The following is a 53,041-nucleotide window of genomic DNA, read 5'->3' as shown; positions in this document are numbered from 1 at the left end:
GAGAGGTGACACTGCTGGGAATGCTGGGAAATGCTCCAGTAACAGCACTGGAGGGGTCTGGGTGATGACGGTGTCATTGTGTTGTCAGGTTCCTATAAGGTGTCAGGATGTCACTGTCTATTTCTCCATGGAGGAGTGGGAGTATATAGAAGGACACAAGGATCTGTACAAGGAGGCCATGATGGAGGAGCACCAGCCACTTATATCACAAGGTAAGAGCCGTCATGTGCAGTGTATACACGTGTGTGCAGTGACATGTAATGGAGGAGCACCAGCCTCTTATATCACAGGGTAAGACCCGTCATGTGCAGTGTATACACGTGTGTGCAGTGACATGTAATGGAGGAGCACCAGCCTCTTATATCACAAGGTAAGAGCCGTCATGTGCAGTGTATACACGCGTGTGCAGTGACATGTAATGGAGGAGCACCAGCCTCTTATATCACAGGGTAAGACCCGTCATGTGCAGTGTATACACGTGTGTGCAGTGACATGTAATGGAGGAGCACCAGCCTCTTATATCACAAGGTAAGAGCCGTCATGTGCAGTGTGTACACGTGTGTGCAGTGACATGTAATGGAGGAGCACCAAAGGTTAGACTCTTTACACACAACGTTAAGTCCCTGAATTTTCCTTGTAAGTCAGACATATTGATGGGCTTCCATTCACCTGAAGGATCTCCGGTGGCTTCCTGCTAAAGTAATTCCACCCCAGGAGCTGTTGGGGGATGTCTCGGTGCAGATGCCCCTTTTTGATGCAGTAGATGATTGTTGAGCTCTTCATCTCTTCCCATTAACCCAGTTCCTACGGAAGATGATAGGAGGATCTGTCGTCTGTCTCTCCTTTTCCATCATTGTCGGCAGTAATGTTGTCAGCAGTTTGTTCTTCAGTAGCTCTTCTGTGAGATCAGACCAGATAGTCTTCTCCTCCGTGCACTAGTCATTAGTGAGCCTTGTACTTTGATGTGGATTCTATCTTATTGAAATTTACCTCAAAAGCAGAGGTGTCCTCTGGTGCTGTAGAAGGCTCATAAAAGGATTCACTCCCCCCAGCCATATATATCTGTATGCTCATTCTTAAAATGTACTATTGTGGAAAAGGAGCCATCGGCCCACTGCCCGACATTTGCTCTCATAGACCAGAGGATACTTTGGGCCTGTGGCCTGCTAGGTGCTGAGACCTCGGCACAGGTGGTGAGAGACAGAATATTGTTATTTCCCCCCGATATATAAACCTAGAAGTGAAGGAGCTGAGAGAAGTGTCTGATCTATAGACAGATCTACAGGAGGCCATGTATTCAGTCACTGTGTGCTTGTGTCTCCACAGATGGATCCAGGAGGAGAAATCCACCAGAGAGATGTCCCCGTCCTCTGTATTCCCAGGACTGTCCAGAGGAGAAGGTCCCAGAGAATCCTCAGGTAGATGGAGCTGAGTCCTATACACATCTATATAGGGGGGTCCTGCAGTCATAGAAGGGTCATAGATTGTGGGGGTCTCTCATGTGGATCTGTTAATTTCCCACCTGTCTGCTGTATTGTACTGAATTGTTACAGATGACAAATCAGGGGGAAGATCTGACTGATATTAAAGTGGAGGATGAAGAAGAGAGGATGATGGGCGATCCCCCGTGTAGGAGTGAGGAGGAGGACATTCCAGGAGATGTCACCACAGGTATGGAATCATGAATGGAGAAAGTGACTTCAGATTCTGCCCTTGGTGCCTTCTGGGCAGGAGGAGAATCTGATCACCGGCTGCTGCGCTGCTCTTTGATTTGAGATGTCCCTATCACATCATGTAGTGTTCCCCTTATCCAGCTGACAGTTATCACCGGGGATAATGCAGGCACAGCTTTTGTGTCTGTGATATCATGAGTTATATGTACCTCATGCAGGAATTACATGGCGCCAGTGACCTTCGTGTACTGTCATTGTGCATTGAGGCTTTGCAAAGATGTATGGATTTTTATTTTTTTTTTCATAATGGTAAAATGGTTTTGCAGTGTCAGATATCAGCAGCAGAGGAGGAGGTACATTAAAAAGAGCTTGTCAGGTAATCCATAGGTGGGCATTATAGTATGTATTTTACTAGTAAAACCACAATGTCCATAAGGTCTAAGAGATTGATTTAATAGTGAATGCAGTTTGTGATCAGGAATGTCGTGATAGATCCTGTTACGTCAACTTATTGTATTAGTGTGATGCCCACTTGGCATAGAAATGTCAAATATGTTGTCAAAAGACAGGCTTGTTGGGTTTTTTAACGATTTTTAGCTAGATTTGGGTAATAAAATTAGATGTAGACCAGAATCCTGAACTTTGTGTTATATAAAACTTTAAATGGCTGGAATCACACATTCAGTTTTGGTGCTGATTTTTGAACCAAAGCCAGAAGTGTCTTGAAAATACATGACTTACTATATATCTCTAGTTCCTGCTGGATACACTTCCAGCCTAATAGGAAATCTATAAATTTGTCTACTCTAGATTATTAAAAACACCACAAATGTAATTTTTTATTTTAGCAGTAGAAGATGAAGATATGCAGCGCTCTTCAGGAGAAAATATTAATGTACATCCAGGACTTCACAGTACAGATCTGTCATATAATCTTCCTAATCATGAGGAACCTTCTCTTGACCAGAAAGAGGGTGAAATGTTTGACTGTGGTAAAGAGTTCACAAAAAGATCAAGTCTGTCTACATATAGAAGAATTTGCACCGGGGAGAAGCCATACTCCTGTTCAGAATGTGGAGAGTGCTTTACAGATAAAAAACATCTTGTTAGACATGAGAGAAATCACACAGGAGAGAAGCCATATTCATGTTCAGAATGTGGGAAATGTTTTAAAGATAAATCAAGTCTTGTTAGACATAAGATAAATCACACAGGAGAGAAACCATATTCATGTTCACAATGTGGGAAATCTTTTACACAAAAATCACATCTTGTTAGGCATGAGAGAAATCACACAGGAGAGAAGCCGTTTTCGTGTTCAGAATGTGGGAAATGTTTTACACAAAAAACTAATCTTGTTACACATCAGAGATTTCACACAGGAAATAAGCCATATTCATGTCCAGAATGTGGGAAATGTTTTGCACAAAAATCAGATATTGTTAGGCATGAGAAAAGTCACACAGGAGAGAAGCCATATTTGTGTTCAGAATGTGGGAAATGTTTTACACGGAAATCAGAACTTGTTACACATCACAGATTTCACACAGGAGAGAAGCCATATTCATGTTCAGAATGTGGGAAATGTTTTGCATATACATCAGGTCTTCTTACACATAAAAGAATTCACACAGGAGAGAAGCCATATTCATGTTCAGAATGTGGGAAATGTTTTACACAAAAAACTGATCTTGTTAAGCATGAGAGAAGTCACACAGGAGAGAAGCCTTATTCATGTTCAGAATGTGGGAAATGTTTTGCACAAAAAACAGTTCTTGTTACACATCAGAGAAGTCACGCAGGAACAAATTTCTGAAATCAGCCGATTCCATTTGGGTACAAATAAATTCAAACCAAAGTGACAGTGCTCAGATTGCCCTAATAAATTGTGAATTACATTCTGAAGTCTTGTAGGGCTTTAACGTCAAGGCAGCATTGGCAATCTTAAAGTGGCAGTGAAATATATAGATATGGATAAACAGATGGTGGCCGGTGGTAATAAGCAAACTGTTTGACAACACATTGCACTTTTGGCTTTGTTATGCTTTTTAAAATATAAAAAATCATCCAAAACATCTCTCTAATGGGGTGGATGTCTGGCAGTGTTTACACTCAGGGTGGTGTCAGAAGCAATGGCTTGTTCTGAACAAGAATGCTCACTTTTTGGGGAGCAGCAGCAGTATTGTACTGAACCTGACGGACAAGGCAGGAGATGTGCATCTGTGTGGGGGTAGTAGAAATGGGAGCAGTACAATATTATCCTGACAAAGTAGGAGATCCGCAGCTGTGCAGGGAGTAGTAGTAATAGCAGCAGGTGTAGTAGTAGTTTCAGTGGCAGATGTACAGTATAAAACATGACACACAAGGCAGGAGATTTGCGGCTATGTAGGAGTAGCAGTAGTGGCAATGGTGGCAGTAGTAACTGCAGCAGTACAGTATGAAATCTGACAAACAAGGAGGCAGAAGATTTGCGCCTGCGTAGGGGTAGCAGTAGTGGCATTGGTGGCAGTAGTAAGCGCAGCAGTACAGTATGAAATCAGACAGACAGGGCAGGAGATTTGCGGTTGTGTTGGTTTAGCAGTTGGTGGCAGTAGAAGCTGCAGCAGTACGGTATTCCTGCGGCTCGTCCACTCTGTCTACTCAGAAGGCCATGAGGTCGGGGTATGTGCTGAGGAAAGGGCACAGCACAGGTACAACTAAACCTGGTTGTTCAGTTGGTGTCTATCAGTTTGCTGATTTGCATCTGGTCGGTGCACTGGTTGAATAATCTTCCATCATGTTCAGCAATCTGTTTTGGCTGCTGCTGCTGGATCTGGGCATGGCTGTACACATATCTGTCCCTGTGGTCTGTCGCAGTGTTTGTCCCCAACTATATTCACACTGGCTGCGGTGAGCAGTGGCAGTGCTTCTCTCCCCTATGTCTCCAGTGGCTGATTAGTTAGCGAGTGCATCGGGGAGATACATGAGCCGGCTTCCATCTTCTGTCTGCAGTGTACTAAACACTGAATTCGGGTTTTTATTAGCAGTCTGCAGTTTTCAAACCAGTATCTGGATCTGGATGTAATAAAAAATTAGTATAGCCCATAACTTCCATTCAATTTCATGGACATTCCAGAAACAGTAGGGCAGGAACTTTGGCAGTTTTTTTTAAACCAGACCAGATCTTGCAGCTTGGATCTTTGATATAGTGGCCAATAGGACAAGATCAGCCCCCCCCCCCCTTCCATTCTAAAGATAGGTGCAGATCCCAGAGGTGGACCCCACATTTCAGTTATGTCTGAAATCATAATAAAAGAACTCTGCTGTTTTCATTGTATTGCACATAATGTTATGTAGCATCGCCCTGAAGTGTCCTTCATGAATGTTTAACAATAAAGAGTTTCATTTATGAAATAACTTTTGTTTCTTTCTGTGGTTCCAAGAATGTCCTCTCTAGACCCAAGAATTTCACCAGTTGCACTTTTAGTTTTGGGCTACGGGGATCTTCTCAGGAATAACCAGGATGTCATTGCAGAACAATGCTATTTTCAATTCACTAGACTGTATTTTAAAGGGGTTTCTCATCTTTAAACTTTTTAATAGACCCCTTCAGAGCTGCCAGACCCACAGTAGGGTTCATATTTACCTTGTCCGTGTCACTGCATCCTGGTTCCATTGCTAACTCTGCAGGTCCTAGGTCTCTGAGAATCATCATCCTTTTGAGGGAAAGGTGGGAGGGGCACATGACCACTGCAGCCAAATCGCTGCCTGTAGTAGTGATGTCACCCACTCATTATGTCCCTGAGTCACGTGCCACACAGGTGACATTTTACCACTATGGCCAGTGATTGGCTGCAGTGGTTACATGTCCCCTCAACCCTTCCTCAACAGGATGTTAATTCCCAGGCACTGGAGGCATTCTATACTCCAGTCTTATATGAACTATGGAATATCTTCTAGAGGTCTGTGTGCCCCCAAAAATCCAATACTACACCAGCTAAGGGCTATGGAGGGCATGCCCCTTTTGTTAAGCCCCACCTGCTTTTTATAAAAGGGTTGACAGTGTTAGAAACCCACAGAAAGTCACAAATGTTGCATAAAATGATGCCTACACAAAAATTGCAACTTCTGTACAAACAGGCTTTAAAAAAGTTATTTTACAATTTATATCTAATACTGTCTCTTGAAGGAGGTTTCCTGGGATTTGCTTATTGAGGAGCTTAGGATAAGTCAACAGTATCAAATGGGCAGCGGTCTGGCACTCCTGCTGATCAGCTGTTTTCAGAAGTTCCAGCGCTGGAAACAGGCACTCCTAATTCACAGCTGTTTACCATGTAGTGGCCAGGCCTGGCTTACTTGCTCCTCCTCCTCTCCCCCCAGGCACCATCCTCCTCTGACTCCTCTTGCTGACTTGTCTCAGATGGAGTAGCCCCCCCTGGGAATTCATTCAGCATTGCGACTCCCTCATCTTCCTGCTCCTCGACAGCTTGATCAATGACACAACGCAATGCAAGCTCCAGAAAGAAGGCATAAGGTACGATGTCACTGATAGCTCCCTGGCTGCGACTGACCAGTTTGGTGATCTCATCAAACGCCCGCAGAAGTCTGCATGCGTCGTGCATGAGCAGCCACTGTCGAGGTGAAAAAAAAAAGAAGCTTCCCAGAACCTGTCCTGCCGCAGAGTTCGTACAGGTAGTTGTCACAAATCAGACGACTGACGGGCAAGTGGTGTCGCTGCTGAACATCAGCTAGACGAGCCATGGCCGTGTAAGATCTTCTAAAATGGCCAGAGATTTTCCTGGTCTGCCGCAAGACATCCTGGACCCCGGAGTATTTGGCAACGAATCGCTGCACTACTTAGTTCAGGATATGTGCCATGCACATGTGTCATTTTGCGCGCTCAGCAGATTGGCACCGTGGTCGCACACCACTTTACCAACTGTCAAATTGAGTGAGGTTAACCACTGATCGGCCTGTGACTGCAGAGCTGAAAGGAGTGCAGGACCGATGTGGCTCTTGGCTTCCAGGCACAACAGCCACAGCACAGCATGGCAACACCTCACCTGGCACGTCGAATAGGTTTTGGGGGGCACAGCAGAAGAGACGGTAGAAGTGGAAAAGGAGGAGTCGGACGAGGGGGAGACAGAGGATGGAGTAGGAGAAGAAGAGGCAGCCTGCATGATATCTGTGGCGGTAACGCCAAATCCACACGGGTGCCACAGGTTACATGCTTGACGGCAGTCAGAAGTTTCTCCCAGTGGGCAGTAAAAGTTATGTACCTTCCCTGCCCGCGTTTGCTAGACCACGTGTCTGTGGTCAGATGTGTGTAAGCACCGACACAGTGTGCCAGAGATATATTAACTTGCCGCTGAACGTGGCCATATAGTTCAGGGATGCCCTTCTGGGAGAAATATTTCCTTCCGGGGACCTTCCATTGCGGTGTGCCAATGGCCACTGAGTCCACCAATTTATATGGCAGCAGTTGGCAGGCTAGCAGTTCCGACAAGCCAGTCGTCAGCCGTTGGGCAAGAGGATTATCCAGCGTCATCATTTTTTTACACTCGAACATTTAGGCCACGGAAGCCTGCCTTGTGCCAGATGAACGGGACGACGGCACAGTGGAAGGTGGAGGACAAATGTGAGGAGAGAGGAGGCAGGATATGGAGCATTAGGAGTGTGGCTTTGTGGATTCCAATGGCGTTGCTCCCACTGGGCTTGATGATGGGAGGCCAGGTGCCTTCTTAAGGCGGTCGTCCCTAGGTGAGTGTTGGGCTTACAGCGACTTATGCGTTGATGGCACAGGCTGCAGATGGCAACACTATTATCAGCAACTGACACGTTAAAAAAAAGCCCACACTGCTGAGCCATGTGCCGGCATCCTGGGAGCGCAAGATGTGATCGTGCATGGTGGATGTCTCGTCCCAGATACATTTGCAGTCTGCTTTTTGCCTCCTGTGCACTGCGAGTTCTGCCTGCTTCTCCTCACAATCTGCTGCTCTGTCTCTCCTTCTGAACTTTCCTCCTCTTCCTCTCTTGTGGGCACCCACGTGATGTCTATCGACACGTTATCATCGTCACCTTCACCAACACTGACATTAAAGATCTCGGAGTAGGTAGCAACAGCTGGGACCACTTTCCTTGGGCTGATCTGGGTACTGTTGTCAGACCGCTGGGTGGCGGCCGCTGCTACCTCCTCTTCCTCATCCGATGCCAAGAATGGCTGCGCATCGGTAAGGTCTGAGAATTGATGGGAAAATAATTCCTCGGACTCGAGTGAAGGGGCTATGGTGGTGGTGGTGTCTTTGGGGGTGCACACAGCAGAGGGTGGGTAGGGTGCAGATACAGAGGATGAGGAGGGTGCATAAGCGGAAGATCTGAGTGAGCCACTCAACCAACTCTGGTGCATCCATTGACCTAATCGTACGCACCTTCTCCAACTCCCCACTTAGGCTCCGGCCTGGTGCACCTGCCCGACCCTGTGACAAAGTCCCTATAGAAAAGCAGTATTTGTGGAAGCAGTTATATAGAACCCCTTAATCAGTTTTTTGGGGGGGCAACTGGTATATCACACCAGTTGCAATTAGTTGTTCCAATAGCGTTTGTCCCTCTGTATAGCTGCAAATGCACCATATAGAAATTATATTCTAGGTATATCGCACCCCTGCCTTTATCAGATTTTTTTGGGGGACACTAGTATGGTATATCACACCAGTTGCAAGTTGTTCCAATAGCGTTTGTCCCTCTGTATAGCTGCAGTATCGCAGCAGAACTGCACACAATTACTGCACAATACAAATGCACTATAATATACTCTCTATGTTAGAAAGTATATTATAAGTATATCACACCCCTCAGTATGTCACACCTATCGATAGCACACCTGTATCAGTCCTTAAAAGGACTTTTGTGGCCCTATTAGCTAGCGTTTGGTGTCTCTATACTCTCTAACAGTCTGTCCCTGCTCCACACGGCAACCTCTCTCTACACTGGCAAAAAACGTAATGTAAAATGGCGGCCAGATTGGGTTTATTTATATGGTAGGTGGTATTTCCATGTGCTGAAATGTCTCAATTGGCTGTCCTGTCCCACCTGATGGATGTGTCATGGGTCAAAGTTCTGCACAATGCAAAGAATATGGCACCGGCAGACATCGCCATATGTTCGCCTGTTCGGTGAACAGCGAACGAGCAAAGTTTGCCGTGAAATGACTGCCGGGCGATTCGGAAGGCCATCTCTACTGGAGTGTCCTCTACTTATTGAGGTAAGGCAGTTGATCTCAGTGCATTTATCAATATTCTGCTGGTGTTTGTGACAGTAATTTCACTTCCATTTCGCTGTTCTGATGTATTTCACCCAGCAAATAGCCTCTGGCCAGACTTTCACTGATGTGGAAACCTCAAGAAGATGCAGTGACCCAAAACCTCTTGCTTCAGCCGATCCAGATACTACTTGTTGTCAAAGCGGTAGGTTTGAAAGCCTCACGGTCCCCCAACCTGCCCGTGGTTCCTTAATCCCCAGGCAGGAGAAAAAGGTCTGAGCACCCAGATGCCAGGTTAGTCTACTCTTTAAAACTGCTTTTACTTTGAACAACCCTGGATGGCTCAGACAGTAGAGCATCTGAGACGTGTTTCTATTTGCACAAATAATTAAAGAATTAACTCGATCTCAGCAGTGCCTCCAGTTATGTCGGGGATTAACTCCAAAAAAGTGGCTGTCGCCAGCCAAAATGTGCACCGCACGGCCACAAATTCATAAACCCCTATAAATGCACAACGCGCCAGCGCTAATGTTTATGCAAATTACTTTATTGAACATTTATGCAAAAAATACAATACAAAATTTATTAAAACCCAGGAGGGAAATACAGACAAGTGTGGATGAAAAGATTCCCCCTAAGGCCGGTATATGTAACAGTGCATAATAGTTGCCACTGCTCATGTGTTAAATCGGGAGCCCCAACGGCATGCTGCAACCAAAAAAGATCACATCAAAAAATGATGACAATGAATATATCCAAAGTTATGTCAGCAAACATAACACTGTATCAAGGAAACTCCAAGTTGGGTCACCTCAGTAGAAACGGAATCACGTCCCAGGTGGAAAGTGCCAATCTGGGAGACTTAGGAGATCCTGGAGCATGAATGTTATGCAGCACAGTTGGGGCACCGACGGTCACAAAAGCAGCATTAAAAGCATATACCATACATAAAAATGCAACAACCAACCTGGCCCAGGGGGAACAACCCGACGACCGTTTCGCTCTCTGGCTTTTTCACAGGGCACTTATATCAAAGAAAGGATCAAAGGGAAAAAAATTATCCTTGAGACTTTTGATCCAAGGGGGACATATAAACCCCTTAAAAAAAAATTTGATTGAAAACCTAATTATTTTGTGCAATTAGTAAAAATACGGTACCAGCGTCTATGAAAAATATAAATGACTTATTATACAGTAATTTATATACAATGTAGTGTAGTACCCAAATTGCTGACACACCACAAATTTACCAACGCTCTCTAGTAAACCAATGCTAAATATGCCAATTCTGCTTAAATATGAAAGCTATATATCAACTGATTATATACAGACATTCAATAAATAAAATGACGGATATGAACCCTTGCTCTGCCAAACTATGAACAAATCTCGGGGTGTTTGGTAGTATTGCATTAAACTGTCATGCACTAGGGAGAGGTGAAGAGTAGTGCACCCACTAGCTGCCTTCCACGCCTCTGTCCCTACCTTCTTAAACTATCCGTCCTAGGCGACGGGGCGTAACTGGGCAATGGTCCCTAACCTCTATAAGTGCAGAAAGGCAGAGCAGACAGAGACAAAATATAGACAGGCAGAGGCAGTAGGAGGGAACCCCGCAGATGGATCCGAAGTCACGTAAAGTGTCAGAAGCAATACTGAAATGCCAGAGATCAACACTAACGTAGATGAACAGGGGTAGCAATGACAGTTAACAAAAACACCTAGGGTCAAAACAGGATGTCACTTCAGTACACAAGGAATATCAAGGACAGGTCAGAGTACAAGCCAAGGGTCAAACCTGGAGGTTACGTCAGTACACAAGGGCAGGCGAAGTTGGGTTAGGAACAAAAGTCAAGAGTCAAAATCCAGAGTAGCAGAAGTACTGAGTAGTAGCAATAGGCACAGGACCAAAATCGCAGGCAACCTGTGGCCAGCAGGATGCCTCTATAAATAGTGAAAGGCTAAGGTCATGTGACGTGGCCAGCGTCACATGACCCGCTCAGACACAGAAGCCGAGCACTGAATGGTCAAGCATTCTGTCTGCCCATTAGTCTCGGGATGAAAGGCCGACGAAAAGATCAATGAAATTTCATTAGGCTTGCCAGAATATGGAAACAAATTGGACACCACTGTCAGAGACAATATTCTCAGGAATTCCATGATACCGAACAATGTGATCGATAAACAAGGAAGCCAAAGTCTTGGCACTAGGGAGTTTACTTAGAGGAACAAAATGTACCATATTTCTGAATCTGTCTACCACTACCCATATTGCCGACTTTCCTTCGGAGGGCGGAAAGTCAGTGATAAAATCCATAGAGATGTGTGACCAATGTCTACTCGGAATAGGTAGTGGTAGCAACTCACCCGCAGGATGGGTTCTAGGAGTTTTGGACCTTGCACATATCTCGCAGGCAGACACATACGAACTGATGTCCCTAAATAATGTAGGCCACCAGAAGGTTCTAGATACCAATTCCTTAGTAGCTTCAACACCAGGATGACCACAGAGCACAGAATCATGGCACTCACCCAGAAGTCGGAGACGGAAATGGCCAGGAACAAATAACTTATCTGCGGGTGTTCGTGCAGGAGCGAGATTTTGTACAGATTTGATCTCCGAAGAGAGGTCAGCAGACACCGATGCTATGATGATGTTAGCCGGATAGATGGGTTCAGGAGGCATGTCAGGAGGTTGGAAGGCACGAAAACTTCGAGATAAGGCATCAGACTTAACATTCTTACTTCATGGTCTGAAAGTGATAGAGAAGTTATACCTAGTAAAACCAAAGCCCACCTGGCTTGTCTAGGATTGAGACGTTTAGCGGACTCAAGGAACAATAGATTTTTATGATCAGTGAGAACCGTGACACAGTGTTTGGCCCCCTCCAAAAAGTGTCTCCACTCCTCAAATGCCCACTTAATGGCAAGTAATTCACGATTCCCAATGTCATAATTCCTCTCCAAAGAAGAAAATTTACAGGGAAAAAAAGCACAGGGTCTTAGATTGGTGAGCTTAGGCGATCCCTGAGAAAGAACCGCCCCCACTCCATCCTCAGAAGCATCAACTTCAACCACAAAATGTCTCTTCTGATCCGGCTGAATCAAGATTGGGGCGGTCTTGGAAGCACTTCTTAAAGGGACACTGACAGGGCCAATAAGCATATTGAGGTATATATATGGCAGTACAGGTCTTATAATGGGTATTACAATCATATAAGTATCCCCCCTGTCCACATTATACATACGGTAAACTTAAGTTTTATAACCTGCTCCAACGGTCTTCAATCTGCCCAAGGGGCGGCGTTTCACCTCTCTTGCGCCCAGCCAGCCTCCCCCAACTGCCGCTTTGAAGCGCCGCCCAGCTCATGAATATTCAGTTTGCTGGGCGGCTTCTGCGGTCCCCGCTCTGAAGCGCTGCGCTGAACAGTGCCCTGCGCATGCGCCGGATCTTGTGAAGTCGGGGACAGTAAGCGCCGCCCAGCAAAGTGAATATTGATGAGCTGTGCGGCGCTTACTGTACCGGACTTCACAAGATCCGGCGCATGCGCCGGGCACTGTTAAGCGCAGCGCTTCAGAGCGGGGACCGCAGAAGCCGCCCAGCAAACTGAATATTCATGAGCTGGGCGGCGCTTCAAATCGGCAGTTGGGGGAGGCTGGCTGGGCGCAAGAGAGGTGAAACGCCGCCCCTTGGGCAGATTGAAGACCGTTGGAGCAGGTTATAAAACTTAAGTTTACCGTATGTATAATGTGGACAGGGGGGATACTTATATGATTGTAATACCCATTATAAGACCTGTACTGCCATATATATACCTCAATATGCTTATTGGCCCTGTCAGTGTCCCTTTAAGGGTTTCAAAGGCTTCGATGGCCTCATTCGGCGAATTAACAAGATCTGCCCCCTTCTTGGTTAGGTCGGTTAGCGGCTTGGCAATAACAGCATTTTTTAAAATTAATTTTCTATAATAGTTAGAGAACCCGAAAAAACGCTGTAATGCCTTTAGGGAAGATGGTCTCACCCACTCCAGTATAGCCCGCACCTTCCCTGGATCTATCTTAAATGAGTGAGGGGTAAGAACATAACCCAGATACAATATCTCTTGAACCCCAAACACACATTTTTCTAACTTGGCGGATAGCTCATTTTCTCTGAGAACTTCGAGCACAAGTTTAAGATGTGACATATGGGAATCCCAATCCGCAGAGAAAATAAGGATGTCATCCAGATAAATAATCATAAACCTGTCGATAAGTTCCCTGAAGATGTCAAACTACTGGGGCATTACTGAGTCAGAATGGCCTTATTAGGTACTCAAAATGTCCCTCCGGAGTATTGAAGGCAGTTTTACACTCGTCTCCCTCCTTGATACGAATTAGGTTATATGCCCCTCTTAAATCAAGTATAGAAAACCACGATGCTCCCAGAACCTGATTGAACAAGTCAGGAATCAAAGGGAGGGGATATTGATTTTTATCTGTGATCTTGTTCAATTGTCTGTAATCAATACAGGTTATGAGACCACCTTTCTTCTTATTAACAAAAAAGAAACCAGCCCCCATAGGAGAAGTAGATGGCTTGATATGCCCCTTACTTAGGCTCTCTTTAATATAATCTTTCATGGCACCACGTTCTGGCCCAGACAAGTTAAAAATATGACCCTTGGGGAACCTGGATCCCGTCACCAACTCAATAGCACAATCATAAGACCTATGGGGTGGAAGTTCCTCGACCTCGAAGGTAGAAAAAACATTGCGGAAGTCTTCAATATATGGAGGAATGGCCATAGGGCTAGAAGCAATGTCCACAACCACTATGGATAAACAAGAGGAACAGTTAGGACCCCACCTTTCTAATCCCCCCATAGCCCAGTTGATGGTCGGGTTGTGAACTTGGAGCCACGGCATTCCTAAGACCACTTCAACGGGCAAGTTCTCCAGAATGAATAGGGAGCATTTCTCAGTATGACAGACTCGCACGGACAAGGTTATCTCTGGGGTGCAATATCTGACCGCCCCCGCAAAGGAGTAGAGTCAATGGCTACAAGACTTATAGGAGTGGACAAGGTTAACACCGGTATTCCCACTTGAAGGGCGAACCCTAGATCTAGAAAGCTAGCGACAGAACTGGAATCAATAAAAGCATTACCTGAACCCTTATTAGGCCCAAAAACAACAGTAATGGGATCCAGCAGTTTTTTTCTTACCATAACAGGAAGTACCTTGCCTTTGGATCCCTCAGGGATAGATGAGCTTTCGGAGGGAGGGATCTTAGGACATTGACGGACCCAATGATCAGTGCGACCACAGTAGAAACGGGTACCTTGTTGTCGCCGTTGTTCCCTTCTGGTCATACCTAATTCCATAGGTTCTTCGGTCGGTGCTTCCACCCTGAGTCCCACTGGAATGGATTCAGGGTTAGGGACAGTCTGTGAAAGAAATAAATGTTCCCGCTGTCTCTCCCTAACACGTCTGTCCAATCTAATAGCCAGGGTCATAGTGTCCTCTATGGACTCGGGACAGGGATAACACACCAGCATATCCTTAAGTTTCTCATAGCGTCCGGACCTGAACTGGCTTTTAAGCTCCGGTTCATTCCAGCCAGAAGGAACGCACTATTTACGAAACTGAGTGCAGTAATACTCTACCGGCCGATCACCCTGGACTAGGGCCTTAAGCTGGGACTCAGCTACGGATGCTCTGTCAGGTTCATCATAAAGGACCCCCAGGGCCTGAAAAAATGCAACATCCAACCTAAGACACAGTCGGGAGGCAAAGAAAATGCCCACTCTTGAGGATCCCCTTGTAAGAGGGAAATAACAATTCCCACCCTTTTCTGATCGGACCCAGACGATATGGGCCGCAGGCGGAAGTATAATTTATAACCCTCCTTGAAGGTAATAAAAACCTTGCGGTCCCCAGAAATCTATCAGGCAGTTTGACATGGGGTTCTGCCTGAAGTACAGGTAGATCAGAAGTAGGGAGAGATTGAGCGGATTCTTGGAGTTGTAATCTCTACCTCAAATCCTGCACAATCTGCGCCAGGTTCTGGACCTGGTCAGTAAGTCTCTGACGTCACTGCGCTCATGTGATGAGCGCAGTGACATCAAAGGTCCTATTCCTCAAAGAAGAAGACAGAAGAGAAGCCGGGCTGCACGAACAAGTGGCTTAAGGTGAGTTAAATTTTTTTAGAATTTTTTCCTCCCTCCAGCCCTATTGTACTATGCATTCTGTATTAAGAATGTTATTATTTTCCCTTATAACCATGTTATAAGGGAAAATAATTAGAGATGTCCCGAACTATTCGCCGGCGAACATAGCTTGTTCGCGTTCGCCGCGGCGGGCGAACATATGCGGTGTTCGGTCCGCCCCCTATTCATCATCATTGAACAAACTTTGACCCTGTACCTCACAGTCAGCAGACACATTCCAGCCAATCAGCAGCAGACCCTCCCTCCCAGACCCTCCCACCTCCTGGACAGCATCCATTTTAGATGCATTCGGAAGCTGCATTCTTAGTGAGAGGAGGGACAGTGCAGCTGCTGCTGATTTAATAGGGAAATCGATAGCTAGGCTAGTGTATTCAGTGTCCACTCCAGTCCTGAAAGACTCATCTGATCTCTGCTGTTAGGACAGCACCCCAAAAAGCCCTTTTTAGGGCTAGAACATCAGTCTGCTTTTTTTTTCTTCTTCAAATTGCAGTTGCCTGCCTTCCTGCGTGTGTAAATAACATAACAAAAACAAAGACAGGTGCACTATGCGGTCTTACTAACCCTCGTACTGGTGTAAAATTGAGAATTAGCCAACATATTCTGCTTGGAGGACATGTCTGAGCGCACATGTGGTGCACATGTGAGGCCCGGGCTATATCATCCAGTCTTGGGTGGGGCTCAGAGCTCTCTGCCTCTTCCCATTGTATGCATGGTCACATGCTGGAGGTTACTGGGAGATTGCTTTGAGTCGGACCTTGCGCACCTGTAATTCGCCCACTGGCTCCTGGTATCGCCCATATGGCCCAGGTAGGTTTAGCGTTAGGTTCCCGAGCTACTTGAGAAACCTTGGCACGGTGCTCGGGCTCAGACATGTCCTCTAAACAGGATATGTTGGCTAATTATCAATTTTACACCAGTACGAGGGTTAGTAAGACCGCATAGTGCACCTGTCTTTGTTTTTGTTATGTTATTTTAACTGCTTATCACATTCACACAATTGCTATCCTGTGTAGGATGTCCACTGTGGTACTTGTGGTCCGCTGCAGGCATCCTCCATTGTGTGCATTTTTGCTGGGGATTGCCATTAGCAACGGGCCACAAGTGCGGGATCTGCCCCCCCAGTTTAGATGCACCACTGCATATGAGGTTGAGCACTTCCTGCTTTTTAACCTCTTAAGGACACATGACGTACCGATACGTCATGATCTCCTGGTACTTAAGGACACATGACGTACCGGTACGTCATGTGTTGTTCCGATCACTGCTGCCCGGACCGCTGTATGGAAAAGGTTAACAGCACAGGGAGCTCCCTCCCTCTCCGAATAGGGGGCTGCTGTGCCTTTGCAGCCCCCCGATGGAGAGGGACAGAGCCCCCAGACATCCCCGTCCTTACCCTTCCCCGTCTGCGAAGTTGTGGCAGACGGGGAAGGTTCCCATGGCAACAGGATGCCTTCTCAGGCATCCTGCTGTCCATGGTGTTGAACAGATCTGTGCTGAACCAAGTGGGTCTGGGTAAAAAAAAAGTAAAAAAAAAAAAAAAAGTAAAAATCCCAAAACACATTTATCACTGATTAAAAATGAAAAAAATAAAATTCCCTAAAACATGTTTGGTATCGCCGCGTCCGTAACGACCTGATCTATAAAACGGTCATGTTACTTTACCCGAACGGTGAACGTCATAAAAATAGAAAATAAAAAACTATGATGAAACTGAAATTTTGCCCACCCAAGATAATCGCCCAAAAACTGAAAAACTATTGCTCTTAGACTATGGAAACATTAATTAACATCAATTTTTTTTTGGTTTCAAAAATGAAATCATTGTGCAAAACTTACATAAATAAAAAAAAGTATACATATTAGGGATCGTCACGTCCGTATCGACTGGCTCTATAAAAATATCACATGACCTAACCCCTCAGGTGACCACCGTAAAAAAATAAAAATAAAAACTGTGTAAAAAAAGCAATTTTTTGTCATCTTACGTCACAAAAAGTGTAATAGCAAGCGATCAAAAAGTCATATGCACCCCAAAATAGTGCCAATTAAATTGTCATCTCATCCTGCAATAAATTAGACCATACTTAAGATAATCGCCCAAAAACTGAAAAAACTATGGCTCTTAGACTATGGAGACACAAAAACTTTTTTTTGTTTTAAAAATGAAATCATTGTGTAAAACTTACATAAATAATTTTTTTTATACATATTAAGTATCGCCGCGTCCGTGACAACCTGCTCTGTAAAATTACCACATGATCTAACCTGTCAGATGAATGTTGTAAATAACAAAAAAAAATGTGCCAAAAAGCTATTTCTTGTTACCTTGCCGCACAAAAAGTGTAATATAGAGCAACCAAAAATCATATGTACCCTAAACTAGTACCAACAAAACTGCCACCCTATCCCGTAGTTTCTAAAATGGGGTCACTTTTTTGGAGTTTCTACTCTAGGGGTGCATCAGGGGGGCTTCAAATGGGACAAAACCATATGGCATTCCTTTCCTTCTGCGCCCTGTCGTGTGCCCGTACAGCAGTTTACGACCACATATGAGGTGTTTCTGTAAACTACATAATTAGGGCCAGAAATACTGAGTTTTATTTGGCTGTTAACCCTTGCTTTGTAACTGGAAAAAAAAATATTAAAATGGAAAATCTGCCAAAAAAGTGAAATTTGGAAATTGTATCTCTATTTTTCATTAAATCTTGTGCAACACCTAAAGGGTTAACAAAGTTTGTAAAATCAGTTTTGAATACCTTGAGGGGTGTAGTTTCTTAGATGGGGTCACTTTTATGGAGTTTCTACTCTAGGGGTGCATCAGGGGGCTTTAAATGGGACATGGTGTAAATAAACCAGTCCAGCAAAATCTGCCTTCCAAAAACAAAACGGCGCACCTTTCACTCTACGCCCCGCTGTGTGGCCGTACAGTAGTTTACGGCCACATATGGGGTGTTTCTGTATCTTTATTGCCCTGACTCTGCTGTTTACAGTCTTGTTTTTCTGTTAACCCTTGCTTTGTTAGTGGAAAAAATGGGTTAAAATGGAAAATTAGGCAAAAAAATTTAATTCTCAAATTTCATTACCATTTGCCAATAACCTAAAGGGTTAACAAAGTTTGTAAAATCCGTTTTTAATACCTTGAGGGGTGTAGTTTATAGAATGGGGTCATTTTTGGGCGGTTTCTATTATGTAAGCCTTGCAAAGTGACTTCAGACCTGTAGTCGTCCCTAAAAATTGGATTTCTGAAAAATTTCAAGATTTGCTTCTAAACTTCTAAGCCTTGTAACATCCCTAAAAAATATCATTCACAAAATAATTCAAACATGAAGTAGACATATGGGGAATGTAAAGTCATCACAATTTTTGGGGGTATTACTATGTATTACAGAAGTAGTGAAGTAGTGAAACTGAAACTTTGAAATTTGCAAATTTTTCCAAATTTTTGGTAAATTAGGTATTATTTTGTGCAAGAATTTTTTATTTTTTTTACTTCATTTTGCCAGTGTCATGAAGTACAATATGTGAAGAAAAAACTGTCTCAGAACGGGCTGGATAAGTCAAAGCGTTTTAAAGTTATCACCACTTAAAGTGACAGTGGTCAGATTTGCAAAAAATGGCCTGGTCCTTAAGGTGAAATAAGGCTGTGACCCTAAGGGGTTAATACCACGCTAATTTGTACTTCCACTGTAAAACTACTGAGGAAGGGGTAAACGTTGGACCCCAAAACGCGTCTGGTGCTACACCCCCCATCTTTGTACCGAAAGACCCAGTACCAATAATCGACCATTAAACAGACCAGAGGTGGACCCTTTATCGACGAAAGTCTCTGATACAGCACCACTGCGGAATTTTCACCAAAAGGCCGGGATCCATTGGCCCAAGCTGTGACGCCAAATTGATGTACAGAGCCGTCTTCAATCTCCCGATTAAACAAGTGCTGTACTAATAGAGGCATATTCAGGGAGTGAGAATACCTTAAGGTCGATTATAAGGTAAAGAATTTTACTTGCAAGTAATTCCGTAGCGGGACGCCGCTACCCACTCTGTTCCGGCGGGACGCCGCTGTAACCAGGTGTGGGACATTCGGTCTTGGTCTCGAATATAATTTATAGATACTCAGGTATATTTTCAGGGCTGCACATAACCATTGGACCGATTATTTCACTGGTTGTGATATTGAAGAATATCGAACACTTTGCTTCCTATGGCATCGAATATCTAGTCGACTATTTGTGCCGAACATCCAAATAGCTAGACTACTGCTACCACTATTATATGAAATATTGATATCGATTGTTTATTGCTAAATATTGTTAACCGTTTGGTTGTTATGACTATTTTTTATTTCCCATTTATCTATTTTAACATTAAATAAAAGCTCATATTTGTTCGAACCACATGGTCACGGTTTCTTTTTGAGTGCCCTTTTCATAATTTTAAATTTGTACTTCCTGCGTGTGTGTCAGGCCAACAGCCCTGCAAATGCATAGTGTCACCAGCGCAACTCATATCTGGTGTCACATTCGATTACATTTAAAGAAAAACAACAATTTGGACTGAATAACTAGCAGTCAGTTACATACGTGTTTGTGTGTCTAAGGCCCAGTGCCAGTGCATAGTGTCACTTCAGCGCCATTCATATCTAGTGTCACAGTAGCTTGCACGCAACTTAACTAGTCTAAAAAAAAATGACAGGCAGAGGCAGGCCACCCCGCAGGGGCAGTCGTGGTGCTGTGATTCCCTTTGGCCCTAGAATAATGCCCAGTGTTCAGAGGCCACATACCCTGAACTCGAAAAGTTCTGAGGACATAGTTGACTGGCTAACACAGGACACCAAATCTTCCTCCAGGTCAGCTTCGGGCACCTCTCAAGTTACCACTCGCAGGCCTGCCGCCACCACCAACACTAGCACCACAGCTGCTTCACTTGATCTGTCAGAGAAGTTATTTACACATCAGTTGGAAGACATGAGTGATGCGCAACCATTATTGCCAGAGGATGTAGATAACAGGGATATGTCTCAGTCAGGCAGCATTACACAGATGGACGAACGGTGTGATGATGATGTTGTACCCGCTGCGGCTTCCTTTGCTGAGTTGTCAGACACAAGTGAAGCAGTTGATGATGATGATGTGTCCGTGGATGTCACGTGGGTGCCCGCTCGAAGAGAAGAAGAACAGGGGTAAAGTTCAGATGGGAAGACAGAGAGGAGGAGGAGACGAGTTGGAAGCAGGGGGGAGGTCGTTGCAAGGAGCTAGTGGCACAGTCAGACAGCATGTATCGGCACCCGGGGTCAGCCAGACAGCACGCCAATCAACGCATGCTGTTGCCACCACCAGAATGCCGTCATTGCAAAGCTCAGCAGTGTGGCATTTTTTTTGTGTGTCTGCCTCTGATAACAGCGATGCCATTTGCAACCTGTGCCAAAAGAAACTGAGTCGTGGGAAGTCCAACACCCACCTAGGTACAACTGCTTTGCGAAGGCACATGATCTCACATCACAAACGCCTATGGGATCAACACATGAGTAAAAGCAGCACACAAACTCAAAGCCACCATCCTCCTCCTGGTCCGGCATCTTCAGCCACGTCAACCACTGCTGTCCTCCTTGCCCCCTCTCAACCACCTGCCACTCCGCCTCTCGCCTTGAGCAGTTCCTGCTCATCTGCCCACAGTCAGGTGTCTGTCAAGGACATGTTTGAGCGTAAGAAGCCAAAGTCACAAAGTCACCCCCTTGCCCAGCGTCTGACAGCTGGCTTGTCTGAACTCTTAGCCCGCCAGCTTTTACCATATAAGCTGGTGGAGTCTGAGACCTTCAAAAAATTTGTAGCTATTGGGACACCGCAGTGGAAGGTACCCAGCCAAAATTTCTTTGCACAAAAGGCAATCCCCAACCTGTACTCGATTGTGCAAAAGGAAGTCATGGCATGTCTGGCACACAGTGTTGGGGCAAGGGTCCATCTGACCACTGATACCTGGTCTGCAAAGCACGTTCAGGGCAGGTATATCACCTACACTGCGCATTGGGTAAACCTGCTCACGGCTGCCAAGCATGGAATGAGTGGCTCTGCAGAGGAGTTGGTGACACCACCACGACTTGCAGGCAGGCCTGCTGCCACCTCCTCTACTCCTCCTACTCTATCCTCTTCCATAACCTCCTCGGCTGAGTCCTCTTCTGCTGCTGCGTCTTGCTCCACATCAACGGCACCCCCCCAGCTCCCCAGGGGCTATTCCACATCCCGTATACGAAAGTGTCACACCGTCTTGGGGTTGACTTGCCTGAAAGCAGAGAGTTACACCGGACCAGCACTCCTCTCCGCCCTGAACGCACAGGTGGATCAGTGGCTGACTCCGCACCAACTGGAGATCTGCAAAGTGGTGTGGGACAACGGAAGCAATTTGTTGGCGGCATTGAATTTGAGCAGGTTGACACATGTGCCGTGCATGGCACATTTGCGTAATCTGATCATACAATGCTTTGTGCATAAGTACCCAGGCTTACAAGATGTCCTCAAGCAGGCCAGGAAGGTGTGTGGCCATTTCAGGCGTTCCTACACGGCCATGGCGCACTGTTCAGACATTCAGCGCTGAAACAACATGCCAGTGAGGGCGCTTGATTTGCGACAGCCCGACATGTTGGAATTCAACACTCCTAATGTTCGACCGCCTGCTACAACAAGAAAAAGCTGTCAACGAGTATTTGTATGACCGGGGTGCTAGGACAGCCTCTGCGGAGCTGGACGCTCATGCGCAATGCCTGTAGGCTCATGCGTCCTTTTGAGGAGGTGCAAACCTAGTCAGTCGCACCGAAGGCACCATCAGCGACATCATTCCATTTGTTTTCTTCCTGGAGCGTGCCCTGCGAAGAGTGCTGGATCAGGCCGTAGATGAGCGTGAAGAGGAAGAGTTGTGGTCGCCATCATCACCACCAGAAACAGCCTTATCAGCATCGCTTGCTGGACCTGTGGCAACGCTGGAAGAGGAGTGTGAGGAAGAGGAGTCAGAGGAGGAATGTGGCTTTGAGGAGGAGGAGGAAGACCAACCACAACAGGCATCACAGGGTGCTTGTTGTCACCTATCTGGTACCCGTGGTGTTGTATGTGGCTGGGGGGAAGAACAGACCTTCAGTGAGATCACTGAGGACGAGGAACGAGACATGAGTAGCTCGGCATCCAACCTTGTGCAAATGGGGTCTTTCATGCTGTCGTGCCTGTTGAGGGACCCTTGTATAAAAAGGCTGAAGGAGAATGACCTGTACTGGGTGGCCACGCTACTAGACCCCCGATATAAGCAGAAAGTGCCTGAAGTGTTACCGAATTACCGGAAGTCGGAAAGGATGCAGCAGTTCCAAAATAAATTAAAAAGAATGCTTTACACAGCGTATAAGGGTGATGTCACAGCACAACGGGAATCTAACAGGGGAAGAGGGGAAAGTAATCCTCCTCCTACCACGACCACGCCGGCAAGGACAGGACGCTTTACAGACGTGTTGTTGATGGAGGACATGCAGAGCTTTTTAAGTCCTACGCATTTCCACAGTCCTTCGGGGTCCACCCTCAGAGAACGACTCGACCGACAGGTAGCAGACTACCTCGGCTTAACTGCAGATATCGACACTCTGAGGAGCGATGAACCCCTTGACTACTGGGTGTGCAGGCTGGACCTGTGGCCTGAGCTATCCCAATTTGCGATAGAACTTCTGGCCTGCCCCGCTTCAAGTGTCCTGTCAGAAAGGACCTTCAGTGCAGCAGGAGGCATTTTCACTGAGAAGAGAAGTTGCCTAGGTCAAAAAAGTCTAGATTACCTAACCTTTATTAAGATGAATGAGGCATGGATCCCGAAGGGACTGACAGTGGGCGATACATTTGACTAATAAAGGCCTGATGAGATGAGCTGCCTTGGGCTAAAAATGGTCCACACGCTGCTGTATTTTATCTCTGCATGCCGGATGACTTGCGTGACTTATCCGCCACCAACTAGGGTTCTAGTGCACTTTCTGCAGCGGCTGCAACAATACCTAATTTTTCAGTCATATGTGTACATGCCTAATTTTTCTGGCCTCTGGTGCTGCACTGTGGCTGCAAAAACAAAATATAAAAATAGGCACATACATGTGTCAATTCCCCTTCGTGATAGTTACCTTGTTGTGGTGAAGGGGGTTGTGTATCACACTGAAGCGATCACCTCTATGAGTGTGTTGGCACACCCCAGATGATAAGGTCGCTGCTTCATTGTGAACAGACCAAAAGCGATCGGCTGGATAATTTTGCATAGAAAAAAACATTAATTTTCTTGGTGATCATTAAAGCCTACTAGGTCAACAATGGTCCCACACTACAGAATCATTGTTTTCTGGGTCACTTAACTGTCACTAAACTACCTCAGCATGACCATAGGCTTTGAAAAACCGCCATCGCCTGCAATCTGCCATAAAATTTATGTCATGAGTATGTTAACTATTTACAACTCTTTGCGGTTGTCTAAAATCTATTCCATAGACAGGCCCCAGGGGACGTAACAGGGATTAAACTGATAGGAATAGTACTACTTAACATACCACTCATATCTGGCTGCACAGTACATTGCACGGCGCACGCGCCGTGCCCCAAATTGGAAGTAGGAGGACCGACCAAGCATCTTTTTCCATCTCCCGGTTCCTAAAATCTATTACATACACCGGTCCCAACAAAACAGAGATTAAACTGTTAAGAACAGATTTTTTTAATAAAAAAAAAAAAGAGGACAGCCTTTTTGGCCGCGTTACTGAATGCTCATGCACAATGGCTGTAGGCTCATGCGTCCTTTTGCGGAGGTGACAAACCTGGTCAGTCAAACTCAAGGCAACATCATTGACCTCATCCCATATGCGTTTTTTCTGGAGCGTGCCCTGTGAAGAGTGCTGGATCAGGCCGTAGATGAGCATGAAGAGGAAGAGTTGTGGTCACCATCACCACCAGAAGCAGCCTTGTCGTCGTCGATTGCTGGACTTGCGGCAACGCAGAGAGAGGAGTCTGAAGAAGAGGAGTCAGAGGAGGAAGGTGGCTTTGAGGAGGTGGAAGACCAACCAGAGCAGGCGTCCCAGGGGGCTTGTCACCTTTCGGGGACCCTTGATGTTGTACGTGGCTGGGTGGAGGAAGAGACCTTCAATGACGTCAGTGAGGACAGGGAACGGGACATGGCTAGCTTGGTATCCAACCTTGTGCAAATGGAGAGTTTGCGATTGTGCAAATGAACTATTTGCGGTTGTTTGCAGTGAGTTGAACAGGGAGTTTGGTCTGTCAGTTTGGTCTGTCACTGTGAAGCGGACGTAACCCTTACACTACCTGATCGATACAACATCATACCTGATGTTTTAAAGCACGTTATTCCAAACAATTTAGGAATGTTAGGTGATTTATGCCCTTTATGGATTAAAACCCGACTCTGCGTCAACTACGTAATTTTCCATAGGAGTTTTGCCATGGATCCCCCTCCGGCATGCCACAGTACAGGTGTTAGTCCCCTTGATGGCAGTTCGCCCGATTCGCCCGTTCGTGAACATTTGCGGAAATTCGCGTTTGCAGTTCGCAAACGGAAAATTTTATGTTCGCGACATCTCTAGTAGGGATATGTATCTTGTGTAGTTTGGGTATAAGGGAGAGTAAGGGGTATATATCTAGTGCTGATACACGGATAGGTGAAGAGCGGCTCTGACATAATTCGTCTCTTTTATATTATAAGCTCCCCTTTATATAATTTACTTACAGTTCTGAAGACTCAGGGGTGCTGGCAGGCTTGGCCTCAGGGGTGCTGGCAGGCATGGCTTTAGGGGTGCTGGCAGGCTTGGCCTCAGGGGTGCTGACAGGTTTGGCCGGGCAGAAGGGTGTGGGAGACTGTGAGGCCTTTTTTCTCCAAGCTGCTCCGGAAAAAAAAAATATCATTACACCTCAGGTCAAACCACCAATCAGACCCCCAATGTTAATCAGACCTCAGCTAACAGCCGCAATAAGATCCCCAATGTTAATCAGACCTCAGCTAACAGCCGCAATAAGATCCCCAATGTTAATAAGACCCCAATAAGACCTCAGATCACACCTCAGCTCAGACCCCAATATCAATGACCCCCAATAAGACCTCAGATTAGTGCCTCCCGATCAGCCCCCAGTGCCTCTTGATAAGCCCCCAGTGCCTCTCCATCAGCCCCCAGTACCATCTTCATCAGCCCCCAGTGCCTCTCACCAGCCCCCAGTACCATCTCCATCAGCCCCCAGTGCCTCTCCCTCAGCCCCCAGTGACTCTCACCAGCCCCCAGTGCCTCTCACCAGCCCCCAGTACCATCTCCATTAGCCCCCAGTGCGCCCTCCCCGGTATTAAAATCATTGGTGGGCAGTGCACCCTCCCCCCCCCCCGGTATCAAAATCATTGGTGGGCAGTGCACCCTCCCCCCGTATTAAAATCATTGGTGGGCAGTGCACCCTCCCCCCCGTATTAAAATCATTGGTGGGCAGTGCACCCTCCCCCCCGTATTAAAATCATTGGTGGGCAGTGCACCCTCTTCCCCGTATTAAAATCATTGGTGGGCAGTGCAGACTCCATCAGCCCCCATTCACATCTCCATCAGCCCCCAGTGCCTCTCCATCAGCCCCCAGTACCATCTCCATCAGTGCCTCAGCTAGAATGGAGGTGTTAGAAGGAGGTCCTCCTCCTGGAGTCAGTAATATAAGCTGTAGAGGTGTTAGAAGGAGGTCCTTCTCTACTATCAGTAATATAAGCTGTAGAGGTGTTAGAACAGGCATCCCCCAACTGCAGCCCTCCAGCTGTTGTAAAACTATATCTCCCATAATGCCCTGCTGTAGGCTGATACCTGTAGGCTGTTCGGGGATGTTGGGAGTTGTATTTTTCCAGCAGTTGGAGGATGGCTGTGTTAGGAGGTCCTCCTCTATTATCAGTAATATAAGGTCAGAAGCCAGTAGTATAAGTTGGAGAGTTTTTAGAAGGAGTTCCTCCTCGTGGAATCATTGTTCTAAAAAAAGTTTCCTTGAGAATGTAAAGAAGAACCCCCCCCCAAGGTCATAAATCTAGCCTGCTCAATAACTATAAAGCAGGCTAGAAAGGAGGAGTCGTTAGGAAGAGGTTCTCCTGTTCTTGATGTTATTAAATACCTTACATTCTCAATTAAGTAAATAGTGGCATCAGGTTGCATAGAAAAAATATACAAGAAAATAATAAAGGTAAATTCTTAATAGTAAAACTGAGTGTTTGATATCCGAAGCTTGTCTTCATGCTGCAGATATCAAAAACTGATTAAAAACCTTTCCATAGAAAAGAGCCTCACCCCCCACCATTTTCTTTGATTTCACATAAAATGTAATACAAATGTAGTGTGAGGCGGGTGTGCAGTTGGCCTCCTCTACCACCTCACCCTCCATTCCTGCCAATTTCAGTTTCAATGGGTGAGGTAGCTGAAATGCAGAAAAGTACTGCATCAGTAAGGCATAGCTTGCTGGAGATTGGTTAAAGTTGTATGGACTGGATTTCTTTGGACTGGGAGTCAGGTTGGTAGCGGGAGACTCTCAGTCCACACCCCTAATCCATTACAGGTTTCCTCACCCAGGTGAGGCCTGGGGGTTTTGGGGGGGAGGTGTCATGGGGAACGCCATAACACCTGCAGTGGAAGGGTCCCTAGGTCAGAGTTGGGAGGACTACTACCACAACCCCCCCTTCCCAAAGGTACTGAACAGGTACCTGGCCTGTAGTTTACAGGACTGTGAGGCTGAGAGCCATATGTGTTCACACACTGTAAGGTAGGGGCATATGTTGTATAGGTAGTGCCTGGACGGGCAGGAGTTTATTTTGTACCGCTATGATCACATTGATATGCCGCAATAAAGCACAGTGTTTGGACCTTAAACGTGGTGTCTGGCAGAGATATGTGAGAATGACCCCCAAAGTCAAGCTATCCCTTAATGTAAAATAAAATTAATATATATATATATATATATATACACACACACACACACACAAAAATTTAAGTCACATACTTGATTTATTAAATATATGCTTTATTTAAAAACGTTTCAATAAATACCATTTGTCCTGTGTGTGCACAGATATAACTGCAGGGTGTCTGTATGTCTGAGAACACTGCACCTTAATGTGAATTGTTGACGTTCTGAGAGACCAATAATAAAATTTGGTTGTCTATTTTCAGCCCCCCAACACCAAAGAGAAAAAAAGTGGGATAATATCTCCGTCTAGTGTGTTCTGGAACCTCAACATTCAGAAATAAATCTTTTTTAACAAAGTGTTCCACCAATCTTTTCAGCTCACTTTTTTTCCGGATACCAGTGCGGTAAAATTCTAGAATTTTATTTCGAACTCTAGGATCAATTTTCTCATGCAAATTTGCTACCTAAAAAATTAAAAGACAAAATATATCAATACACATACACACAATTGGTCGTCATTGATCAGCAAAATTTTTTATTGTAAATCTACCAATAAGCTATAGGGAATGATAACTATAATATTATTCTTAAGCTACCCATTTTGGAGCCTATTCCATACAACTAACCGGCATGACTGATCAATTTTGCAGATGTTTTTAGTTCACGCAATGACTACAATGGGGAAATAATCATGGACAGTGATTAGTAGATTTTTTGAACAGGGAGCTATAGTCTTAATTTACATCAAAATTACTTTACAACATAGAAAAATGTACACTCTTGTAGCGGCATTACAACCCTCACACTACCAGGCAGCACAATTGCATGTTGTGTTGAAAATGTATATAAATACATAGAAGAGTGAGCGGGGCAGCACTACGCCATGCGCACTAACAAGCTTCAGTCCCTTGCCACCACTGGTAACCATGCAGTACGGTGGTGCTCAGCCAAATGAAGAACCAGTTATAATGTATTCGAATGAAGAAAAAGATGAAAGCGGCACTCACCACTGCTGTATTTCTTCGATTTATTGGATCACAAAATCGAAACATGTGAGATAGAGCATTGTTTCCCAACCAGTGTGCCTCCAGCTGTTGCAAAACTACAACACCCAGCATGCCTGCACTGCCAAAGGCTGTCTGGGCATGCTGGGAGTTGTAGTTTTGCAACAGCTGGAGGCATGCTGGTTGGGAAACACTGAGATAGAGGACATCGGGCAGACACCTTCAGCATGAGGCACGCTGAGTAGCTACTCGGCGTGCCTCATGCTGAAGGCGTCCGCCCGATGTCCTCTATTTTACATGTTTTCGATTTTGTGATCAAATAAATCGAAGAAATACAGCAGTGGTGAGTGCCGCTTTCATCTTTTTCTTTATTCAAATATGTTGAAAATTCATATACTTAACCACCGAAAAATAAAAAGAATTTAAATCGACCTCTCCAGAAGTGAGGCGATTGGTGTGGTCAGACAACTTTGGGAATAAAACAACGTAGATATTAATTCCTTTGGCGTCCTCCTTCAGAATATAATTTTTAAGTTTCGTTGATGCACTTCTCTTTAGCCACTTCTCTGTTTTATTTATCTATAATGTTATATATCATATGTTATTTCATTGACATCCATTCTGTGTAGCCAGGGTACATATTGTATCTCATGATCTTGGCGTCATGCCCTGCTCTGACTATGTGCGGAGGTCGGCCAGAATAGCAGCACTGTGTTTAGTGTTGTGTTTTGGAATCGTGCTGGATCCGCCTCCCATCAGGTGCACTGGGTGGGGTCATTAGTTTAAATGGCTCTCAATTCCAGTGCTCTGGGTGGGTTAGAGAAATCAGTATGGCCTTGGAAGGAAGGTAGGTTGGTTGGTTGGTTGTCTGTTCCAGCTCAGAAAAGATAAGTGTGGTTTCAGTTTTTGTTGTTTGCTGTCTAGGTTGTGTTTGTGTCATCTCTCCCATCCAGGTTCTGTGCGAGCAGGCTGCTCCTATTTCCCCTTCTCACCATCTCAGGGAATCTAGGGTGTTTTAGCCCAGGCACGGGGACACATCATTCCTACCACCAAGGTCTGAATGTGGGCTGAGCAGTGCAGGGAGAGAAGTCAGGGATTAGCTAGGAGGTGACCCTTCCCCTGCTTCTCGTCTAGAGCTTGGTTGTCGGTTTATCTGTGTGTCTGAGTGCTCGTCCGCCGTGACATTATAATCCGCCAAACTTTGACTGTCATTGCTCAGCGGTTTTTGTGATGGCGTCTATTGATGCGTTGACCGCATGCAGGGGCTATCCCTAGAGGTTGCGGAGCTACGTGGTTCAGTCACTCGGTGTCAGAATGCTCTGGCATCAGGTGCAGGTCAAATTTGTGTGGAGCCTATAGTGGCTCTTCCTGCTCGATTTGCAGGGGGTACGGATGACTCTCCGTTTTAGAGAGTCTTGCAAATTGTATTTTCGGCTGCGTCCATCGTCGTCAGGTGACGAGAGTCAGAGGATAGGTATAATCATTTCTCTGCTTAAAGGGGACGCGCAATCCTGGGCCTTTCTCTGTCGCCCGGTTCTTTTTTTAAGGCTCTGGGATTAATCTACAATGACCCAGATCGGGTCTCGATGGCGGAGCTGAGATTACGTAATTTATTTCAGGGTGAACATACCGCAGAGGCTTACTGTGTTGAGTTTAGGAGATGGGCTACTGAATCAGAGTGGAATTATCCCGCGTTACGTAGTCAGTTTTGTCAGGGGTTATCTGAGAGATTGAAGGATGCCCTCGCTTTTCATGAATGCCCAGACTCTTTGGAGAATGCCATGTCTTTAGCAGTACGGTTAGATAGACGTATCAGAGAAAGGTGTAGGGCTCCCTCCGTGCAAGGGATCCCTTCTGTGAGTGGTTTCGTCTCTACTGCCTCCCCGGATGATGTTACAGGTAACTCTGGGGTAGCGGAGGAACTCATCAGCTGGGTCAGGTTTCTTGCCATTCTGATAGTAGAAACTTTAGGAAATTGCACAAACTGTGTTACTACTGTGGAAAGAGTGGTCATTTTATTTTTGCTTGTCCTTTTGTTAAGCCGCAGGTGGAAGAGAAAATGAAAAAAATAAAAATAAAAATCCCCTGACACTTGGTAGCGTGAATGGTGTGGTGGAGCAGGCAGGTATGCAAGCTCCCTCTATTTCCTGTTTTCTCCTCCTAGCTATGGTGGCGCTAGAGTCAAGGAAAATGTTGGTTGAAGTATTCCTTGATTGTGGTGCTGGGGTAAACCTAATTGACTTTCTTTTTCTTCAAGGTCTTGGACTAAGTACTTGCGCTTTGGAGAATGAGATTCGAGTTTTTGCAATTGATTCTTCCCCTCTTTCTCAAAGGAGTCTTACTCACATTGTTCATGGTATTCACTTAGGGGTGTGTGATTCACATGTTGAGATTATTTCTTGTTTTGTCATGAAGGATTTGCCAGCTCCTATAGTTTTGGGGTTGCCATGGTTGACTAAACATAACCCAATTATAGATTGGCAAGTGAGACAAAATGGTTGGAGTGAGTTTTGTTCGGATAATTGTCTTGGCACATCTATCTCTGGTGTGTCCACTATGGCTTTACCTCAGTATCTCTCAGATTTTCGCGGATGTCTTTTCGGAGGGTGGAGCTCAGGAATTGCCCCCTCATCGAGACTGATTGTCCAGATAATCTCATCCCAGGGGCTAAATTGCCAAAATCTCGGCTTTACAACCTTTCTTAACCTGAAAGAGAGGTCATGTGAAAGTATATCACTGAGAGTTTAGCAAAAGGTCATATTAGGCCATCTAAGTCTCCGGTGGCTGTAGGCTTGTTCTTTGTAAAAAAAAAAAAAAAAAAAAAAAAAAAAAAGGATGGATCGCTGAGATCGTGTTTGGATTTCCGGGAATTGAACCGTATTACGGTCCTGGGATCCATATCCCCTGCCTTTGAGCCTTTGATTTCTGACCTTTTTGAACAGATTGTTGGAGCCAAGGTGTTCTCCAAGTTGGATTTAAGAGGGGCCTACAACCTGATCAGAATCAAGGAGGGGGATGAGTGGAAAGCTGCCTTCAATACGCACAAGGGTCATTTTGAGAATCTGGCGATGCCTTTTGGATTGATGAACACGCCAGCAGTATTTCAGCGATTCGTCAATGAAATTTTTCATCATTTGGTGGGGAGGTTCGTGGTGGTTTATTTGGATGACATTTTAATTTACTCTCCTCATCTGAAGGCCCATCAGGATCATGTGAGACAGGTTTTGACGATCCTTTGGGAGAATAAATTATATGCTAAATTGGAGAAAAGTTTTTGTTTTCGGTGCAGGAGCTTCCGTTCTTGGGATATTTGCTTTCTGACTCTGGTTTTCGTATGGACCCCGAAAAGGTCCGGGGTTCTGGAATGGGACCGACCAGAGAATCAGAAAGCTTTGATGCAGTCTTTGGGGTTTACTAATTATTATAGGAAATTTATTTCGAACTATTCCACCATTGTAAAACCTCTCACTGATATGACTAAGAAGGGCGCTGACGTCTGTCTGGTCGGATGAGGCATTGCAGGCCTTTACGGCTATTAAGGAGCGTTTTGTGTCTGCTTCCATTCTGGTGCAGCCCGATGTGTCTCAGCCATTCATTGTGGAGGTTGATGCATCTGAAGTGGGGGTTGGAGCGGTGCTGTCGCAGGGTTCATCTCCTGGAAAATGGGTCCCGTGTGCTTTTTTCTCCAAGAAGCTCTCAGTCGCCGAGAGGAATTATGATGTTGGAGATAGAGAGTTGCTGGCTATCAAGTTAACCTTTGAGGAATGGCGTCACTGGTTGGAGGGGGCGTCTCACCCAGTTACGGTATATACAGACCATAAGAATTTGGCTTACTTACAATCTGCCAAGCGTCTGAACCCTAGACAGGCCAGATGGTCACTGTTTTTTTTACCAGGTTCAATTTTGTGGTTACCTTTCGCCCAGGGGTTAAGAACGTCAAGGCAGATGCCTTGTCTCGCAGCTTTCCTGGGGGAGGCGATTCAGAAGATCCTGCTCCGATTTTGGCTGATGGTGTGGTGGTCTCCGATCTGTACCCCGAATTGGAGATGGAGGTGTTGGGAGCCCAGGAGGGGGCTCCTGGTTCTTGTCCCCCAGGGAGGTTGTTTGTTCCTGAGGGCCTGCAATACAAGGTATTCAAGAAACATCACGATACTGTCCTTGCTGTCACGATACTGTGATCTGGTGTCCCGGAGGTTCTGGTGGCCAGGGTTACGTAAGAGCATTGAGGATTACGTGGCAGCTTGTGTAACCTGTGCTCGGTCAAAGGTTGCTCATACTCGACCGGCTGGTTCACTTCTTCCATTGTCTATTCCGTCTCGTCCCTGGACGCACTTGTCTATGGACTTTATGACTGATCTGCCGAGTTCCTCCAGGAGAACAGTAATTTTAGTGGTAGTTGACAGTTTCAGTTAAATGGCTCACTTTATATCTTTAACTAGTCTGCCTAACGCCAAGACTCTTGCGCAGATTTTTGTGGATAATATTGTGAAATTGCATGGTATTCCTTCAGATGTGGTCTCCGATAGGGGCACGCAGTTTGTCTCCAGGTTTTGGAGGGCGTTTTGAATGCCCAGCCGAGAACAGCTTTCGTTCTCTTCGGCTTTTCATCCGCAGTCGAATGGACAGACAGAGCGTACTAATCAAAACCTGGAGACCTACTTGAGGTGCTTTGTGGCTGAGAATCAGGAGGACTGGTCCTCATTCTTGTCTCTAGCAGAATTTGCTTTGAATAACCGTAGGCAGGAGTCCACGGGTAAGTCGCTGTTTTTTGGCGGACACAGCTTTCATCCTCAGTTTGGTACCTTTTCTGGGACTGGTTCCTCGGGGATGCCAGAGGAGGAGAGAATTTCTTCTGCCTTGTCTTCCATCTGGCGGAGGATCCAAGGGAATTTGGAGAAGATGGGTGGGAGGTATAAGCGAATGGCTGACAAGAGACGTGTGACTGGTCCGGACCTGTGTGTGGGTGATCTGGTATGATTGTCCACTAAAAATATTAAGTTGAGAGTGCCATCTTGGAAACTGGGTCCAAGATTTATCGGTCCGTACAAAATATCTGCGGTGATCAATCCAGTAGCATTTCGGCTGGATTTTCCGCAAACTTGGAAGATCCATGATGTGTTCCACAGGTATTCTATGCCAGCACCTGGTCATATTGTATACAATTCTTTTAAAATTAGTTTGTGTGTCAGTGTTGTCTTAATAAACCTGCTTTAAAATTTCTTATTAAGTTTGGATGTGCATTCATTTTGTGTCCCTCTTGACTGCTTTGCAGCCTATGTTGTTCAGGTCACGGTTGCACTCTGGCTTTCATTACATTGTATGCCCCCTTGCTTTGGTTTTCTGTATTGTATGCTATATAGGTTTGCCAAATAAAGCCCATTGCTTAAAAAAAGAAAAAATTGCTTATAATTAAAACATACCATGTCACACAGTTTTTCCAGAATTACATTTTCAGTCTCTGCACAAATAATGCCACTTTCACCAATTTGATCAGTTTGTTTACCTACAAGAAATAAAAAATAAAGTTAATGATACTCTCAGTATATAACATTGGCCATTTGCCTCTTGTTCCTGGTAACTCTGCCTCCATACGCAAGACAGCTGAAGTGACTGAAATATGAGGGATGTAGTTTTTAAACCAAGTGCATGTAGGCCAAGTTCAGTCGCTGTATTCAGTGCGCTTACGCAGCGTGTATATGCTGCTGCTTCTAAACCCCGCCCATAGGAGAGACGGCACAGACAAGCCAGGATACCTTTCTACTAAGTCATCTGAACTTGGCTTTAGAAAAATACAGCCCCCCCCCCACACTCATTGGCCTGTCTGTCCTTCTGCTCATCAGTTCACCTGTCTGTGTGCGCTCTCCAAAAGGACAGACAGACGTTATCTGGCCTGTAATACACTTTCAGGCTGTTTGCTACTTCAGCGGGTAAAGTAGGGTGGCCAGAGGTCCAGTTTTAGGCTCTCTGTCCTCCGTCTGACGCAGGGCCTGAATGGACTCCGCTCCCTCTCATACAGCAGCACGGTGCAGGGAGAGTCACCATCTCTCCACAGCAGATGACATGAAGTTTATTTTGCCTTAATTTTTTTAATCCCTATTGACTGCGGAATCGGAGGGAGTATTGCCCAACATGGTCAGGTGCGGCTTAGTGGGGTCAGCCTAGAGTATGGGCACCCTAAGGTAGAGAAGCAAGGCTGGATTAGGACAGCATATTTAGGACACTGCTTCCAAACTAGGGCTAGCATGTGTCTGCTGTAAGGCCGGAGTTTAGACGCTGTGGTGTATAGGCACATAAGCACTGCCATTATGCCATCTAAATACAGTGGAATTACACAAGTAAAGTGCCAATGGCACACTGGAATGCACCCACACCGCCATAGAAACACTCTGCTATGCTGTTAAGCTGACATCACCAATTTGAATCCCAGCTAAGGGTGCTTACATGGGACTTCAGCTCTTCTGACACAATCCTGCTGTGTCTTTAGGACAGATTCTGTTTACTGACTGCCACCGAGACATGACAGTGACACCACCATGTACAGGTCCGACACAACAAGCCCTTAAATATACAAACCGGATCCCCAAAAAGTTGGGACACTATACAAATCGTGAATAAATACTGAATGCAATGATGTGGAGGTGCCAACTTCTAATATTTTATTCAGAATAGAACATAAATCACGGAACAAAAGTTTAAACTGAGAAAATGTACCATTTTAAGGGAAGAATATGTTGAATCAGAATTTCCTGGTGTCAACAAATCCCCAAAAAGTTGGGACAAGGCCATTTTCACCACTGTGTGGCATCTCCCCTTCTTCTTACAACACTCAACAGACGTCTGGGGACCGAGGAGACCAGTTTCTCAAGTTTAGAAATAGGAATGCTCTTCCATTCTTGTCTAATACAGGCCTCTAACTGTTCAATGGTCTTGGGCCTTCTTTGTTGCACCTTCCTCTTTATGATGCGCCAAATGTTCTCTATAGGTGAAAGATCTGGACTGCAGACTGGCCATTTCAGTACCCGGATCCTTCTCCTACGCAGCCATGATGTTGTGATTGATGCAGAATGTGGTCTGGCATTATCTTGGTGAAAAATGCAGGGTCTTCCCTGAAAGAGATGACGTCTGGATGGGAGCAGATGTTGTTCTAGAACCTGAATATATTTTTCTGCATTGATGGTGCCTTTCCAGACATGCAAGCTGCCCATGCCACACGCACTCATGCCACCCCATACCATCAGAGATGCAGGCTTCTGAACTGAGCGTTGATAACAACTTGGGTTGTCCTTGTCCTCTTTGGTCCGGATGACATGGCGTCCCAGATTTCCAAAAAGAACTTCGAATCGTGACTCGTCTGACCACAGAACAGTCTTCCATTTTGCCACACTCCATTTTAAATGATCCCTGGCCCAGTGAAAACGCCTGAGCTTGTGGATCTTGCTTAGAAATGGCTTCTTCTTTGCACTTTAGAGTTTCAGCTGGCAACGGCGGATGGCACGGTGGATTGTGCTCACTGACAATGGTTTCTGGAAGTATTCCTGAGCCCATTCTGTGATTTCCTTTACAGTAGCATTCCTGTTTGTGGTGCAGTGTCGTTTAAGGGCCCGGAGATCACGGCATCCAGTATGGTTTTACGGCCTTGACCCTTACGCACAGAGATTGTTCCAGATTCTCTGAATCTTCGGATGATGTTATGCACAGTTGATGATGATAGATGCAAAGTCTTTGCAATTTTTCGCTGGGTAACACCTTTCTGATATTGCTCCACTATCTTTCTGCGCAACATTGTGGGAATTGGTGATCCTCTACCCATCTTGGCTTCTGAGAGACACTGCCGCTCTGAGAAGCTCTTTTTATACCCAATCATGTTGCCAATTGACCTAATTAGTGTTAATTGGTCTTCCAGCTCTTCGTTATGCTCAAATTTACTTTTTCCAGCCTCTTATTGCTACTTGTCCCAACTTTTTGGGCATTTGTTGACACCGTGAAAATTTGAATCAACATATTGTTCCTTTAAAATGATACATTTACTTGGATTAAACATTTGATCTGTCATCTACGTTCTATTACAAATAAAATATTGACATTTGCCATCTCCACATGATTGCATTCAGTTTTTATTCACAATTTGTTTAGTGTCCCAACTTTTTGGGAATCCGGTTTGTAGTTTGTAGTGGTGCATACAGCATCCTTCCTGCCATCAGACTGTACAGCAGTGGGCACTGTGTGCTCGTCTCCATGGCAACCCCTCTGCTCGTCTCCATGGCAACCCCTCTGCTTGGCCATTCTGCTCTCAGGAACAAAATCTATTGGGTGAATACACATCAATGTTACCACACAGCAGCTACAAGATACACCCAGCCCCATACACAGAGGCCCCCCCCCCCCTTACTGATCTGCCCCCTCTCCAATACACCCCATAAAGCCCCCCCTCCCACAGATCTGCACCCTCATGTCCCCAGAATACACCACACCCACCCACCCTCACAGATTGACCACCCCATAACCCCCCCCCCCCGTAGATCTTCACCCTCATGGCCCCAGAATACACCCCCTGCCTCCTCATGTATGCGCTCCTATGGCCTCTCGCTCTGCAGCTCCTCCTCCTTCACAAGCTCCTGCAGTCTGGGTTTATAGGCACTTCCCACACTTGACCATGTGACCATGAAGGAGCACGTGACCAGTGACGTCACAGACCTCGTTCTAACAACTCCACTCTAGCATCTACCGTGTGAGGAGGTGAGTGATTCCCGCCATTCCTCATGTGCTCAGAGGCTCTGCTGGAACAGAGATGTGCAGTCTCACTGGCAACCAAACCCGGCGGTCAGCAGCACACCGCTGCTCACTGCTCCTCCTGACCTGAAGCCGCTCCCCTCCTCACTTCGCCGGCACAGTGCACGCAGGGCTCGCCTCTCAGCCTCCGCTCCGTCCCCTAGGTGATTTTAGTGAGCAACTCAGCTGCGGGCCGCGACGCCCGCAGGTACGGCTTTACTGTGGCTCTCCTGGCTTGAGGGGGCCCCCCTGACTTAGGGGCCCGGTCGCAATTGCGACCCCTATAGCTACGCCAGTGATCCCCACTACTACTCCCCCCATCATACTAAGCTGAGGAGCGGAGAAGGATTCCTTGTGTGTAATGGAGGAGAATCTCCAGAGGTGACATGTCTGAGCTCTCCACCACACTGTCTCCTCACAGCTCATCTTACCTGCAGGCTGGAGGAATGGCTGATACCAGAGAGAACAAGAGCCCTGACTACCGACCAGGACCTGCCCAGTATCTGCTGCACTGCCAGAGCTGAAGGACCTGCCCAGTATCTGCTGCACTGCCAGAGCTGAAGGACCTGCCCAGTGTCTGCTGCCGGGTAAAGCCTACAATGCAGGGGCATAGCTAGAAATGACTGGGCCCCATAGCAAAATAATTTTTATGCCCCCCCCCCTTTAAATAATGCAGCTGCGCCTGCCAGGCTTGAGCAGGTATATGTGTGAATATGGATTAGGGAAGATGCTGAGATCTCACTGTGAGGTACAGCCGGATCTCAGCATCTTCCCTATTCACACATATACCTGCTCAAGCCAGGCGTGTGGTGTGGTAATGGTTAATGGCATTTTGGCGAAGAAACAGCCACCTAGGCTACTTTCACACTTGCGGCAGTGTGATCCGGCAGGCAGTTCTGTCATCGGAACTGCCCGCCTGATCCGCTGATTTTGATGTGACTGATAGCATTTGTGAGACGGATCCAGATGCAAATTCATTGCAAGAACGGATCCGTCTTGTATTTATTTTCACATTTTTACCGGTCTGCGCATGCGCAGGCCGGAAGGACAGATCCGACACCCGTCCTTGTGGGCCCTTGGGCGATAGTCTCAGTGGGCCCCCTTACATAGTGATTACTCTCTGAGTATAGATAATGTATATCTCCTGCAGCCCTATGTAACAGCACAGATAACGCAGTAATGGCTATCTGAGTACAGAAAATTTAGTAGTGTTACCTGCAGTCCTATGTAAAACTACAGATAACACTAGAGCTGATAATGTGGTAGTGTTACCTGCAGTCCTATGTAAAACCACAGATAACACTAGTGTAGATCGCGTGGTAGTCTTACCTACGTCCTTAATGTGCCTCCCTGTGCCTCTCCCACGGACTCCATGCTGGCGGTGCTGCCTCCTCGTCCATCTTCTTCTTGCCCCGCACAGAACGTCTGATGCACACAGGGAGAGACACACACACAGGTGACAGGAACACGCACAGGGACAGACACACATACAGGTGACAGACACACACACAGGTGACAGGAACACGCACAGGGACAGACACACACACAGGTGACAGACACACGCACAGGGACAGACACATACATACGGACAGACACTTATACGATGGTGAGATGGTCCCAGCACCTGCTGTGTATGGGGCAGGCTCACCGCCGCAGGCCGCTCCATCCATTGTCTCAGAACCGCATAGTAAGTGGGGCACAACACTGCCTGCATGGCCCGGCTTATTATAGGCCCGGCTTATCATCAGCTGGGCCATGCAGGCAGCCGCCTGAGAAGCTCAGGCTTCTGTCACATCACCGTTCAGCCTTTCCATTTAGGAGCAGGAGAATGGAAAGGACGGATTCGGCACATAACTGAGCCTAACCGATCCTAAGGACCCTATAGACTATAATGGGGTCCATTAGGTGTTCGCTCAGAAGAAGATTTTTGAAGCGGAGACAAAAGTATTGCATGCACTACTTTTGTTTCTGCTCCAAAATCATCTTCTGAGCAGAAACCTAACAGACTTTATTATAGTCTATGGGGTCGGTAGGCTCCGTTATGTTCCGAATCTGTCCTTTCCATTCTCCTGCTCCTAAACTGAGCAGGAGAGCGGAATGGCTGAACGGTGATGTGAACGAAGCCTCATATTGATCCTTTCTATACGGCCCTTCTCTCTCTGTACAGGGAACACTGACAACTGTTGCGGTCCGCATCCTTTGCAGCCCGATCGAAATGAATGGGTCCGCACACATTACGCAAAATTATGGCACGGAGGCGGACCAAGAATTACGCTGGTGTGACTGGACCCTAAAGGTGGGTCATCAGCGACACTTGGTGGTGACAGCAGCGCTGAGTGACAGTAACTACTAAGGACACGCTCTAAAGATTTAGCATGACAGGTACTACTTCTCCACGCTAAATCTTACAGCGTGTCCTAATTATAAGTAAATGGGACATCATGGGAGTGGAGTGGCTCTGGCTGAGACTCACTATTTGGCTAATGGAAAAAGCTCAGTCACTGCGACATGGCTGAGCCTCAAGGGGTTAAAATTAAACAACTGGACAAAAGAAGGGGAAAAAAAAAAAAAAAAAAAGGACCTTACTAGCTTACTAGTGTGAAGACAGGCCAGCAGCAAGCAGGACAGGAAGCAACTGTGCAGTGATGGTAGCCACACTGAGCGGTCACCCTCTGGTGATCACAGAAGCACGTGGGGCATGTCAGGAGCACGGAGGACTGCACAAGGAGGAGGCAATGATCGGGCTATTTTCCTGGGGCCCCTCCTTCTGCAGGTCTCACTCAAGGCTGAGGCTCCCGAGCTCTTTTCCCTGGCTGTGTGAGGAGCCGTAGGAGGAAATAATCTTTCCTGCCCTGCGGTGCTGGTGCCTGGCTCCGCCTCTGGGTGACATCACCACAGGTCCTCCACTCACAGTCTTTAGTATCCCCTTCCGGGCACCGCCTCCACACTAAACTCCGCCCCTCTTGTAATTGATCACATGACTGTGACATCCTCGCAGGTCCTTCACACTAGTCTACAACAGACCAGCTCACAGAGTGGCCAACCCACAGGTACGCCCCCGTTCCGGCCCCCTCTCCACCGCCTACCTCATCTTCTGCTCATGCGGCAGTGCGCCCCGGGCCGCCGCCTGCTCCAGTCCTGACCTGACAGTGACTACTCCTTCCTTGGCTTCCCCCCAGCCAGGCCCGAGCCGCGGACCGCCCAAGCCCCGCCCACTACACTGGGCGGGCCTGTCTGCCTGTCTGTGTTAATTAAAAAATATAAAAATAAAATGAATGCGGTCCGGACAGGCCCCCAGTGGCGTAGGGCCCCATAGCCACTGCTATGGTTGCTATGGTGATCCCTACGCCACTGCTACAATGTATGGGCTCTGGAGAGGTCTAGGACACTTTATGAGGTGATGTTCTGATATGGAGGCTGAAGGACTTTTCCGACAAGTTTAGACATTAGTTCACAGAAGGATTTGAGGGCGGGGCTAAATTCTAATAAAAGCCCCTTCAATTTATAATGTACTGTGAGAGCTAAAGGACCTGTGATGATATCACTGTCATGTGATTAGTGACTCACCAATCTAGTCCCGCCCCTGCACTGATCACATGACGGTGACGTCACCCCAGGTCCTTCGGCTCTGGCAGTGCAGCAGATACTGGGCAGGTCCTGGTCGGTAGTCGGGGCTCTTGTTCTCTCTGGTATCAGCCATTCCTCCAGCCTGCAGGTAAGATGAGCTGTGAGGAGACAGTGTGGTGGAGAGCTCAGACATGTCACCTCTGGAGATTCTCCTCCATTACACAGAATCCTTCAACGCTCCTCAGCTTAGTATGATAGGGGGAGTAGTTGTGGGGATAGTGGGAGTTGAACTCATTTTCTGGCCCCTGACTGTCCTAGTGAGGGGCCCCTGCATCCAGGAGGGGAATAAATGGAGCGGGGCCCGGCCTGAGCTCAGCTCTCTCCAGTCTCTTCTCTAGGAGTTGTGGACACAGCTGAGCACAGCCCAGAGGTGGGACCTGCATCTATCAGACATTTATCTCCTGTGGAGCCACTAGAAATCTCCATGTTGGGGCCCCTGGAATCCATGTGGTTGGGCTCTGAGAAGCAGGTCCCCTCCAGGCTCAGGAAGTGCGATTCTGGAGGTGACATCTGGTCTTGTCCCCTGGATGATTTCCTCTCTTCTCATAAAGGCGCCTGCAGTACTAGAAGCCTCCAGCTCCTCCAGTTCTCTCCTCTTCTCCTGAATGACCACCAAGGATGGACAGGAAGGAGATCAGCAGAAGAATCTTAGACCTCACCTTGGAGATCATCTCCCTGCTGAGCGGAGAGGTAAACTTTTCTAGATTTCTCTCCTCTTTATTGTATTCTGTAACAAGTCAGTCCAGGGTCCTGTAGAACGGCCTCCAGACCTTCCAAGTTACGAAGAACCTCAAGATCAGCCCCCAATATGGTGAGTGATGTATCATGTGACCAGTGACCAACAGTCATGTGTAGGAGCCATGAGAAGGTAAGTAGGCACGTTGTACCAGGAGGAGAGGGCCGGAGGAGAGCACATGGCCCCTGAAGGGTTTATTCCCTAAGTGTCTCTCTCCATCCACAGGAGTACACAATAGTGAAGAAGACATCGGGGGACTGTGTGACTCCCATCATCCATCTCCAGGAGTCAGGAGGGCAGAGCAGGACCCCTCACCCCATCACAGAGCCTCCGCCTCACCCCCTGATACATGAGCAGAAGATCCTAGAACTCACCCACAGGATGATGGATCTGCTGACTGGAGAGGTGACACTGCTGGGAAATGCTCCAGTAACAGCACTGGAGGGGTCTGGGTGATGACGGTGTCATTGTGTTGTCAGGTTCCTATAAGGTGTCAGGATGTCACTGTCTATTTCTCCATGGAGGAGTGGGAGTATATAGAAGGACACAAGGATCTGTACGAGGAGGCCATGATGGAGGAGCACCAGCCTCTTATATCACAAGGTAAAACCCGTCATGTGCAGTGTATACATGTGTGTGCAGTGACATGTAATGGAGGACCACCAGCCTCTTATATCACAAGGTAAGAGCCTGTCATGTGCAGTGTATACACGTGTGTGCAGTGACATGTAATGGAGGAGCACAAGCCTCTTATATCACAAGGTAAAACCCGTCATGTGCAGTGTATACACGTGTGTGCAGTGACATGTAATGGAGGACCACCAAAGGTTAGACTCTTTACACATGACATTAAGTCCCTGAATTTTCCTTGTAAGTCAGACATATTGATGGGTTCCATTCACCTGAAGGATCTCCGGTGGCTTCCTGCTAAAGTAATTCTTCTCCAGGAGCTGTTGGGGGATGTCTCGGTGCAGATGCCCCTTTTTGATGCAGTAGATGATTGTTGAGCTCGTCATCTCTTGCCTAACCCAGTTCCTACGGAAGATGATAGGAGGATCTGTCGTCTGTCTCTCCTTTTCCATCATTGTCGGCAGTAATGTTGTCAGCAGTTTGTTCTTCAGTAGCTTCTTCTGTGGGATCAGACCAGATAGTCTTCTCCTCCACGCACTAGTCATTAGTGAGCCTTGTACTTTGATGTGGATTCTATCTCTTGAAATTTACCTCAAAAGCAGAGGTGTCCTCGGGTGCTGTAGAAGGCTCTTGAAAGGATTCACTCCCCTCAGCCATATATATCTGTATGTTCAATCTTAATATGTACTATTGTGGAAAAGGAGCCATCATCCAACTGCCCACCATTTGCTCTCATAGACCAGAGGATACTTTGGGCTTGTGGCCTGCTAGGTGCTGGGACCTCGGCACTAGGTGGTGAGAGACAGAATATTGCTATTTCCCCCGATAACTAAACCTAGAAGTGAAGGAGCTGAGAGAAGAGTCTGATCTATAGACAGATCTACAGGATGCCATGTATTCAGTCACTGTGTGCTTGTGTCTCCACAGATGGATCCAGGAGGAGAAATCCACCAGAGAGATGTCCCCATCCTCTGTATTCCCAGGACTGTCCAGAGGAGAAGGTCCTGGAGAATCCTCAGGTAGATGGAGCTGAGTCCTATACACATCTATATAGGGGGGTCCTGCAGTCATAGAGGGGTCATAGATTGTGGGGGTCTCTTCTGTGGATCTGTTAGATTTCCCACCTGTCCTGCTGTATTGTACTGAATTGTTACAGATGACAAATCAGGGGGAAGATCTCACTGATATTAAAGTAGAGGATGAAGAAGAGAGAATGATGGGCGATCCCCCGTGTAAGAGTGAGGAGGAGGAGGAGGAGGACATTCCAGGAGATGTCACCACAGGTATGGAATCATGAATGGAGAAAGTGACTTCAGATTCTGTCCTTGGTGCCTTCAGGGCAATAGGAGAATCTGATCACCGGCTGCTGCGCTGCTCTTTGATTGGAGATGTCCCAATCACATCATGTACTGTTCCCCTTATCCAGCTGACAGTGATCACTTGGGATTATGCTGGCACAGCTTTTGTGTCTGTGATATCATGATGAGTTATATGTACCTCATGCAGGAATTACATGCCGCCAGTGACCTTCGTGTACTGTCATTGTGCATTGAGGCTTTGCAAAGATGTATGGACTTTTTTTTTCATAATGGTTAAAAGGGTTTTGCAGTGTGAGATATCAGCAGCAGCAGAGGAGGAGGTACATTAAAAAGAGCTTGTCAGGTAATCCATAGGTGGGCATTATAGTATGGATTTTACTAGTAAAACCACAATGTCCATCAGGTCTAAGAGATTGATTTAATAGTGAATGCAGTTTGTGATGAGGAATGTCATGATAGATCCTGTTACGTTAACTTATTGTATTAGTGTGATGCCCACTTGGCATATAAATGTCAAATATGTTGTCAGAAGACAGGCTTGTTGGGTTTTTCACTGGGATTTTTAGCTAGATTTGGGTAATAAAATTAGGTGTAGACCAGAATCCTGAAGCTAATGTTATAGAAAACGTTAAATGGCTGGAGTCACACATTCAGTTTTGGTGCTGCTTTTTGAACCAAAGCCAGAAGTGTCTTGAAAATACATGACTTACTTACTATATATCTCTAGTTCCTGCTGGTTACACTTCCAGCCTAATAGGAAATCTATACATTTGTCTACTCTAGATTATTAAAAATGCCGCAAATTAAATTTTTTATCTTAGCAGAAAATCCCGGTACGAATTCTGAAGGAAATTTGTTGTCACTAAATTATAAAGTAGAAGATGAAGATATGCAGCGCTCTTCAGGAGAAAATATTAATGTACATCCAGGACTTCACAGTACATATAATCTTCCTAATCATAAGGAACCTTCTCTTGACCAGAAAGAGGGTGAAATGTTTCACTGTGGTAAAGAGTTCACAAAAAGATCAAGTCTTTCTACATATAGAAGAATTCGCACCGGGGAGAAGCCATACTCCTGTTCAGAATGTGGGGAGTGCTTTACAGATAAAACACATCTTGTTAGACATAAAAAAAGCCACACAGGAGAGATGTTTAAGTGTTCAGAATGTGGGAAAGGTTTTAAAATCAAATCAAATCTTGTTATACATGAGAGAAATCACATAGGAGAGATGCCATATTCATGTTCAGAATGTGGGAAATGTTTTACACAAAAATCAGATCTTGTTAGGCATGAGAGAAGTCACACAGGAGAGAAGCCATATTCATGTTCAGTATGTGGGAAATGTTTTACACAAAAATCAGATCTTGTTAGGCATGAGAGAAGTCACACAGGAGAGAAGCCATATTCATGTTCAGAATGTGGGAAATGTTTTACACAAAAATCAGATCTTGTTAGGCATGAGAGAAGTCACACAGGAGAGAAGCCATATTCATGTTCAGAATGTGGGAAATGTTTTACACAAAAACCATATCTTGTTAATCATGAGCGAAGTCACACAGGAATGAAGCCATATTCATGTTCAGAATGTGGGAAATGTTTTACACAAAAACCATATCTTGTTAAGCATGAGAGAAGTCACACAGGAGAAAAGCCATACATGTGTTCAGAATGTGGGAAATGTTTTACACAAAAAAATAATCTTGTTACACATCAGAGATTTCACACAGGAAAGAAGCCTTATTTATGTTCAGAATGTGGGAAATGTTTTGCACAAAAATCAGATCTTGTTAAGCATGAGAGAAGTCACACAGGAGAGAAGCCATATTTGTGTTCAGAATGTGGGAAATGTTTTACACGGAAATCAGAACTTGTTACACATCAGAGAAGTCACGCAGGAGCAAATTTCTGAAATCAGCAGATTCCATTTGGGTACAAATAAATTCAAACCAAAGTGACAGTGCTCAGATTGCCCTAATAAATTGTGGATGACATTCTGAAGTCTTGAAGAGCTTTAACGTCAAGGCAGCATTGGCAATCTTAAAGTGGCAGTGAAATATATAGATATGGATAAACAGATGGTGGCCGGTGGTAATAAGCAAACTGTTTAACACATATTGCACTTTTGGCTTTGTTATGCTTTTTAAAATAAAAAAAAATCATCCAAAACATCTCTCTAATGGGGTGGATGTCTGGCAGTGTTTACACTCAGGGTGGTGTCAGAAGCAGTGACTTGTTCTGAACAAGAATTTCAAGAATGCTCACTTTTTGGGGAGCAGCAGCAGTATTGTACTGAACCTGACGCACAGGCAGGAGATGTGCATCTGTGTAGGGGTAGTAGAAATGGGAGCAGTACAGGGCCGGCTCCAGGTTCATGTGGGCCCTTGGGCGATAAAGCCTCAGTGGGCCCCCCTGTGTTAAGGCCCCTTGCAGATGAGCGTTCCTCCAGCAGCGAGTCCGCATCGCAGCACCCGGCCTGACCTCCCATCGCATCAGGGAGTCACATAGCATTATATTGATTTATGATGCTATGTAACCCTTACAGTCCTGGAATGTATTAGATGACACTAACAGCATTATGCCAGTGTTATCCAATACATTCCAGAACTTTAAGGGTTAGATCAATCAATATAATGCTATGTGACCCCCGGCAGCGCTGGGAGGTCAGGCCGGGTGCTGCGATGTGGACTCGCTGCGGGAGGAACGCTAGTCTACAAGGGCTCTTTCATACGAGCGGATGCTGTGCGGGTAATCCGCTGCGTGAATGAGTGCCAAGCCCCGTCCCGGACAGCAGAGACACTGAGCAATAACATAAATGATAATGCTCTTTGCCTCTCTGTGATCTTTTTACTACAAAATCATGGTGACAACTGTATCTCACTGTGATTTTGTAGTAAAAATGTCACAGAGAGGCACGGAGCATTATCAATCATGTTAATGCTCTGTGTCTCTGCTGTCCGGAGCGGGGCTTGGCTGTCTTTCACACAGCGGATTACCCGCACGGCATCCGTTCGTATGAAAGAGCCCTTAGGCCTCATGCACACGGCCGTTGTGCATCCGTTGCGGTCCACAATGCATGGGCAACGTCCGTGCAGCGGCCGGGACGGATCTGGACCCATTCAACTTGAATGGGTCCATTAACCGTCCGCCCCCCGCAAAAAAATTTAATAAGTTCTATTTTATTGGGGTGCGGAGGCACGGCCAGAAACACCACGGAAGCACTCCATAGTGCTTCCATGGGGTTCTGATCCATGCGTTCGTTCTGCATCTCTGTGATTGGGTCCGCATCTGTGATGCAGAGTGCACATGGGCCGTTGTCCGTGTATTGCGTTGCGGACCGCAATACAGCCATGGGCACACAACGGCCATGTGCATGAGGCCTAAAACATAAACTCCTATAAGAAAATGATAATCAATAATACACTTTATTGGCAAAAATCCATATGAGGAAAATTTCCTCTTATGAATTTTTGCCAATAAACTGTATAATTGATTTCATGCGTTCTGGTATTTTCTTATAGGAGTTTATATTGTGTTTTAGGCCGAATGCACACGGCCGTGTTCCATGGCCATGAGCGGTCCGTGGTATCCCGGCCTGGCATCCTGCTGAGAGCAGGAGCGCACGCCGTCATTGGTTGCTATGACGCTGTGCGCTTCATGCCGCCGCTGCACTACAGTAATACACTCGTATGGATCATACCAGTGTATTACTGTAGTGCAGCGGCGGCATGAAGCGCACGGCGTCATAGCAACCAATGACGGCGTGCGCTCCTGCTCTCATTTGGCCTAAAACACAATATAAACTCCTATAAGAAAATACCAGAACGCATGAAATCTATTATACAGTTTATTGGCAAAAACTCATGAACTGGTCTTGGTATGTGACTGTTACTAGTTCACCTGAATTCAAAATTTAAAACGAGTCCAGCAGCAGCAGCATTCAGCTTCAGGTTTCCTCTGGGCTGGCCTGCCTGGGCGCCAGGTGTCCTCTGGGCTCGGCTATGCTTCCTGTCTTCTGAATCTTCTGTAGCTGCGCCGAGACGAGTGCTGCTGCTGGCTGAGGGCGGGCTTACAGTGAGTCAGGCTCAGATCTGTGCCTGTGCGGCGTGCGCTGCTGTGGAAACTAGTACTCGCGCCGCACGGCACACAGACGATCATGTGAGAGAGGGGTCGGGCGGCAGGCGCTGCGCAGCATGAATGAAGTTGTATGTTTAAGTTTTAAAGGGGCCGCCGCCGCGCCGTAGAAATGAGTGGGCCCCCAAACTTACAGTGGGCCCCGGCACTTGCCCGGGTATGCCGGGTTCTGACGCCAGCCCTGGAGCAGTACAATATTATCCTGACAAAGTAGGAGATCCGCAGCTGTGAAGGGAGTAGTAGTAATAGCAGCAGGTGTAGTAGTAGTTTCAGTGGCAGATGTACAGTATAAAACATGACGCACAAGGCAGGAGATTTGCGGCTATGTAGGAGTAGCAGTAGTGGCAATGGTGGCAGTAGTAAGTGCAGCAGTACGGTATGAAATCTGACAGACAAGGCAGGAGATTTGCGGTTGTCTTGGTGTAGCAGTTGGTGGCAGTAGAAGCTGCAGCAGTACGGTATTCCTGCGGCTCGTCCACTCTGTCTACTCAGAAGGCCATGAGGTCAGGGGTATGTGCTGAGGAAAGGGCACAGCACAGGTACAACTAAACCTGGTTGTTCAGTTGGTGTCTATCAGTTTGCTGATTTGCATCTGGTCGGTGCAGTGGTTGAATAATCTTCCATCATGTTCAGCAATCTGTTTTGGCTGCTGCTGCTGGATCTGGGCATGGCTGTACACATATCTGTCCCTGTGGTCTGTCGCAGTGCTTGTCCCCAACTATATTCACACTGGCTGCGGTGAGCAGTGGCAGTGCTTCTCTCCCCTATGTCTCCAGTGGCTGATTAGTTAGCGAGTGCATCGGGGAGATACATGAGCCGGCTTCCATCTTCTGTCTGCAGTGTACTAAACACTGAATTCGGGTTTCTATTAGCAGTCTGCAGTTTTCAAACCAGTATCTGGATCTGGATGTAAAAGAAAAATTAGTAATAGCCCATAACTTCCATTCAATTTCATGGACATTCCAGAAACAATAGGGCAGGAAATGTGGCTTTTTTTTTTTTTTAAACCAGACCAGATCTTGCAGCTTGGATCTTTGATATAGTGGCCAATAGGACAAGATCAGGGCACCCCCCCCCCCATTCTAAAGATAGGTGCAGATCCAAGAGGTGGACCCCACATTTCAGATATGTCTGAAATCATAATAAACAACTCTGCTGTTTTCATTGTATTGCACATAATGTTATGTAGCATCGCCCTGAAGTGACCTCCATGAATGTTTAACAATAAAGCGTTTCATTTATGGAATTTCTGGTAGTTTCTTTCTGTGGTTCCAAGAATGTCCTTCTAGACCCAAGAATTTCAGCAGTTGCACTTTTAGTTTTGGGCTACGGGGATCTTCTCAGGAATAACCATGATGTCATTGCAGAACAATGCTATTTTCAATTCACAGACTGTATTTTAAAGGGGTTTCTCAACTTTAAACTTTTTAATAGACCCCTTCATAGCTGCCGGACCCACAGTAGGGTTCATATTTACCTTGTCCGTGTCACTGCATCCTGGTTCCATTGCTAACTCTGCAGGTCCTAGGTCTCTGAGAATCATCATCCTTTTGAGGGAAAGGTGGGAGAGGCACATGACCACTGCAGACAAATCGCTGCCTGTAGTAGTGATGTCACCCACTCAGTATGTCCCTGAGTCACGTGCCACACAGGTGACATTTTACCACTATGGCCAGTGATTGGCTGCAGTGGTTACATGTCCCCTCAACCCTTCCTCAACAGGATGTTAATTCCCAGGCACTGGAGGCATTCTATACTCCAGTCTTATATGAAATATGGAATATCTTCTAGAGGTCTGTGTGCCCCCAAAAATCCAATACTACACCAGCTAAGGGCTGTGGAGGGCATGCCCCTTTTGTTAAGCCCCACCTACTTTTTAGAAAAGGGTTAGAAACCCACAGAAAGTCACAAATGTGCATAAAATGATGCCTATACAGAAAATTGCAACTTCTGTACGCGCAGGCTTTAAAAAAGTTATTTTATAATTTATAGTCTAATACTGTCTCTTGAAGGGGTTTTCTGGGATTTGCTTATTGCGGAGCTTAGGATAGGTCAACAGTATCAAATGGGCAGAGGTCTGGCACTCCTGCTGATCAGCCGTTTTCAGAAGTTCCAGCGCTGGAAACAGGCACTCCTAATTCACAGCTCTGTCTACCATATAGTGGCCGGGCCTGCTTACTTGCTCCTCCCCCCCCAGGCACCATCCTCCTCTAAATCCTCTTTAGACTCCTGTTGACTTGTCTCAGATGGAGTAGCCCCTCTCTGGGAATTCATTCAGCATTGCGACTCCCTCGTCTTCCTGCTCCTCGACAGCTTGATCAATGACACAACGCAATGCAAGCTCCAGAAAGAAGGCGTAAGGTACGATGTCACTGATAGCGCCCTGGCTGCGACTGACCAGTTTGGTGATCACATCAAATGGCTGCAGAAGTCTGCATGCGTCGCGCATGAGCAGCCACTGTCAAGGTGAAAAAAAACCAAGCTTCCCAGAACCTGTCCTGCCGCAGAGTTCGTACAGGTAGTTGTTAACGGTATGTTTCTGCTGAAGCAGCCTATAATGCATATACAAGGTGGAGTTCCAGCGCGTCGGGCAGTCACAAATCAGACGACTGACGAGCAAGTGGTGTCGCTGCTGAACATCAGCTAGACGAGCCATGGCCGTGTAAGATCTTCTAAAATGGCCAGAGATTTTCCTGGTCTGCCACAATACATCCTGGACCCCGGGTTATTTGGCAACGAATCGCTGCACGACTAAGTTCAGGATATGTGCTGTGCACGTGTGTCATTTTGCCCTGTTTCAGCACGCTCAGCAGATTGGCACCGTGGTCGCACACCACTTTACCAACTGTCAAATTGAGTGGGGTTACCCACTGATCGGCCTGTGACTGCAGAGCTGAAAGGAGTGCAGGACCGCTGTGGCTCTTGTCTTCCAGGCACAACAGCCGCAGCACAGCATGGCAATGCCTCACCTGGCACGTCGAATAGGTTTTGGGGGGCGCAGCAGAAGAGACGGTAGAAGTGGAAAAGGAGGAGTCGGATGAGGGGGAGACAGAGGATGGAGTAGGAGAAGAAGAGGTAGGCCTGCATGATATCTGTGGCGGTAACACCAAATCCACACGGGTGCCACGGGCTACATGCTTGATGGCAGTCGGAAGTTTCTCCCAGTGGGCAGTAAAAGTTATGTACCTTCCCTGCCCGTGTTTGCTAGACCACATGTCTGTGGTCAGATGTGTGTAAGCACCGACACTGTGTGCCAGAGATATATTAACTTGCCGCTGAACGTGGCCATATAGTTCAGGGATGCCCTTCTGGGAGAAATATTTCCTTCTGGGGACCTTCCATTGCGGTGTGCCAATGGTCACAAATTTTCTAAAGACCTCTGAGTCCACCAATTTATATGGCAGCAGTTGGTGGGCTAGCAGTTCCGACAAGCCAGTGGTCAGCCGTTGGGGAGGAGGATTATCCAGCGTCATAATTTTTATACGCTCCAACCTTTGGGCCATGGAAGCCTGCCTTGTGCCAGATAAACGGGACGACGGCACAGTGGAAGGTGGAGGACAAATGTGAGGAGAGAGAAGAGGCAGACTATGGAGCACCAGGAGTGTGGCTTTGTGGATTCTAATGGCGTTGCTCCCACTGGGCTCGATAATAGGAGGCCAGGTGCCTTCTTAAGGCGGTCGTCCCTAGGTGAGTGTTGGGCTTACCGCGACTTATGCGTTGATAGCACAGGCTGCAGATGGCAACACTATTATCAGCAACTGACACCGTTAAAAAAAGCCCACACTGCTGAGCCATGTGCCGGCATCCTGGGAGCGCAAGATGTGATCGTGCATGGTGGATGGCTCACTCCAGATACATTTGCAGTCTGCTTTTTGCCTCCTGTGCACTGCGAGTTCTGCCTGCTTCTCCTCACAATCTGCTGCTCCGTCTCTCCTTCTGAACTTTCCTCCTCTTCCTCTCTTGTGGGCACCCACGTGACGTCCATCGACACGTCATCATTGTCACCTTCACCAACACTGACATTAAAGATCTCTGAGTAGGTAGCAACAGCTGGGACCACTTTCCTTGGGCCGATCTGGGTACTGTTATCAGTCCGCTGGGTGTCGGCTGCTGCTACCTCCTCTTCCTCATCCAATGCCAAGAATGGCTGCGCATCGGTAAGGTCTGGGAATTGATGGGAAAATAATTCCTCTGACTCGAGTGGAGGGGCTATGGTGGTGGTGCTGGTGTCTTTGGCACAACAGAGGGTGGGTAGGGTGCATAAGCGGAAGGCTGAGTAAGCCACTCAACCAACTGGTGCATCCATTGACGTAATCGCATGCACCTTCTCCAACTTCCCACTTAGGCTCCGGCCTGGTGCACCTGCATGACCCTGTGACAAAGTCCCTATAGAAGAGCAGTATTTGTGGAAGCAGGTATATAGAACCCCTTAAGTTTTTTTGGGGGGGCAACCGGTATATCGCACCAGTTGCAATTAGTTGTTCCAATAGCGTTTGTCCCTCTGTATAGCTGCAAATGCACCATATAGAAATTATATTCTAGGTATATCGCACCCCTGCCTCAATCAGATTTTTGGGGGGGCAACTGGTATATCACACCAGTTGCAAGTTGTTCCAATAGCGTTTGTCTTTATAGCTTCAGTATCACAGCAGAACCGCACACAACTGCTGCACAATACAAATGCACTATAATATACTTTCTATGTTAGAAAGTATATTATAAGTATATCACACCACTCAGTATGTCACACCTATCGATAGCACACCTGTATCAGTCCTTAAAAGGACTGTTTTGGCCCTATTAGCTAGCGTTAGGTGTCTCTATTCTCTCTAACAGTCTGTCCCTGCTCCACACAGCAACCTCTCTCTACACTGGCAAAAAAATGAATGTAAAATGGCAGCCAGATCGGGTTAATTTATATGGTAGGTGGTATGTCCATGTGCTGAAATGTCTCAATTGGCTGTCCTGTCCCACCTGATGGATGTGTCATGGGTCAAAGTTCTGCACAATGCAAAGAATATGGCGCCGGCGGACTTCGCCTGTTCGGCGAACAGCGAACAAGCAAAGTTCGCCGTTAAATGACTGCCGGCTGATTCTACTTGACTGTCCTCTACTTATTGAGGTAAGGCATATGATCTCAGTGCATTTATCAATATTCTGCTGGTGTTTGTGACGGTAATTTCACTTCCATTTCGCTGTTCTGATGTATTTCACCCAGCAAATAGCCTCTGGCCAGACTTCCCCTGATGTGGAAACCTCAAGGAGATGCGGTGACCCAAAACCTCTTGCTTCAGCCGATCCAGGTACTACTTGTTGTCAAAGCGGTAGGTTTGGAAGCCTCACGGTCCCCCAACCTGCCCGTGGTTCCTTAATCCCCAGGTAGGGGAAAAGGTCTGAGCACCCAGATGCCAGGTTAGTCTACTCTTCAAAACTGCTTTTACTTTGAACAAGCCTGGATGGCTCAGACAGTATAGCATCTGAGGCGTGTTACTATTTGCACAAATAATTAAAGAATTAACTCGATCTCAGCAGTGCCTCCAGTTATGTTCGGGATATAAAGCAAGTGCCTTATATCAAAAGAAAGGATCAAAGGAAAAATAATTATCCTTGAGACTTTTGATCTAAGGAGACATATAAACCTCTTTAAAAAAAAAATTTGATTGAGAACCTAATTATTTTGTGCAATTAGTAAAAATACGCTACCAGCGTCTATGAAAAAATATAAATGACTTATTATACAGTAATTTATATACAATGATCATATAACCAATAATAA

At 46.4% G+C, this 53,041-nt stretch overlaps 1 protein-coding gene across 1 annotated transcript; it reads left to right on the top strand.

Moving 5' to 3' along the window:
* The first annotated feature begins 1,628 nt into the window (after positions 1-1,628).
* On the top strand, positions 1,629-45,300 carry LOC122930351 (zinc finger protein 271-like). Its single transcript, XM_044283654.1, has 4 exons — positions 1,629-1,671; positions 2,522-3,486; positions 43,038-43,095; positions 43,953-45,300. Exons 2-4 carry the CDS (start codon positions 2,539-2,541, stop codon positions 45,041-45,043), a joined length of 2,097 nt encoding a protein of 698 aa, XP_044139589.1. The 5' UTR covers positions 1,629-1,671; positions 2,522-2,538; the 3' UTR covers positions 45,044-45,300.
* The last annotated feature ends 7,741 nt before the right edge of the window (positions 45,301-53,041 follow it).

Source organism: Bufo gargarizans, chromosome 1, assembly GCF_014858855.1.
Source record: "Bufo gargarizans isolate SCDJY-AF-19 chromosome 1, ASM1485885v1, whole genome shotgun sequence".
In the NCBI taxonomy this organism is placed as follows: Eukaryota; Metazoa; Chordata; class Amphibia; order Anura; family Bufonidae; genus Bufo; species Bufo gargarizans.
Note: the sequence above shows the minus strand (reverse complement) of the source record. Positions and strands in the feature narration are given on the sequence as shown.

Bases quoted from the DNA above. Each gene is read 5' to 3' on its own strand.
- LOC122930351 (XM_044283654.1), top strand. From the start codon at position 2,539: ATGCAGCGCTCTTCAGGAGAAAATATTAATGTACATCCAGGACTTCAC. The intron at 3,487-43,037 runs TGAAATCAGCCG...ATGATGGGCGAT, and splicing joins GTCACGCAGGAACAAATTTC to CCCCCGTGTAAGAGTGAGGA. The intron at 43,096-43,952 runs GTATGGAATCAT...TTTTTATCTTAG, and splicing joins TCCAGGAGATGTCACCACAG to CAGAAAATCCCGGTACGAAT.